The sequence below is a fragment of the Beta vulgaris genome, chromosome 3 (assembly GCF_026745355.1).
Source record: "Beta vulgaris subsp. vulgaris cultivar EL10 chromosome 3, EL10.2, whole genome shotgun sequence".
In the NCBI taxonomy this organism is placed as follows: Eukaryota; Viridiplantae; Streptophyta; class Magnoliopsida; order Caryophyllales; family Amaranthaceae; genus Beta; species Beta vulgaris.
This window is the reverse complement of record NC_079204.1, coordinates 46,462,973-46,529,284: the sequence shown is the minus strand read 5'-3', so window position 1 is coordinate 46,529,284 and position 66,312 is coordinate 46,462,973. Positions and strand designations below refer to the sequence as shown.

The 66,312-nt window shown below is 36.3% G+C and overlaps 4 protein-coding genes and 1 long non-coding RNA gene across 8 annotated transcripts; 1 reads left to right on the top strand and 4 right to left on the bottom strand.

The window, feature by feature from the left end:
• Positions 1-13,970: 13,970 nt before the first annotated feature.
• On the bottom strand, positions 13,971-24,564 carry LOC104906752 (hypothetical protein). Of its 2 annotated transcripts, XM_010695553.4 has the most exons (8): positions 24,372-24,564; positions 23,984-24,078; positions 22,868-23,053; positions 22,635-22,685; positions 17,061-17,112; positions 16,936-16,994; positions 16,721-16,766; positions 13,971-14,468 (listed from the first exon to the last, which is right to left on the bottom strand). In XM_010695553.4, the coding sequence occupies exons 3-8, from the start codon at positions 22,994-22,996 to the stop codon at positions 14,329-14,331; spliced, it is 477 nt and encodes a 158-aa protein (XP_010693855.1). In that variant the 5' UTR covers positions 22,997-23,053; positions 23,984-24,078; positions 24,372-24,564; the 3' UTR covers positions 13,971-14,328. The 2 variants fall into 2 exon arrangements, with proteins under 2 accessions (XP_010693855.1, XP_010693853.1); XM_010695551.4 differs by lacking the exon at positions 23,984-24,078.
• Positions 24,565-27,149: 2,585 nt separating this feature from the next.
• On the top strand, positions 27,150-40,489 carry LOC104906751 (zinc finger protein ZOP1). 2 transcript variants are annotated; one of them, XM_010695549.4, is made up of 6 exons: positions 27,150-27,334; positions 27,624-27,696; positions 27,831-28,031; positions 28,119-28,206; positions 39,550-39,645; positions 39,756-40,489. In XM_010695549.4, the coding sequence occupies exons 2-6, from the start codon at positions 27,688-27,690 to the stop codon at positions 40,109-40,111; spliced, it is 750 nt and encodes a 249-aa protein (XP_010693851.2). In that variant the 5' UTR covers positions 27,150-27,334; positions 27,624-27,687; the 3' UTR covers positions 40,112-40,489. The 2 variants fall into 2 exon arrangements, with proteins under 2 accessions (XP_010693851.2, XP_010693852.2); XM_010695550.4 differs by having other exon boundaries at positions 27,151-27,334; positions 27,619-27,696.
• Positions 40,490-44,840: 4,351 nt separating this feature from the next.
• LOC125496083 (uncharacterized) lies at positions 44,841-51,746 on the bottom strand. The gene is made up of 3 exons (XR_007272771.2): positions 50,950-51,746; positions 49,901-49,965; positions 44,841-45,126 (listed from the first exon to the last, which is right to left on the bottom strand). It is a non-coding gene; the product is annotated as an uncharacterized LOC125496083 (long non-coding RNA).
• A 1,196-nt stretch (positions 51,747-52,942) lies between these two features.
• Positions 52,943-55,148, bottom strand: LOC125495719 (uncharacterized). The gene is made up of 3 exons (XM_048640521.1): positions 55,070-55,148; positions 54,776-54,970; positions 52,943-53,415 (listed from the first exon to the last, which is right to left on the bottom strand). Exons 1-3 carry the CDS (start codon positions 55,146-55,148, stop codon positions 52,943-52,945), a joined length of 747 nt encoding a protein of 248 aa, XP_048496478.1.
• Positions 55,149-57,745: 2,597 nt separating this feature from the next.
• LOC104906749 (carbon catabolite repressor protein 4 homolog 1) lies at positions 57,746-64,659 on the bottom strand. Of its 2 annotated transcripts, none has more exons than XM_010695548.4 (12): positions 63,924-64,659; positions 61,687-62,440; positions 60,972-61,058; positions 60,825-60,896; positions 60,624-60,710; positions 60,451-60,537; positions 59,282-59,335; positions 59,099-59,190; positions 58,899-59,013; positions 58,667-58,811; positions 58,420-58,574; positions 57,746-58,209 (listed from the first exon to the last, which is right to left on the bottom strand). In XM_010695548.4, the coding sequence occupies exons 1-11, from the start codon at positions 64,079-64,081 to the stop codon at positions 58,429-58,431; spliced, it is 1,797 nt and encodes a 598-aa protein (XP_010693850.1). In that variant the 5' UTR covers positions 64,082-64,659; the 3' UTR covers positions 57,746-58,209; positions 58,420-58,428. The 2 variants fall into 2 exon arrangements, with proteins under 2 accessions (XP_010693850.1, XP_010693849.1); XM_010695547.4 differs by having other exon boundaries at positions 57,746-58,250; positions 63,924-64,657.
• Positions 64,660-66,312: the final 1,653 nt, after the last annotated feature.

The following is a 66,312-nucleotide window of genomic DNA, read 5'->3' as shown; positions in this document are numbered from 1 at the left end:
ATCCCAGCCCTCACTCCTAAAGCAGTTCCATTCTTAGAAAAATTACTCAACTCCTCCAAATCCAAAACTTCACACCCTTTCTTCTCACTCCTCTGATCTAAACCTTCTCCTCTCATGTTTCTTTCTCTCTCTTCCCTCTCACCCACCACCATCATTCTTAACTGATTCCTCACTCCTCTTCTCTTGTTTCAGTTCCCCTTAAAACCCTCAAACTCGTTGCTACTCTCTTTCGTCTGGCGGCAGTGTGTCGTCGATGTGTTACGATCTGCCATTGTTACTCCTGTTGATGTTGCTCTCATTCGTTCTTCCTTCCCTCTTCTATTTCGTATGTAGCACCGGTGACTTTTGTAGACTTCAACAGAAATGGAATTCCTGCACATAATATCCATTGACAGAAGAAAAACCACCAAAAAAAGATATAGTTAATGAGTATGCTAAGTTTAACACTTCAATTTAGTAAATACATGCTGTAAAATCAGAATTATTCAGCATCAAGGAATAAAAATAAGCTTCAACACTTCAATTTGATACTTGAATTTGTAAAAACAAAACTGAATTTAATAGAAGTGAAATCAACAAAATTGGAGGAGAGAGAAAATACTTTTGTTTGGGGTGGAGGTTCATCAACGCGGGTGGTGAAGGTGAAGGGGGACGTTTGGCTGCTAGAGATGTGGAATTTAGGCGGGAAATGGTGGAGGAGGGGATCTTGGTGGTGGTTTCGTGGAGAGAGAAAGTGGAGGTTTAATGGAGAGAGAAAGTGGTGGTGGTGGTGAGGGTGGGTGATGTGTTGGGTGGTGGGTGGTGGGTGGTGGGTGGTGGGTGGTGGGGTGATGTTGAATATGTGGTGGTGAAAAGGAAAAAGGAAAAAAAATGCATTTTACCTGTTGTAGCAGGATACTGATCAGCTGGGACCAATTTCAACAAAAATGATGTATAGCTGGGACCGCTCAGAAATAATCCTTAGTTGGAAATGAAAATGGCGGAACGCCCATAGTTGGAACTGTTCCTATCAATTTTTCCTAAAAGAAATTAAATTTGTGGGTTGAAAGTCAAATGCAAAATTTGAAGATAGTAGATTTTGACCCCCACTATTATTAGCTAATAGGAGAACTTGTGTATGTTGTTCGCTCATATACTTTATGTATGTGTATTATTTCTCTCTCCAATAACCAAAAGGGATCCCTCCAACATTATCCTCCCAAAGAAATTAATATTCCTCTAGATTTTTTTAATACATCGAGGTGGCACAATATCATTACTACGTGTGTACAAAAATTCTCTACAAACAAAGTGTTAGGCTATGTTTAGTTCACCTGAAATTTTCTGATCTGAACTTATCTGATCTGATCTGATCTGAACTTATTTTTTCTGATCTGAATTGATCTGATCTGATCTGAACTGATCTGATCTGATCTGAACTTATTTTTTCTGATCTGATTTGATCTGATCTGATCTGATCTGAACTGATCTGATCTGATCCGATTTACAAGATCTTATATTTTATAAAATATGTTATTACTATTATATTATTACTTTGTAATTCATCTGATCTGATCTTATCTGATCTGAACTGATCTGATCTGATCTGATTTACAAGATCTTATCTTTTATAAAATATATTATTACTTTGTAATTCATTATTATGCAATACATTATAAGATCTTATTTATAGTATTACTATTATTATCATTTTATTTCTATTACAACTTTTACACAACTTTTATTATTAATAATAATTATTATTGTTATCATTATTATAATAACAAAAACAATAATTATAATCATAAAAATAATAATTATTACTAAAAATAATTATATAACCCAAGTCATTAATTTATAAAAGCACTTATACAATATTTTACACTTTCCCTTAAAAAAAATATTTCACACTTGAGAAGTCAGCAGACTCAACTCTTTTTTTTCATATAAAATAAAATAAGATATACAAACGGCTATGACTTGTGCAAGAAAGAAATAAATAGCGTGCAACTTCAAATGGCTAGAGAGATTTGGAATTCGGTAGGAAGAGGTATACTAAATCTAAATTTATAATTTTTATCTCGCACTTAGCTTATTTTGAAATGTAATCCGAACTTAGTAGTTTCGTTGTCATGAATTTGAGCTATCATATTTTATATATTTCTTATTTTTGCGTCAATCTTATGTTCTTAACACGTGGCTTTTAATTTTCTATTATCTAATAACAACAAAGTAACTTAAAATGATAATAACAATGACAATTATAATGATAACAACAAGATTAATAATAATTATCAATAGTCATAATTAATAAGTACAACAACAACAATAATAATCCTTTTGAACAAATGTACTAGTAAATAATAATACTCCCTTTATAGATTTTTATCTTCTCACTTAGAATCATGAGGGCTTACGCCTGGGATGAGTTCGACTCATCTGTTCCTATAAACCAATGTAGCTTCCGTTGGGTGATAGATTGCTATACTCCGAATCTCTACAATCTTCCCTAACACGCCAAAAAGCGACGCCGGCTCCATACCTCTAAATATCGGATTTCTGAACTGCACGGTCTCTTCCTTCGGTCGAGCCTATTTGTTTGTTTCAGAAATCCGGTAGAGGGTGGTGAGGTAGAGCAAAGGCCCTCGTTCTACGTTCTACTTGGAGCTGCCTTATATGGATATTAGTAATATCCGAATGTTGCTCCAAGCTAGCCTTATTTACACCTAAAAAGAGTTTTAAAGGCTAAATAAGAGGCCTATAACTGTAGTTAAAGCATATAGCAATAGGGAAGTACTATAGCTTGTTAAAAGGCATTTATGTGTACTAACAATTAAGAAGTAAATCCTAGCTACAGTAGCTACAAAAAGGTCCCCTTACTCTATTCCCCTCCTAAGGTCCGGGAATAGAACGGGGTTAAATAGCAACATTAGCTACAGGAAAGGAACGCCCTCATCCCATTTCTTAGCAGAAATGGTACGGGCGGATAGGACAAGAACTACAGTAGCTTCAGTTACAGTAGCTGCATTAAAGACTAGTAAGCTAAGTTTATATTCTATTTGTTTAGCTCCTATCTTTAATTTCCTTAAATTAATTGAAAAAAGAAAAAATAAACAAGCAAAAACAAAATTAGCTGCATTGAATACAGCAGTAGGTTTTTCCGCCGGAAAGTTTGATGATGATGGCTATGCTAGTCGCTTTGGTTAAGGTCGATGGAAGCTCGCCAAAGGTTCATTGGTCGTGGCTCGAGGAAAGAAAGAAAATGGTTGTTTTGTGATGCAAGCCAAGCTATGTGAGAAGGGCATTGATGTGCCAAGTTTGTCTTGTCCAAGGTGCCACATAAGAAGCTTGATCACAAGGGTCTTTAGAGCGGAGTTGCCAAACTCTGGTTTGGCTGAATAACTAAGTAAAACGACTCAGTACACTAAGGGCTTTTTTCTGGCTTAGAGTCACCAAGAATCTCTCAGTCAACCGAGGAAGAAGGTAAGGCTGATTCGAGACTAAGAACAGCGGCACCGGTTACGATCACAGTAAGAGTTCAACTAATCTTATTTATATACACGATTTCTTGCATTCAGTTGAATGTGCGAATTCCCTCTCATCTCATCTGTCGATTCAAAAGGAATTTCTCGAGACCCGGCTTGAAGTCAAGTGAAAGAGTGGAACCAGGTGGCATTCCCATTCCCTTATTTGAAATAGGCCTTTTTTGCTTTTCTTTCAATTGTGCACAAGCTAAAGCTTCCCTTGCTTCAGGAAATTCATTAACAGCTTATTCTGATTTAATTGTTCTTCCTCCAACAACGGATATTCCAACAACACCAAGATTCTATAACACCGGATTTGCGGCATCAGCGTATTCTCTTCCTAAGAAACCTTCCTCCAGGATAAGTCAACCTTGCCTTACTTAGGTCAATCCCTTTTTGAAGAACCTCTTTTGATCCTCCACGTTTAGAAAGACCCAGGGGGAGTTCTTCTTAAATGAAATTCATAAATTCTCGATGGGAACCTCTTAATAGAGTGGAAAACCAAGCCAAGATTCATCGCCCGAAAGCACATCACACTTTATAGGAGTGGAGGAATCGGGTTGAAGTCAAAGCATGATCTACAATTGGACTTGTCCACATCGGTTCTATGTGAATTTAAGCCAGAGAGAATCTTTTACATTTTTCTCAATATATAAGAAAAAATATAGTCATGTGGGGTCTTGTTTGATTCGTCTCAATGAGTACTTTATTAATATTCAATTATTATAATTTTTACTTATATGTAATGAAAGATATTTAATAGTAATAATGAGTTTTTAAATATAAGCATGATCTGATCTGATCTGAACTTATGTTTTCTGATCTGATCTGATCTGATCTGATTAGATCTGAAATAAGCAAAAATAAGATGAACTGAACATAGCCTAAGTTCATATAAGATAAAATAAAATAAAATAAGATCATTAGATAATAAGTTCAGATAAAATAAGATAAGATCAGATATGATAAAATAAGTTGAATAAGACTGACTAACTATATTAAGCAATACAATAAACTTGAATATAAGATAAGATAAGTTTTGATTAGATAAGATAATTTCTAATAATAAGTTAAAATGAGTTGAATCAAACAAAGTTTTGGGCATATGAGGGTTAAATACCTTGGAGATAAGGGTGGAGGAGAATTGAACTTGGGACATGGGTGTGTAAGGGAACTCTCTTAACACCCCACCCCAATGAGTTCAAATCTTTTATCCCATATTTTGTGTACCTTAAGTGATGTTAAAATTTAATTATTTTCTATTGATTTATTAGAAAGTGATTTTAAAATTTAATTATATAGTCATGGGTGATACTAATATAGCAACTAATAAAAATCAATGGCACACAAGTCATATAAAAAAAATGACAGAATATTTTAATTCCACACTCAACTTGCTTCTCTTACTTTAATGTTATCGATGTGTAATTATTAACGAATTTGTTCTTTTTTTTTGAACTAATTATCAAATTGCTCAAGTCATTACCCATTTAGAGTACCAATTTGGTACTCCCTCCGTTTCCTAAAAATCTTTCCTCTTTCCGTTTAGGTGCGTTTCCAAAAAATCTTCCCTCTTTTACTTTATTCCTTATTTGAAATTTTTTCCCCTTTTTACCCTCTCATGTCTCTATCATATGGTCCACCATTATTAATTCAATTTTACTCTCTTTCTCTCTCCTACTTTAACCTCTTCTTATTTGTTTATTTATCTTAACCCTTTTCTCTCTCCTACTTTACCCATCCTACACCCCACACAAATTAATTCTCATTGGTATCTATAGTAACAGTAACAAGGAAGATCTTTAGGAAACGAAGGTAGTATCTCTTAAGATTTTTTTTTTTAGAGAGAGAGACAGATTGCTTGATTTCCTTACAGGTTACAATTAATGAGTAATGATGAATAATAACAAATTGACAAGTCACATTCACAAACATTAATATCTATTATCAATAATTGACGATTTAACCTACATTATATATCTAACCTTTTTCAAAAAAAAAATATATATATATATATCCAACATCATCGGTGATAAATCGAGTAGAATCGTCAAATATCAATAAATCAATGACAGTAGTACATATAAATATTACTTGCATGAGCCATCCAAATTCTCACGTGTCTATATTGTATATATTTCCATATAGAAGATCCAAAATTTTAGAGTTCTAGTCATTCAATTCATATCTATATAGACCACCACATGAATAAGTGAAATATATCTCTCTTATTGGTTTTTGTGTGAAATATATCTCTTTTTTTTTTTGATAAGTGAAATATATCTCTCTTATTTAGCATTAAAAAAAGTAGTTTGATTTTTTATTTTCCTCTTCTTTTTTTCTCCTTCACCCTCACCCCTTAAACCACCCACCCAAGCCACTATCCCCCTCCCCTTCCTCTTCCTAGCCTACGCTATTGCCACCAAAGCTCCTCTCCCGAAATCATACCTCCCCTACCCGGTCACCAACCCCCAAAATCAGCATCAACACACGAAAAACCCACCCCACCAGCCTTCTCTCCGAAACAGAGTAACCTCTACCACGTTATACGAACCCAGTAGGAAGCGACGAGGGGAGGGAGTGGCAAGGTTTTTTTAGGGGTGGGAAGGTCAGGGAAGGGGTGGCAATGAGTAGGGTTTTGTCGAGGGTGGGGGTGGTCACAGAGGGATGACATTGGGGTGGGGGAGGTAGAGGGTAAGGATGTGATAAAAAAAAGTTCAAAATAGTAGATGACCAATAAGAGTACGACACGTGGTATGTTTACTTGCTAAACCTGTTCGTTTAGGGTTACAGTGCATTCTTAGAAGACTTGTTATATAGTTGCGATTATTTTTAGCGGAACACCAATAGTTTCTAGTCAATTTTTCCCTAGTTCTATTTATCCTAAGATCCTAACAACATGATGAGTATGCACTAATTACTTGGAAAATAACAAATACTACATTACAAACTACAAACTGAATTTTTTAAACAATTTTTTGATAGTAATTTAGAAAGGCATACTTATTAAGTATCAGACCAATCTTGTCATATATAAGTATGCCTTTTTAAATTACTATCATAGCCTAAAATAGGGGTGTTTTCTTTTAAACAATATTTTTGATAGTAATTTAGAAAGGCATACTTATATATGACACCATATAGCTTTATTTTCGTTACAATCATATCATATCATATCAGACCAATCTTGATATTCTTATCAGCATTTTATATATTACCTAGTAAATTACCTTGTATTACTCAAGAATTTAAAAAATAGAAAAAAAAAAACATGTTAAAACAAACCTAACAAAATCTCTCATAATAAAGTTTATTTTTCTCGTAAATTTGCTTAAGCATAGTCAAAGTTCAGTTAAACCGTGAAACCAGACCATAATTGTCCCAAAATAAAACTAAAGATAACAAATCATGTCTTGATTAAGACCCTGTTCTCGTGGACTTATTTTCAGTTCAGTTAATTTCAGTTCAGTTTTGTTCAGTTTCTCTTTGCAATTCAGTTTCTTTTAGTTCAGTTCAGTTTCTCTCAATCCAAAGAACAAGGCCTGATTCAGAAAACAACTAACTTCCTTCTTTTTTAACATGTTACACCTTCATTTTTCATGCATGCCAATACAACATTTTGTGAACATATATCTCTATATTTGTATTTGTAAAAATTATAAAAGTATATATTATAAAATACATATTAAAACGAATCCAATAAGATATCATATGACTATTTTTATTCACGTATAAATCAAAACGATGGTCAAAGTGATATTTGTAAATAGTGTAAAATGTTAAAGTGTAACACAAGAAGTATTTCAGATGAAGATAATATAGGCTTTAAAATATTGTGGCAAAACAAAAGTGGGCAGTCTATTAAGTAGAGGGAGTAGGAAAAAAAAAAAAGAGCCTTAATTACTAGTAGCACTTTTGGTCGACATAATGCTAAGTTGATAAAGTAAAATCAGAGAGCAGTAAAAGTTCAAAATGAAAAGAACCACCCAGAAGATTTACTGAAGGTCTTTTCAGGGAAGCATAAGGACTGTAAGAGTAACAGAAGAAGGGTTAAAACTGAAACATCAACCACTGCCCAATATGTACATAACGAAGGAAGTGTCTGATTCATAATGAGGGAGAAAGAATTAAAAGAAGCGATGACAGTGCTATAAGTATATGTAACATTGCATCATTCAACCATATTATAAATATTTATATATGTATATATGTATGGGGCCAAAACCAACCCAGTAGTTAAATGCATCTCAGTAAGGCCAGCATCTGTTCATGCAAGAATATGTGCATATAAGTGTATGATAGTGTACTACTCGTATGTTGCTTTCTCCCTTACTACTTGTATATGACAATAAAAAGAACAATAAAGACATTTGAGCTAGGAGAGAGAAACATAAAGAGAAAGAGAAACACATTAGTAACATTCAGGACCACTTCCCAAAACACAAAGACACTGTAGAATTTAAGAAACATTGCCCCCACAACCCTATAAAGTTTGCCAACGAGGTTGACAGTTTATACAGTGTACTCATTCATGCTAACATGCGCTACTGGGTTGCATGGACGAGCTTGTTCTAAATTATCACGATGATTTGGAATAGTAACATATCATAGTGGTGTTTTTTATAATTTCAGCAAGAATTATTACAGGTATACAAGAAATTGTCAGACGGAAAATGGGTATTTTAAATAAAATTTAGGAAAAATTGTCAAGAATAAGTCAAGTTTTGCGTTGACCGCTTTTAACAAGTCAACCTTCATTTATTCCAGTAGCAAGTAAAGCTTGTACATGAATTAGCTTTTAACAAGTTTTTTTTACTTATGACCTGAACAGCCCCTACAATTTCGTTCAGTTTTAACAGGTGTGTATTCTAGAACTCATTAAATTGTTCTCTAGAACATATTTGCACTGCTTGAATTTTATAAAAGTTCCGTGAGAAACTTAAAACTGAACAAAATTGTAGGGGTTGTTCAGGTCATAAGTAAAAAAACTCGTTAAAAGCTAATTCATGTACAAGCTTTACTTGCTACTGGAATAAATGAAAGTTGACTTGTCAAAAGCGGTCAACGCAAAGGTTGACTTATTCTTGACAATTTTTCCTAAAATTTACTCTGATCTTTTTCTCCGAAAAAATTACAAAAATGCTACTGTGATATGGGTATACTCTTGGCATACCCCTACTAAAAAATATAAATGAGTAGTTTCTCATTACCACCCATCAATTAGTACTACCATCCATCAAACACTCTTTCTCGCTACTGCCTTCTTTAACTGTCTATTTCTTGGGGACTGACTTTGGCATTCACTTAATCAATAAATGCCACCAAATTTGTAGACCATATTGTTAGATCAGTAGGTCCATCTTTGGCTGACTCTTCTTTGGGTAACTTTCTGCTATCAACTTATGTGTGGATCTTACACATTCACATGCACGTGGAACCCACAGTTGATACATTGTTATATTCTATTTTAATACGTTTCTACATAAAACTTTAAATCTTTTTTTCACTTTTTCTTAGAGGGTGTTTTAACAGATTTTACCTAAAGTGAAAATTGTTCTCTAATCTTGACAAGGTACGATATTGCTGTGAGAGACTGGATTTTTCAAACTCCATAAATAATTCATCTCTATTTAGGCTCCAATTCTATAATACAGATTCAGTTTGGCTTATTTTTTCAATAGTGGACTCGGACTTGAGTCGAACTCATACTATATTACTTAAAATTACTATAATTATAGTCGTAGCAAACAATTGCATATAATGTAATTCCATATTGTATGTGTTATTTGTGTCTTGAATCCTATAATAAATTAACTTTTGGGTGTCGAATAGTTGCCCAAACGAGCAATAATATTAATGCGGGTAAGAAATAAGTAGGGAAGTTACTACATCAAAATTTTGGAAATTTACTTGGGCGAGCTAATAGTGCCCCAAGTGTTGAGATTATTTTAGGGTTTCTTTTACTCCATTGAAAATCAAGAAAAGCCTTTGAGTCCTCCACTTGTGGATTAGGTATCATTCACCGAGCCACGTAAATCTTTATGTTTTTTTCTTTAATTTTTTATTGCTTTCTTATTTATTGTTGATTGTTATCCACAATAATCAAATACAACTACCACCTATTTGACAACATAATATACTTTGAATATATCGTTACGAGACCATAGTGATAATCAATATGATTCGAATTTATTGAATCTTACATAAAGCTCCATCTAATATAGGATTCAGATCGAATATTTCTTTCCTTTGCAATCAAATCGATATTTTCTTAGGATTGAGTCGAAATTGAATTAAAATTGTCATCTCTAGTTGCTGCTAGCCATATTGATTACATTCTACAACTCAAAGTACCTAGTTGTTCGAAGTTTATAAACCATTCCACTAGTTGTCAATACATGTCCTTCAGTAATATGGAACATAAGCCATCGTGAACTTTGTCAATAGGTTCTTGGATCCAAACCTCTTAATATGGTTAAAAATGTTTCAAGGAGCGATGAAAAGAAATATAGGCTCCATTTGTAAAGAGAGGTTTAAGATTAAATTAGATATTTGAGCTCATATTACAGGATTTGACTAGTCAATCTCTAATTTGGGTGTTCAGTGAATAGAGGTGTGAAGTAGCTTTTGGGCTCAAAAAACTCTTTATAAAAAAGCTAAGGGAATGAGTTTTTGATATTAGAGGTTTGAAAATGAGCTAGGAAATAACATTTATGTCTTAAAGTTCTTTAATATGATAACCCTTGCCAAGGTATCCCTAAACCTATCATGAGTATGTTTTTTATCTGATTTTTCTTATTTTTGTAAAAAAAATATTTGTTAATCTTGCATCAGTCTTGTCTTTCAATATCTGATTTTTTTTTCTTGTATGTCATGTCCCCAATATATATTCACCAAACATATTCATTATATAAATAATAAATGGTACAATAATGGATTATGCCCATGTCCTTATTAATATATTTGCAAATTATCAAATCATAAATTTGGATATTTGAAATTTTTAAATAATGATTAATATTGAATTTTATAGATTTGGTTAAAATTAATATTTAATAATATGTCTTACCCCAATATATATTTACCAAACATATTAATTTTATAAACAACAAAAAGTACAAGAGTGAAAATCTTGTCCTTGTTGGTCATTTTATACAATTAAATAGTAATCAGCTATCAGTTACTTACCAAACACCTTTACACAAACAGGTAGTCAAATCAACTGATACAATCAGCTATCAGCTAACAGCTTTGCGTAAATTGCCGAACAAGGCCATAGCAAATAAACCGTTCAACTTATTTTGACTTGTTTCATAATTAATAAGTTTAAATCAATCCAAATAAGTTCCAATAAATTCATAAGACAGCAAAAATTAGAGGAGATAAACTGAGCAAAATGAAGTGGAATGTATTTCCAAGATTGTGTGACAATGAAGTAATGAGATGGGGCTATCTTGTCCATTCACCTGCTATGTTTTTTTTAAAAAAATGGTAAGAATAAATTATTCAGGCTACCCTTACACGGGACCTCCACTCAAAAGCCCATTACAAGCCAAACACCTCCCAGACCCTCCTCCTCCCTTTAAATCCCAAGTAAATGCTTCATTGTAACAAAAGGGGCTGTCTTGTCTATTCACCTGCTGTGTGCCCTTAGGCCTCTATCTTCTCTATGCAGTTCGATTATTAGGATCTAGGACCCTTCGTATCTCATTAATACGAACTTGTTGGTTTGATCAAGATGTTAAATATTAGAACCAGGCTATAATGATTGCTTTGGGAGAATCATATTGAAGTGTATAATTTCTCAAAGGTCGTGTTTCTTTGTTAGGATTTGCTACCTTCTGTCTTCCTGTCATGGTCCAAAACCATTCTTTTAAGAGATCGAATTTTCCTTATCCTTCCTTTCCACTTAAGAATCAAGTGTATGAAATTACGCTATGTAGACCCATAATGTGTTAGATCCATTAAAGTTCAACTAACTATCCCCCAAATATAAGAAGATAAAAAGCAACAAAAAGAAGTTGAAGACCAAGATTATTCTATAAATATATCACATTAAATTTCAAGCTAGAACAGAAGGAAAACAAATGTACATCAGTAGAATTTTAAAAAATGGACAACAAGAGGAAATTAGAGTAGCTCAAATCTCAATTAACAGAGCTTACTAATTGAGGTAGTGTTACAGCCTTACAGTCAGATAATGATAAAAAATTATTAAAAGAGACGGTCTAATTTTAATATAAAAGTAGATCTAGTTACTAAATCAATTAAACTAGTCACTGAGAAAAATTAATCTAATCACTATTGGGCTATATCTCTTTTTAATGTTGAGCTTACCATTACCGAATTTTAATTTAAAAGTAGGCGGACTCTTACAAGAAAAAAACGATAATGATTTGATAAACAATAAAAAGAGAAAAAAGAACACAAAGTTGAATGTTTCTACGACAAAATCCCAAAAATTGTAACAATAAAGAAAACAAGAAATAGAAAACATATTCCCAAATACGAGGAGCAAAATAATAATATGAAATTTCCTTGTGCAACTTGGGTTGCTTTTAAGCAGGAGACCTACCTGCCTGGATAAGCATAAATGAGGAAGTCGCAATAGTTGCGATTTGCCCTCAATCATCATTTATCTAACTATATTTATGAAAAATATATGAAAGAACATCCATCATATCGTATAGTAAGACTATAAATTCATTTGTCGGTTCTCTGTCACACCTATGAATATTATACAATTATATGATCCACATAAATCTTATAGCAAACTAATTGAGACACATCAAATTATTGAAGACCACAAACTACACCATGATATTCTCAACACACAAAAATATCTAGATTGGAACTAGCAAGTTGACTAGTGAAGTTGACATCAACAACAGTTGTGGAAAAACAAAAAAAACCTCAAATTTCTACTTCAACTAGCAATGATTTGAGACTATGAAGTTTCCTGTAAGACATATAGAAATAATGCATATAGATATAACTAAACTTTCAGTAACTAAAGAAGATCCATCAGAGAAATAGTGCACCTTCTTAGTGGAACCACTTATCAACCATATGTCACTTACTTAGAACTGTAGACACCAAAAAAAACAGATTTCCAACGAAGGAAGTGGAATTTTTGGAGTCAATTTCGTTAGTCAATAAATGGTAAATCCACCTTATCTTCTAACAACTCTAGGTTCGAATTCTGGACTATGATAATGTTATGTTTAATTTATTTTGACTTATTTCAGAAGAAAAATTGTACTTCCTCCGTTTTTATTAGATGTTACACTTTTCAAATCACGGACTCCTAGGTAATTTTTGGAGAGGAGAGAGATAGAGAGAATGAAAAACAAAAGGGTCCATGTGAGCATGTGATAGGAGAGAAATAAAGAGAAGTTATTACCCAAAATAGAAAGTGTAACATAAAAAAAAACGGAGGAAGTATATTTTTTTATTGAAACAACTCATCAATCTAGGGCGGCAACAAACTTTAACATGTCAAATAATTAGAACTGTAGACACAAGGGGAAGGGTGTTGCTAATTGCCACACTGTCAACAAACAGCAAAAGAAAGTGGAAATATTGAAGTCAAATTTTATGTCAATAAATCCACCTAATCTTCTAAGGCTCCAGTTTCAAGTTAAATTAAAATCTGAATTAAATAACTGTTCAACTTATTTTAACTTTTTTCAAAAAAAAAAAAGATAAAATAAAGCATGGTATAAAAATTTGTTCCAGATAAGTTTAAATAAGTTCAACTAAGTCAAAAATCAATTGTGTAAAAAAGCATTGTAAACCTATTTCATCGACGTTGAAGAATTAAGAAAATTTGGGAAACTCTTGACTCTTACAATGATCCAAAATCATATAATCAACCACATATCTAAGTAATCTAACCAAGGAAGACATGAAGGTACCTATAGAAAGAAAGCTAAATACACCACGAGATTTCAGTTTCCAGGAAATTAATTAATTGTTGAATATGAAGGTCTATTAATAGTGTTATATCAGTCAATTGCCTCTCTTTGTTACACAACATGATTGATGCATCCTCTAAAGTAGAGATTTTTTTTTCTCCCTCTCAATAAATGAAATCGGGTTTCTTCTGATTTATGGTAGGGTACCATCTTCTTCATGACATGGTGGTTCGATTTAAACTCTGTGGCCTGTCACCATCTGTCCCAAATGCATAGCAGATTACTGGACCGAAGGAAACCATACATGACTTTAAGGCCCTAAATGCAAGAATATTTGGGTCCAGCCTAATCATCCTTAGTGGTTACAGGCCTATTCATCTCAACTCTCAAGTGGTTAGACTAATATTTGGGTCCAACCTAATTATTTTGAAACACGAAAGGTCAGATTAATGTTAGTACAACAGAGTAGTCACCATCTAAGTAACCTACAAGCTGTGGATATTTGATATTTCTAAGCTTCTCCTAAAACAATAGTTATAACTCAAAATCGAGGAGAAAAAAAAATTACTTTTATGGCTGCAAAGGCATCAGACAGCAAATTGAGTGTTAATTGTGCAAAATTTTCCACTACTGTGTCTATCTATAATGTATGGTATATATAACTTCAACTATACATACAAGTCACCAATAAATCCTTTTAGAATACATACTACACTTATCTCACTATTCCTGACAGTATATAGATTAAAATCTTGTATGTATGAAGTAATTTAAAAGAAAAGAAGGGGAGAGGGGAGGGGGGGGGGGTTAAGTTACGAACTATCCAGTCAAGTATCTAGATAGATGTTAGCCTGCTACAAACCAAGGAGCAATTTTTATCACCTGCAATTGGTTTGTATGCACCATCATCAGCTTTTCTCCTGCCGAGAAGTTGACATATGGGTGTCTTCAATGTGTCTTGTGAGTAGAGAGATCCCATAATGTGAGGCGCTTGACGCAGCATAATATGAAGTTACTGTAAGCTGGGTGAACTTAGGAAGAGCATAGCCTGCACATTTGGCGAGCAATGGACATACTAGACTTCAGTGCATATTCGCTCTTCAAACTGCCAAAAGCATAGTCACAGCATAACAGTATGCAAGCATTTTCAGGTCTGGACTACAGCATAAAATGCCTAGAGTATAGAGGATATAAGAATAGGGAAAAGTACTCCGAGACTGTTGTTGACATCTAACACAAAACTGTGAAATAGCAGAGCCTGACACAATATTCCAGCAGAGATAGTCTATGCAGCAGACCACAAAACAGAAATACAGAAATACAAAATCTTAAAGCACAGCAAATGTAGGGAAAGCCCAAATATGAAAAACACACATCAGATATACTTAGTTAGGACTTAGGATATGTGAATATTTGTCACGATAATAGGCAATTCAATCAGTGTTTTAAAGAAATAGCTATGCTGTCACTCCTGGCTCTTACATTTCACACTAAGGCACTGTTCTCTTCCCCTCATAATCCATAGTTCTAATAAGGGCTACCCAACTCAATTCACAACTCCAATAAGTTCCACGCACAACTAGTTTAAAATAAGTAGAGTTCAATTGAAGAGAACACACCTTAAATTAGTATTTAAGAAAAAACTAATCCCACATCATTTAACCCCCCCCCCCCCCCCAACCATTTCTCTACTCTTTCTTCCTCTCCCTGCCATAAATTATTTAAACATCCAATACTTTTAAAGACCGCTTCTTATAACTCCCAGATTTGATCCCATACGATTTCTCCATTAATTTGGCCCACTACCACATAAATACTAAGAAATGCCTCTTACCCTTCTGATTTCAAAATTTGTCCAAAATCTTGCAAAGCTTGGTTTTCCCACTCCAATGCTAGTTCTGAAAAACTGTTTCCTTCTACTTTGCCTTAACAGGAAAAATGGGTGGAGGGGAGGAGGATCACATTCCCTGTGCCTTTTGCCAATCTTAATAATTTCTCACTTGCAACATCGCTTTTGGTTTTAAAATAAATTTCAAATGAGTTCTGAAACATTTCTTTAGGAACAGATACATTGCATCTCGAGAATGTTTCAGTGCAAAGGAAAATTCGCCTGGAAATCCTACCCCATACATTATTCTCCTTGAAATATGTATAAACAGATTCTATTGACTATCTTGCTCTCAGAAAAGTCCACTTCACACCCTCCTATTCATGTAGTTTAGCAACGCACTCACCAATTATTATCCCATGTACAAGACTTTAATGAAGGAGTTACATGTACAAGACATCAATGAAGTTATTATCCCATCGAAACAAATAAAAATAGAAAAACGCAAGTCTGAAATAGTTAGGTGTAATTTAATATACATCTCCACCAACATCCAAGTAGTTTGCACTTTGCACAACCAGATGAGGCAAAACTTTTTGTAGGATCCTGATTCAGCACAAGCAATTATTAAGCACTGGTGACTGGCCTAAAGAATTGCAATCACTATTATGCACCAACAAAAAGCCCATAATGCTAGATTACTAAAAGTAAGGCAACACCTATATATATTATTAAAACGTGTAAGCGAATAGGCACGCCGCCATGTGTCAACCCACTTTACACGCTGACGGTGGCGTCGCTTTATCTCCAACATGGCATCCCCTTAGAAAATGATCTTACTCTGTAACATCATGATCTTATGCTAAGACCCACCATAACCCTTCCATACTCTATACCTACACTAGGAGAAGGCAGAGGAAGAAACAGGCACACAAGAGTAGGGGTACTAGTGTATTTTCAGACAAGGAGCCAGGTGGATCTAGTACTGTTGAGACAGGTGAAAACAGTACTATGACAGCAGCAGAGAAGCGGGGAATATTCCCAGATAGTAATAATTAGACTATTGGAGCGTTTGTTTAGAGCGAGAAGAATGACTAGGAAATAGAGCACTAACAGCAAATCTTGTAATAAATAGAGGAGACTAGGAGAGGTAATGATTAGCAAATCATTCAGAAAAAGTGTCAGCTAGTGTGTATTGGGAGATAATCTAGACCTCTCGAAGTCTAGAGTTGTATCTGAGGTTTCCTAATCACTGAATACAATCTATCTTCAAGCTTTCCATAATTATATTCCTTATTGTCCGGTAGTTACATACTTTTGCTCGGGGAAGTCAGTTCCTAGAATCTTAGTACTAAACTATGACTGACAACATGTCAACCCAGACTATAAATCCTTCTTATGTTATTAGATTACCGGGGCATGTCCCAGGCCCAACAGCTTGTTCTACATTCCAAAATAAAACAAAATCTTACCACCAAAAGCAGCACATACAGCTGACGACATCAGTAAGGCTGGAATCTGCAGCAAGTACAAAAAACATTGTAAAATAAATCTAAAACAAACAAGCAGGTGCAGAAAACAGTACGATAAAGGGGAAAGTAACATTATAGAAAGGTAAGTAAAGAATACTGTATAAGAAGTATAACATTCGGTTTATAATAACCTATCATAAGTGAACCAGACTTACCCCAACAACAAATGGAAGCCACTTGGGTCCTTTAACATGCTTCTGGACAAAAGGTATCCCTGTATAATGAGCATCATTAGACTAAAGACATCCTTTCATTATAAAATAGAGTAAGAGAATGTTACCAGTATTAAAGCCATGAGTAGCACTTAGCATTGCTCCAATTCCAGTGCCAGCCTACATAACAGGGCTTACATCAACCAATATACATACAAGAAAATGAAGTCTGAAAAACAACGAAACGAATCCTTTGAACACCTACAAGCAAAGATAATAGATTAAATGATCAAAAATAAAAATTGAAAACAATATCTTCTTCAGATGAACAGAAGAATGAAAAAAGAAAAAGAAATCCATCCATAAGGAAAGTTTATTAGAGTCTACAAGGACCATATAAGTGGAAACAAGGATGGCAGCCACATTGTGCATTAGACAAAGACCACCCCGAAAAATCCCTATCAGCTTAAATCAGGAGAGAGGATAGGAAATGAGCTCCATCCCACAAAACTTGTATCAGGACTGTTTCGTTAAAACCAAAGAAGAGTAGTATCCACCCAAACTCCACAGTCTAGACATGCAGCATTGAGATATTACTTCGCAGAAGTCAAGATGTTCCTCATTATCTTGCTTGTACCGAACACGTGTAGGGAGGAAGAAAAAGGGAGGAGACATGGGAAATGAACTTTCATGGACTAGAAGCCTAGAAGCATGAGTACCTGACAAAACATCCCATGAAAACTATACCACTTCTATAATACTTTAATTAATCCAAAGGAACTACCAAAACTCAGATAATGTATCAATAAGATGCTTTTAGACAATTACTGGAACCCAACCTTCCCTCATTTTCCTCCAGTTTATACACGAGGCTCATACTCATGAAGAAATCTCTTTTTCACTTTACTTTCTCAACCCAACCATAGACAGCCTCTCATGAATTCCATCTTAAGTTATACACCCAGATTAGTGGAGAGGGTAACGAGAGATAAATAGTACTTCTATATAGGAATTACTAGACAATCCCTCCTCCAATAATTTAAGCCCCCTATTCCTATCATCTAATCTTCTAGAAGTTCTCAAAATGAAATCCCGAAAATTCCACTTAAGGGAGTCGTGAATGAGGGAAAGGGACATTTTGGACTACACAACTAGCTAGAGAAGAGAAGAGAACTTATATAGAGCATTGGCATGCATATACCCACATAAACACAAAGACACAAGACTTACTTAACTTACTCCTATGCCAAGACTAATTGAAAGAGATGCAAATTAGGGAGGACATTCATAAAGTTCTTCAAGACAAGATGCTACATTTAAAAGGAGCAAAATTCCACTTACTTTTACCTTTTCCAAATTAATAATGTCTAGAGCGGGAGGAGTGGTAACATTATGGCTATCTCTAGCTGTTAACATCTCCTCTAATTGTGAAGAAGTAGCTTTGGCTCCTGTTTTATTGAGACAACTTTATAGATGTATTTTTAGAAGTAGAGAGTCTTTTAAAGGTTTTGGAATTCATATCTTTGAATCCCCCATCTTACAAGTTTTTACCCAACCAGAGAAACCCCTTCCTGTCATGGGGCTCTATGTGGCTGAAAATCTAAATGGTACGAGAGGCCTCGCCCGGCAGATAGGGATGAAGAAGAGTGCACCAATGAAAAGAAAGGCCAAATAGTTCGCATCGGCAAACAGATCCCTTGCGGCGTAAAAGCCCAAATTGTGGAAGTTACTCGAGAATTCCAAGATGTATTTGTGTATACCGTCGATGAGATGCCAGGCACCGACCCTCAGCTCATGGTCCAGCGCCTAAACATCCGGGAGGGGCATCGACCGGTTAAGCAAAAGTTAAGACACCAAGGTGTCGAGAGAAGCACCGCCGCAAAAGAGGTCAATAAGTTGTTAGCCGCGGGTTTTATTCGAGAATGTCAGTATACCGAATGGCTGGCCAACGTAATCCTAGTCCGCAAATCATCTGGGGCTTGGAGAATGTGCGTCGATTTCATAGACCTCAAGATCGATAGGCTAGTCCACTCGACAGCCAGGCATGCGCTCTGTAGCTTCATGGACGCTAATGTCGGGTATCACCAGATCCCCATGGCTGAAGAAGAGCAAGTACACACAGCTTTTACCACTAACTCCGGCGTCTACTGTTACAAAGTGATGCCTTTTGGCCTCAAGAACGTCGGGGTAACTTATCAGCGGTTGGTAAACAAGATGTTCGAAAAGCAAATAGGGCAAAACGTAGAAGTCTATGTTGATGATATGAATGTTAAAAGCAAGAAGGAGGAATATCATATCTCAGATCTAAGGGAAACAGTAGAACACCGGGGCAATTTATCAGCGGCTGGTAAACAAGATGTTCGAAAAGCAAATAGGGCGAAACGTAGAAGTCTATGTTGATGATATGAATGTTAAAAGCAAGAAGGAGGAATATCATATCTCAGATCTAAGGGAAACACTTTCTACTCTACGCACCCACAACATGAAACTCAACCCAAAGAAGTGTGTCTTTGGTGTAAAGGGTGGGAAGTGCCTCAGCTTCCTCGTAGATGAAAGGGGCATAGAATTTAACCCCAACAAAATTCAAGCCATCATCGAGATGAAAAGCCCTTGAATTGTCAAAGTCCAACACCTAAGCGGTTAACCGTTTTTTCATTACGGTTTTTCAGTTAACCATTAACCGTTATTTTGTGCTTTAATTAAAAGCTTGATTACTGTTTGATCTATTTATTTCTTTTTGCCTGAAGTTAATTTATGTTATAGTTTGATCATTAATTGAATTGCAACATAGTACATTAGCAAGGTTTTATCTAATTAAAACCGGTAACCCCTGGGGACTAAGTCTCCCATTGCATTCAATATCAAACTATTGGTTGTCCATTGACTTGTTTGCAAGGTCAACGAACTGATTTTGCACCAACAAAGGGCTAACAACCCCAACTTGACATTCTAAGTAGGATGCTTCATGAAACCCAAAGTACTCCGTAGAAGATAGCAAATTCCTTTGCTAACTCTGGATCTCTCAAGCACTCTATACAACGTTGTTTAGACCTACAAGAGACTTCAAAATGAGAGACCTAAATATGTACCTCATCCACATAAGTAAATGCTAAGAACTAATATTAAGGAGGAGGGTACTTTTGATATTATGTTCTTTAGTTTACTTTAGAAATAAGTTAGATTGTTTTATGGAAAAATAGTACAAAAAAAGTGCAACTTAGAATGTGAAAGGCATGTTGCATATTGGTAAGAAAATTGGGTGAGTTTTTAAGAGTTGGGAGAGAATCAAGCCTCTTGAAAGCTTGAATATCATTTGCATTTGTTGGTTATACTGTTATTAATCCATCCAAGTTCATCTTCTTCCCTTAATTTCTCCAATTTAGCACTATAAGCTATGCAAGCTAAGTTAATTTTCGGTGTATTGTATATCACAATAGGGTGGAAAAACCATCTACAAGAAAAGCTAAGCATTGTGTGTCGGAGGTTGGAATGAAGGCAGATGCCATTGGAGACCACCACATGCAGTGATAAAGAATTAAAAGTGAACCTTCAATTCCTCTTTGGCCTCGGGTAAGAAGGTGACTCTAGAAAATTCCCTTAGGGGAAGATTTGGAAATTCCCAAAAGGGTGACACAAGCACAACAAGTACAAGTGCCTGGGAAGAAATTTATGGCACACGAATTATTAAATTGCATTGAGGACCTCCATTTACCCTAATGACACCAATACTTCAGATTTTTATACCTCTTCTTATCCAAGACCAGTGCAACAAGGAAATATGATTGTGCCTGAGAGTGCACATTCTCTTCCTAAACCAAATTTTTCTACCCAACTTACGGTCTTACCTAATACATCTGCTACTTCAAAACCCACTTTCTCATTTCAGTTTTGACCCAACTATCCCACCTCAGAGCTCAATATTCCACCCAGCCTATCTCCTACTCATTCAACCCATTATTTGACCTCCCAATATCATCTTTCGCTCTGCAAAATCAAACCACCCAACCCATCTTTACATCATTACAACCAAACTTTAGGCCCAAATTTTATCTTTAATGTTTATTTAACCCAGAGTCTTACCATCTAAATCAGGCCAAACCTTACCTTACCTCATGATATTTTCAAGGACCAATTTTTCAGCTGTGCTTTCAGAGAAAATACAAGACTCACCACTGAAGAGCTTCAAAGGCAATGGAAGCCAGGTATCAAGGAAGGCATTGACCACCATTACCGAGGCAGGGAATTGAGTGCCAAGTGCTATTCACCATGAGGACAAGGTGGAAGTTCGGCGGGCCAGTAATGCTAAGAACTAATATTAAGGTGCAGGGTAATTTTGATTATCTTCTTTAATTTACTTGGGGAATAAGTTAGATTGTTTGTCAGGAAAAGTAGTATAAATATAGAGACTTAGAACGTGAAAGGCATGTTGAATATTGATAAGAAAATTGTGTGAGGTTTTAAGAGTTCAATTGAAAGAGAATCAGCCTCTTGAAAGCTTGAATATCACTTGTTGGTTGTACTGTTATTAGTCAATCAAAGTTCATCTTCTTCCCTCAATTTCTCCATTTTAGCACTATAATTTGTGCAAGCTAAGTTAATTCTTAGCAATAGGATAGGTTAACATATCAAATCAGGTTTGTGTTTATGTCTCTAATCCAAACCTAACCCATTTATTAACAAATTGAAAAGCTCAACCCTAATCTGACACGTTAATTGAATGGGTTATCCATTTGACCCATATATATAATCTTACTATTGGATTTTAATTATAACTAATTATTCTTTCAATCTAAATACAAATTTCACCCAAAAGTATGCATGATTAGAGTTTAATTAAGAAAATGTGTTTTATTATTAGATTAAAGTTTTACATTTCTAATACAACTTTTCAGGATATTAAGTTATTGGCAGGGCCATGGAGAAGGTTTTTCTAAAGAGATGGCATAACATAACATGACTATATATATATAGCTAAAGAGATGTGGTTTACAAATAAGGAGATGTGGTTTGGTGGTAAAATGATGACACTATTACATAAATAGTCAAGGGATCAAAACCTAATATATAACTTCTTTTTTGTAAACTGAAATAAAAGATATCATGTCATGTCTTACATGGCGCCATGTCAACATGTGGACTTGTGGAGATTGAAACACGTGGCAGGATCCAATGTGCATGTTTTAATAATAGTAAAGATTATATGTAGATGAGTAAACACGTCAAAGCGGGTTAATTTAGAATTGAAATGTCCATCTTAACCTAACCTATTAAAAGCATGTTAGTCTTCTACGAACCTATTTACTTAAACGGGCTGAAAATGACCCTAACATGCTGTTTTCGGGTAGGTTCGGCAAGTCGGCTCAGTTTTTCCCATCCCTACACAAAAGGGTTAATAAAAGAAAAAACATACAATTAAGAACCTAGAGACTATGTCTCTCACACCACCAAAGAGGCAACCACATGAAACCCTAACTCCTTAGGCACAACAAAGAGTCACTATTAACCGCCAAAAGCATCATCCTCAATAGTAACGAACCATACATGCCATCTTAAATCACTCTCACCAACACCACATCCTTTGCATATGATATCAAAGATATTGAAATGTACTTATACCTTTCACAAAAGATAAGTTCAAAATTTAATTGGAATAGCGCGCGCACAACAAAAAAAAAAGGGGGGGGGGGAGAGAGAGAGCATACCACAGCAGTAGCATCGTGCAACACAGAAGTAATGGTCCATTCACTGTTCTTCTGTATCATAATGAAACCCGAAAAAGCAATTCGTCAGCCCAACAAGAAACCAAGAAGTCTCTCAAAGGCATATCTTCTAATGATTATAATACATACTATAGTTGACAGAAAGAGGGCAATATGGAATCTAGTCACAGAAGAAAGATAAAGCGGATAGAAGAATAGGAGAAAAAGGAACATACAGAATTAGAGTCAAGAAGGGAGAGGCAACGCGGGCAGCGAGGGGTGCCGAGGCCAGGATTGATGGTTGGATCATGGTGATAGAGATTTCCAGTCCGAAGCTTCTCCTCATACACTTCTCGGGTCCCCATCCCCGATAATGCTGGTGTTCTGTGAGCTCCGGGGTACTCACGGCTACAGCTAGCACCCTAGCATGCACAAAACTCTCCTCCTTAGTAGGGCTAAATGCAACCAGAAATTATGGATGGTGGGTCACTACTTAGCATCGACCACTTTGTAACCAGTCCATGATTTTATTTTATTTTTAAATACTTCGAAAGAATCATTCAAAAATTAATAATCTTTATTATATATGGCAAGGAGTGGGGGACACCAAAAAATAAAATAATGAAAACTAAAAAGAGAGGTTGTAACTAACTACTTCACTTCAAGAAAAATGGAAAACAAAAATCGTATCCTACAATATCTGTAACTTCTCAAAGTATCTCAACTGCATATAAGCAACTAAATTTTTTTGAAAACATAGAAAATCCCTAATTTAGTGGGAAAACTCCCATGATTAACTGCAATATCTCCCAATATCTTTCATCTTTCATCTATAACTCCCAAAATGACCATATAGTTAAGCGCTCAAAATTCTTATCAGTTCTTCATCTTCTACCCACATTTCAAACAAAGCGCAATACTATCGTCTATCAAGTACAATTCCCCTTTTGAAAGGCCAACAGTCAGGTATTTTATAGTTTCCTTTTTTTTTGTAAAGGAAAAGAATAATTTTTGTAACTAATATTTTCATTAAAAAGTGGAAGAAGGAAAATGGTTAGGGAAACAAAATTATCTTCCCAGTGTTCAATTCTCACTCTAATCGAATAAGGGGTCATGTGTCGAAACTTTCATCTCTTCTTCTACACTAAAAAATTTGAGGAACACACCGAAGAAAAGAAAAAAAAAAAAAGTTGTTTTCTAAGGAATTCTGTAGTCAGCATTTTATTTTCTTCTTTCCTACATTCTCGCTTTCTTCTTTCCAAGATAAACTTTACCGTGATTTGATTATTTCAGCTACAAAATACATGTAATTAGGGATTTCGAAAGTAAACCAAAACGAGAATCCAAATTACCAGTCCCGTCCCTGAGCGAGGGCAAAAGGGGCGGTCGCCCAGGGCCTAATTCTGATGATTTAATCAAGTGAACAATGGCATGAAAATACGCCCATCTACAAATTGTATCATAAATTTAGCTACCATATAGTTCCATGAAACAAACAAACATGAATTAACAAGTTATACCCAGAAATTTGAATCATGAAAACATGAAATAACCAAGTATATGAGATAAAGAAAAAATAGGTCGAATTCATGAAACAAACAATAAAAACCGCATAAAAACAAACAATGGCATGAATAATCACATGAAGTAGATCTAAAAATCGTAAATTGACACCAAAATTCGTAACAATAACAAAAATCGTCTGAACAAGTAGATTAATCCAAGGAACAAAAGAAGAACCTGGAACGAGCTTCTGCAATTCGAGCACGAGGTAGAGGAGAGAGAATACGAAATTTCAGATTCAATTGGCTTGTGTGAGTGAGACGAAAAATGTATGGAGTTTTTGACTGATATGGTGTATACGAAATGTAGAGGAGAGAGAATACGAAATTTAGATTCAAGTTCGCCTGTGTCAGTGGAGGAAAAGTGTAGGGACTAGGGAGTTTTTGACTGACCTAGGACCTGTTTTCCCAACTTATCAGTTCAATTTAATTAAGCTCTAGATAATACTTTTACTCTCACATATCACTATTTAGTTTAATTCAATTCACCTATTTTATGCCGAAGAGACCAGGCTCCTAGGGTCTGTTCTCTCCAACTTATTTTCAGTTCAGTTCAGTTTAGTTTAGTTCAATTCCGTTCAGTTCAGATCAGTTCAGTTCAGCTCTTGACAATACTTTTACTCTCACATATCACTATTCATTTCGGTTCGGTTCGGTTCAATTCAGTTCAGATCGGTTCAGTTCAGTTGTTTTATGCCGAAGAGAACGGTCCCCTAGTGTATACGAAATTTCATGTGGGACGTTTCTTTTACACAAAGTATTAGCAATAATATTATTGCGCGACATAGATGAAAAAAAATTATTATTTTATATTAAAGTGGAATAAATGTGTGATGAAAAGTTAGTGATCTCATTCTAAAAATAGAAACAAAAACAATGAATAAATTAATAGGGGGCATCTCAAAAAGAAACACGGGTAAACTAATAAAGACGGGAGGTAGTGCAACGCAATTGAAGTCAGTCAGTACTTCCTCTAGATTATTTCTTTAATTAATATATTAATATGGAATTTTATATACCATAATTCCATATTCCTTCCTATCTCCTAGATATCAATTATGATAATTATATTTTTAATTGATTACCATATCATATATATTAGTTTTGTTATGCTAAATAGCTAAAGTGCCTAGGTTAGAATAAAATTAATAGATCGTATGATCAATAAAAATTTAGATTAAACTAAGGATTATTTGTCTCTGCATTAATAATACAATTAAATATTGGATCATCACCTAATAAAAGTAATCATTATTTTAAAATTAAATTTAACTATGTTATGTAATACGAATATCGATGAATTTTATGTGATATGAATAATTATTAATTATAGAGAGATATACAGATTTGAAATCAGTTGCTAACAAAATATTTAAATCACAAATTCTACCAATTACGCACATTTTAATAATTCAATAAAAAAAATTATTAGACATTTAATTTATTAATTAGACATAAATTTATTCAAGAAAGAAAAATTAACAGCTCATGGAATTGAGATTGATTACTTGTCGAATTTAAAATAAATCACATCATATTGTCGAAAAATTGATCTTGGGGAAATATATTTATTTGAAATCAGTTCCTGAAAAGAATTTATAACCAAATCTTGTCAACCTTGCATTCTATAATTATGCTATTTTTTAATTCATTGGTAAAATTAAATAAAGACATGTTGTAACTTTTCAACAATATTAGAAAAATGGTTCGTAGACAATAGTAATACTAAAGTCATAAACAATGCTACTTCCAGTAGCAATGTCAAAAAGCTCAAATTTTATGTGCTTATGCTTATATTATTATAATTCAATCTATTATTCTATAATATTTTAATCAATAATGTAAAGCAATATGATTAATTATTAAAATTATCAATCACAAAATAGGTAAATATGGCTAAAAGACAGTCTCTTGAATAAACAAAAAATTGTTACATTTATTCCTATTAGTTTAAATTGGATTTAGTCATTTTAGAGAATCAGTATTTGCAAGGTTAAGAAGGAAAAAGGAAGGAAAATTCTACGTGATAAATAATAAGTAAAATTATAAATCTCAAAATAGGTAAATGTATTAGGGTATTCTGGTATTATTACATATTTAAAGTATAAGTTATTATTTATGACAAGATTGGATACATTACTTTTGTTCTATTTAAAAAGCAAGCATGTAAATTGGTTGGTAGATTCATTTATAAAATATTAAAAAATCAAGAAAAGATATTTTCATTGTTTGGTTTTGTTTGTAAACAAAAATATACCATATCTCTGTTATATAAGACAAGGGGAACAATGGTGTCCCCCTTGAAATTTACTTAAATGCCACTCTGGCCACCTAATCAACCCAAAATGGCCAATTTCATGCATAAACTTGCCAAAACAAAAATATTAATCAAATCAAATTTAAACCCAATCAACTCATATAAGATTCAATCATATAAACTTGCCAATAAAAAAGATTCAATAAAAAAAAAATTCATAATCAAGAACTTACCAAACGTTAATACTACATACAATAACAAAAAAATTACACGACATAACATGCTTTCAAATCAATTTTACCATAACACAATCTCAGTTACAAACATTTTCATCACATGTCCCTTAATAGGGGATATCCCTTATTAATTTATTCATTATTTTTGTTTCTATTTTTAGAATGAGATCACTAACTTTTCATTATACATTTACTTTGATATAAAATAATAATTTTTCTTTTCATTTATGTCACACAATAATATTATTGCTCATACTTTGTCTTTAAGAAACGTCCCACATGAAATTTCGTATACACTAGGAGCATGTTCTCTTTGGTATAAAATAGCTGAATTGAATTGAACTGAACTAAATAGTGATATGTGAGAGTAAAAGTATTATCTAGAGCTAAATTAAATTGAACTGAACTGAACTGAATTGATAAGTTGGGAAAACAGGTCCTAGTTCAGTCAAAAACTCCCTAGTCCCTACACTTTTCCTCCACTGACACAGGCGAACTTGAATCTAAATTTCGTATTACATTTCGTATACACCATATCAGTCAAAAACTCCATACATTTTTCGTTTCACTCACACAAGCCAATTCGAATCTGAAATTTCGTATTCTCTCTCCTCTACCTCGTGCTCGAATTGCAGAAGCTCGTTCCAGGTTCTTCTTTTGTTCCTTGGATTAATCTACTTGTTCAGACGATTTTTGTTATTGTTGCGAATTTTGGTGTCAATTTACGATTTTTAGATCTACTTCATTTGATTATTCATACCATTGTTTGTTTTTATGCTGTTGTTATTGTTTGTTTCATGAATTCAACCTGTTTTTTCTTTATCTCAGATACTTGGTTATTTCATGTTTTTATGATTCGAATTTCTGGGTAAAACTTGTTAATTCATGTTTGTTTGTTTCATGGAACTAAATGGTAACTAAATCTATGATAGCTCAGAGACGGGCCTGTGGGTTCTGATTCGGAAACAATCAAGAATTTGACAATATTGGTTGAAGTAACGATGACAGAGGTACGTCCTTTTAGTTCTTGCAGTTTGATTATTTTTTTTGTGTGCTATGTTCTTTGAGATTTTGGCTTTTCTACTTGACTACCATTTCGGGTTTCTTCATACCAAAAATTTATCTATATTGGAATATTGGGCAGTATTGGGTGAGCCAGGGCATGAAATGGTGTGACTTTTGCAAAATATTCATAACGGACAATCCCACGACGATTAGGAATCATGAACTAGGGACGCGTCACAAGGAAAATGTAACCAAGCGTCTTGCTGATATGCGCACAGAGAAGGCTGCAAAGGAGAAGCAAGAAAAAGAAGCTGCGCGTACCTTGCAGCAAATTGAAGCTGTAAAAATTCTCACCTTACCACTACTGCAGTTTACTATTATAGTCTCTTTTTGATTAAATATAGTGCCCTTTGGATGTCTACGGCAGAAAGCTATACGCAGCTATCAGAAAGATATAGCATCTCAAGAGACCAAGCAGTCGCAAGCCCCTGCTGATTTTCGACCTGGTGACACAGGTACTGCTTAGTGGTAATATCATGATAATGATAGTATCTGTCACTTTCTAATTCTTTCCTGTTTTTGATCTTTTTATTTCCAACTGTTTGTGAGGTGGGGTAAAGGAGTGTGCATCATCTTGCTTTGCCATCATTTTAATACTTATTAAGATATATGTATTTTTGGATAAGTAATAAAGGTTGAAACTAGAAAGACTCTTAGGGGGAGACACCCACATGTAAAAGGGCTGCTAAGGACAGAAAAGCTCATGCTCGCAAGCTATCTTCAAGTAGTTTATCTACATAATCACGAAGAGCAAGTGGCGTCCTCAAGCTAAAACTTGGCTTCACCTACACAAAATGCCTCACATATTGGGACTTGAAATCTCGATGAGGAAAAGCAATGCCCGCAAAAACCCAATGCTTTTTTTTTCTAAGTGCACCATTGAACCACCAATGGGACCATTTTCTAGACCTCAACAAACCAAATTTTTTGTCCTTCTTATCCTTGCAACAAGAACATCCTTAACAGACGAAAGTAAGGACATAGCTTATCCCAAACAAAGCCAATTATAAGTGCCAAAGAGACAAAACCCGTGGACAAGATGGTCAAAGGTAAACAACATATTCTTCCTTTTGAAGGCACAGAGTGCAATGACTTTGACGAAAAAGTCCTTTTGCTTAAGAATATCTTTGGTTGGGGTCTTCCCTTTGACTGTCACCTAAGTACAATAGGAAGCCTTAGGAGGAAGTTTTGTCTACTAAATATCAACAACATGAAAGAGATTTTCCTGTAAGGAAGTTGCAGAAGTTTGTAGTTGAATAGATATGTAGGACACTTTATTTGGAAGATTTAAGAAGAAAGAAGAAAATTAGATGAGTAGAAGTTTAATTTGTAATGTTGATGCTATTAAATACCCACTCTCCAGTCTAATTGAGACCTCATGTTACTCAAAAAATGCTAAAAGAAGATCACAATTTCCTAGTGTCCAACCTTAGTTTTAAAAAGCGTTAGGCGACTTCAGGCGCAAGGGAAATCGCCTTAGAAGTCCAAGGCGAGGTGACCTACGATATTTGATTGATAACAATAGAAAATTACATTTTCGAGTGACTTGGTCACACTTCCAAACTAACCACTAAAATAAACTCTTCGATATATTCTTTATACCTTCTTCTCTCCCTAATCTCCTCTATTTATAGTGTATTTGCTTTACTCCCCAAGCTAAAATATTAACTAGTGTATATTACTACTAAGATACCCATGCCCCCTTGGTTAGTCTACTAGAGACTACCCCCTCACATTCCATCTTTTCATATCCGTTTTATTTATCTTAAAGCCTACCTTTTTAAAGGCATGAAAGGGCTTGTGGTCCTTTGATTGCCTTGTAGACACATAAGAAAAATTAGAGGGACAATTGGTTGTGGGTTAGGGTACCCACATCCATTAGGCGTCTTCGAGGCCTTTTTACAATTGTCTAATCTGTATGTCAGTGTGTTTGGCGCCTCATTAGGCCATTGCTTATTAGCCGCTTCGGTCATCATATATATTTGAATGGAAGCAAAAGCCTCTCGGAAATTTCCTCTTCCCCAACCGTACTCCAATTTGGTAGTTTCCACCGCGTGTCCAGGCAGCCGTCGGATTTGATGGCAAACTTAAAAAGCCACCTGGAAACGCTTTACGAATCCTTTCAACAAACCCTACTCTACATAAGAGAGATAGGTCAGAACCTATTGTCTGGCTCCCCTACTTCGATTTTTTTGAAGAGATTCTTCTTGGGACAGTTAATCCTCTTGTACTCTAAAGGTGTCTTTTGATGTTTCGATTTGTTTAGCTTGGCTACTTTTTGTCTGATAAGATATGATTATTTCTTCTTGTTAGGAGAGTGGGATACCAAGTGTGTTCTCTACTCCTAGCGTGCAAAAACTGCAGAGAAGAAGTCATGCACACGGGTCCCACTTGTTCTTGTCGCGTGACCCCCTTTCTTACAATGCTTGAGAGGCTAAAAATGAGTCGTGCAAGGGTCAACATTGGGACTTCTAGCATGCCACCCACCATGGACAATCTTTCAATATGGTGAACGATGCTCCTCCTTTCCTTTGGGTCTGATGAGGGACTTCGTGGAGGGAAGTACATCTTTGCGTCGCTGGCATCCATACGCAATATGGAGGTGGAGCAAGCCAATCTCTTCCTGATGTTGATAAGCCTTTTGTTCCTAAGCACAAGAAGAAAGCTGATGAGTCTCATGGCGCTTCCGTCAAGGATGCTAAGAAAGCCTAAGCTTGGTTGACACATTGCAGAAGAAAAAACTGATGGAATGTTAACATTTTTTTAGTAATACGAACATTGAATGTGAGGCTATGGCATGTGTTGAGAAGCATGTCATCCCGAAGGCTCAGACGATGGAGATGGTATCGTGTGCCCATGTCCCTTTATGTAGGGATTTAAATACTCTAAGGGGAATTTCATGAATCATATTCATAAGCACTTAAACAGGATCACATGCATATACAATCAAGAATTACATAATAATTTATGAAGCGTGATTTCCACAAAGCTTGTTATAATCCAGATCAACACTTCACCAATGCTAGTTGGAAGGAAGAAATGTTTCTTCTTTTCTTGGAGAATAACGTGGCCCTTTTTGAGAGAATAGGAGAGAGAAGAATATTGAGAGATCTTGTATATTTTCCTTGTGATTACTTAACTAATATACAAATGTATTTAGGTTAGGCAATCCCTTTTCTCTCTCTCTTTGCCGGCCACCCAAGAGCCCTTTATGGGCTTTAGGTTTTTCTTTTGTTGATCCAAATCTTATGCGTGCCTTATAGGATCCATTTAATTGGACTTCGGGTTTATAATTTACTAACACAAAGTTCTATAACATTCTCTAGCAAGACGTATAAACAACCCAATTTAATGAACTTATTATCTCCATAATACAATCCATACTATATTTAGTAATTGCATTAAAGTCGAGGACATAATTCCTTCAATCTCCTACTTGTCCGAGACGAGTGTGCAATATTCAAATTCCTTAAGTATCTCAGGGTCCAATTTGATAGTATGACCATATATCTATGTCATTCATACTAGTCTTCAAAGTAATCCTTGAAATTCGAGTTTGAATTGACAAACAAATGATCATCATATAATCCATTTGAGCACGGCTATGCATTTTTCAATTTTCACTCTCCAAGGGGCCAAGACACCCATCCCATCTCATATAGTAGGACTTTTCAATCTTGTGGCAACCAAAACTCCCACTCAACTTTTAGCACAACCCGAATGCGGTCTTTACGTTGTAACAAGTTTTTCTAAACCTATTACAATCTAAAGCCACTCTAACATTTGCTTCAAGCCTATAGCCCTAACGTGACACTCATGCTTGGGTTGAGATAGTGGTTTAATTAGCGGATCAGCCACATTCTCATCCGTGTGAACTTTGCAGAATCACTCCTGTCAACTATCTCTCGAATGAGGTGAAACTTCCTCATTACATGTTTGGACTTGTTATGTGATCTCGGTTCCTTTGCTTGCGCAATAGCACCATTGTTGGCACAGAACAAATCAATCCCTTCCAGAGCACTAGGTATGTAACCATCTCCGTCAAGAACTTCTTTATCCAAACTGCTTCCTTAGCTTATTCAAGGCACTGCTAAATATTGCTACAGTGCTTTTGCTTTGAGCTCTTCGAGCTCACTGCTCCTCCATTTAGACGAAGGACCTACCCTGACTGAGAGCGGTAATCATCTCTGTCGGTTTGGAAGCCTGCATCAGTATAACCTTCAACAACCAACTCACTTTGTCCTCCATAGACTAAGAACAAACCTTAAGTATTCCTCAAGTACTTAAGGATGTTCTTAGCTGCAGTCCAATGTGCTTCTCCTGGATTTGCTTGGAACCTGGTATACATGCTCAAGGCATATGATCCTATAGTCGAAGCATAAGGGATGCTACTCATTCGCTTTAACTCATCAGGCTACACTGACTCTTGCTAAGCAATATGCCATGTGACGTGAGAACGAATCCTCTCTTCGAGTTTGCATGTTGAACCTTGCACGAACTTTATCAATATAAGTTTCTTGACTTAGTCCAATCATCCTTCAAGACCTATCTCTATGGAGTTTAATTCCTAATATGTACTAAGCTTCTCCAAGGTCATTCATAGAGAAACAACTTTTCAACCATTCCTTGACTGACTTAAGCATTGGTATGTCATTTTCCATGAGTATTATGTCATCTACATACAAAACCAAGAAAACTAAGCTGCTCCCACTAAACTTCTTGTAAACACAAGACTTTTCTTCGCTTTTGAAAAAACCAAATTGTTCAACTGCCTCATCAACCTGAAGATTCCAGCTCCGAGATGCCTGCTTCAATCCATAAATGGATCTCTGAAGCTTGCAAACCCTTTTAGGATTTTCTAGATCCTCAAAACCCTCAAGTTGTGTCATGTACACATCCTCATATAAGAACCCATTCAAGAATGTAGTTTTGACATCCATTTGCCAAATTTTGTAATCATAAAATGCATCTAAAAGTATCCGAATTGACTTAAGCAATGCTACTCGAGAAAAGTCGACGAGGGTACAAACCTTATTCTCATACATGGAGTCTAACTCGGATTTCATAGCTTCAAGTTATTTCTAGAGTCTAGGCTCGTCAAAGCTTGTTTGTAGGTAGTAGGTTCTGAATTCTCCAAAATCATAATTTTAGAGTTTTAGGAAATTAACCAACCTTTTGTTTGGAATCCTTGGTCTACTTGAAGACTCTTCAAACTTCTTAAAGATTTTCGTTTAAATTAGATTCAAGTGGGACGGTAGGAGGTTCACGCGTTGAATACGACATCTCCTGAACTTTACTTTCGTCTTGTCGGGCCGTTTCTGACATGGTGTGACCCATGTCCAGTTGTTGCTCATCTCGAATTTTTTCTAGTATTATTTTACTCCTACTTGTCTTTCTAGAAACAAATTCCTTTTCACTAAAGACACCATCACGAGCAACAAACACTTTGTTCTCTTGACAGTTATAAAAGTAATAACCCATTGTCTCTTTTGGGTATCCCACAAAGAGACATTTATCTGACTTGGGTGCAAGTTTGTCTAATAGTAACCGCTTTACATAGACCTCACATCCCCAAATCTTAAGAAAAGATAAGTTTGGAGTTTTTCCATTCCATAACTCATATAAAGTCTTTTCTACAACCTTTGACAGACTTCTATTTAGTGTGTGTGTAGCTGTTTCAAAAGCATTCCCAAAAAGAAATCGGAAGATCGACAACACTCATCATTGATCGAACCATATCCAGTAAGGTTCGATTCCTCCTTACAGATACACCATTTAACTGCGATGTTCCTGGTGGAGTCAATTGTGAAAGAATTCCACAATCCTTGAAATGATCATCAAATTCTTGGCTCAAATACTCGCCACCACGATCGGATCGCAATGCTTTTATTGTCTTACCAAGTTGATTATGTATTTCACTTTGGAATTGTTTGAATTTGTCAAAAGATTCCGACTTATGTTTCATTAAGTAGACATATCTATATCTACTCAAAAGGTAATGAAGTAATTAAACCCTCCCCTTGCCTTTGTGCTCATAGGACCACAAACATCTGTATGTATGAGGCCCAAGAGGTCGCTGGCCTTTTCACCCTTTCTAGTAAACGGTGGTTTTGTTATCTTACCCATTAAGATGATTCACATACATCAAATAATTTGAAATCAAATGATGGAAAAATACCATCCTTTTGTAACTTTTGGATACGCTATTGGTTTATATGACCCATTTGACAATGCCAAATGTAGGTTAAGTGAATCATTTGATTTTTGTTTCGTGTGATCTATGTTATAGAATTGTATAAATCTATCAAGCACATATAAACCATTCATCAATTTAGCACTAGCATAGAACATATTGTTGTAGATTTGTAGGAAATGGAACAACACTTGTTCTTAATTTCAAAACAAAACCCTTCAGAATCCGAAACAGAAACAAAATTTATGTTCTTAGTTATCAAAGGAACAAAATAACAATTATTAAGTTCTAAAACCAAGTCAGATGGCAAATTATAGCTTCTTATGGCAAGTGCAAACTATAGCTTCTTATGGCAAGTGCAGCAACCCGTGCTCCATTTCCAACGTGCAGCTCTACCTCGCCCTTTGCCAGCTTCGTACTTCTTTTTAGTCTATGCACATCATTAACTATGTGAGAACCACAATCAATATCCAATACCCATAAAGAAGTAGAAGTTAAATGGATTTCTATAACAAATATACCTAAAGTGGAAGCTCCAGACTTCTTTTCCTCAATGTGAGAACCACAATCGGTATCCAATACTCATATAGAAGTAGAAGTCAAATTGATTTTTATAACAAATATACCTAAAGTGGAAGCTCCAGACTTCTTTTCCTCATATAGAGGTCAGCTCCTCTTCCAGTGTCCTATCTTGTGACAATGGAAGCACTTGCTTTCCGCGGCGACCTTTGGCTTTGCGGTTGGCTTGGGTTTTTCAGCAACAACGACAACTTGCTTGCCTTTGTCCTTCTTTTCTGCCCATTTCTTCTTGAAACCCTTTCCCTTCTGAACCATCGAAACCTCTTTCTTTGGTTCCTTAGGGATGTTCCTCTCAGAATTGACCAACAACTCATGCAGCTCTTGCAAAGTCTTTTCAGACTCATTCATGTTGAATGTCATTCTGAACTGATTGAAATTGTGAGACAATGAATGGAAAATGTTGTCAGTAGCCAACTCAGCCCTATAAGGGAATTCAAGTTGTTTCATGTTTTCAAAAAGATCCATCATGGCGAAAACATGGGGCCAACAGCTTGACCAACTTCATTTGACATTCTAGTATCTCCGTATTGGTCTCATACTGCTCAACTCGAGCTGAGTCTGGAACATGGCCCGCAGCTCTTGCATAATGGTATAGCAGCCATGGAGACGAACCTCCAAAAGAGGTTTGAAACCAAGGATGCCTATACCATTATGCAAGAGTCGCGGGCCATGTTCCAGACTCATCTCGAGTTGAGCACTATGAGACTAACAAGGAGATACTGGAATGTCACATGAAGCTGGTCAAACTATTGGGCCCATGTTTTCGCCATGATGGGTCTTTTTGAAAACATGGAACGACTTGGGTTCCCTTATAGGGCTGAGTTGGCCACTGACATTATTTTCTATTCATTGCCTCACAATTTCAATCACTTCAGGATGACCCTCAACATGAATGAGTCTGAAAAGACTTTGCAAGAGCTGCATGAGTTGTTGGTCAATGCTAAGAGGAACATCCCTAAGGAACCAAAGAAAAATGTTTTGATGGTTAAGAAGGGAAAGGGTTTTAAGAAGAAATGGGCAGGGAAGAAGGACAAAGGCAAGCAAGTTGCCGTTGTTGCTGAAAAACCTAAGCCTACCGCCAAGCCAAAGGTCGCCGCAGAAAACAATACTTGGATCAAAAGAAGTCTGGGGCTTCCACTTCAGGTATATTTGTTATAGAAATCCATTTAACTTCTACTTCTTTATGGGTATTGGATATTGATTGTGGTTCTCACATAGTTAATGATGTGCATAGACTAAAAAGAAGTACGAAGCTGGCAAAGGGCGAGGTAGAGCCGCGCGTTGGAAGTGGAGGACGGGTTGTTGCACTTGCCATAGGAAGCTATAGTTTGCATTTGCCATCTAGAACTCAATAATTGTTATTTTGTTCCTTCTATAACTAAGAACATAATTTATGTTTCTGTTTTGGATTATGACGGGTTTTGTTTTGAAATTAAGAAAAGTGTTGTTCTATTTCCTAGAAATTTACAATAATATGTTCTATGCTAGTGTTATATGTGCTTGATAGGTCAGTACAACTCTATAACATAGATAGCAAGACACAAAAATCAAATGATTCAAACCTAACCTACATTTGGCATTGTCGAATGGGGCATATAAACCAAAAGCATATCCAAAACTTACATAATTCTCAGTATACCGAACCACCACTTATATGCTCCTCTATATTGTTTTGTTCTTTTTTTTTTGCTGACTTTGTACAGAGCTCCAAGATTGGGGTGTTATCTCTCATGGAGACCATTGTCGGTAGTGGCCACAAAGCTGAGCTAGACAACCTTAAGGCCCAGGCCGTTTGAGGGAGGGTCTACAGGGTAGGTCAAAATCATCGGAGAGTACGATCTTAGAGCTTGACTACCAAGGTTGCTGCATTAGAGGAGGAAATCCGAAACTTGACTGGTGAGAGGAACAAATCTATCACGGAGAAGAATAGTGCTCTATGTGATGTGCGCCAACTTGACCAGTGTTTGAGAGATAAGATCCAGGAGCTCAAGGAGGTCAAGGAGAACATGCACACAGCTCAGACAGAGAAGTCAGATGCTGTTGCCAAGTTGGAGCAATCGAAAAAGGCGACTTCTGAGGCGCAGGAGGCATGGGCTGCTTCTGAGAATCAAGCAGAGGAGTTACGCCAATTGGTGGAGAAAAATGCAAAGGAGGCGCAATATTTGACTGAAAAACTCCAGATTGCAGATAAAGCACTTGAAGATAAAACCAAGTCCCATAAGACTCAGTTAGGGGAACAAGCCAAAGCCCATGAGTCTCAACTGTGGGAGTTAAGGGCCTCACTATATAAGGAGGAGAAGAAGGTTGCCATTTCTTTGGCAGTCGACGAAGTTAAGGGGAAGTAGGCATGCTTCCCCTTCGACTGGCTCCCAGTGGACCTGGCCAGAGTGGAGAAGAAGTACAATGGCCCTCCTCCTGAAGAAGAGCTCTCTATTTTACCCAACTTGCTGAGTTGGAGGCTCAAGGGGAGTCGACAACCAAAAAGGTAGACCCTTTTGCATAGGAATTGGGTAGCTATCTGATCAATCTCCTCATTCTTCTTCTGGGTCTTGCCATCATGTTTGACAGTTGGCTCGGTATTTTGCTGCGTATGTCAATGCTTTATTCTTCATCTTTTGTCTGGCGTCCTCTAGTACATTGTATTTTCTTTTGTAGCTCTTCTTTATGTAATTAGGTGTTTGATTTCCGTACATTGATTGTTAGGTACTCGCCACGTCAGTAGTAGTTTGTGATAGGTTTGGTCTGCCTTGGAGACCTACTAGACCTTGTAATTTCACTCTGAATGAAATGAAATTTCACTTTGTCTTCCATGTTTATCTTCATTTGTCTCTTAGTATATTACCCCTTCTTGAATCTTACCCTCAGTCCACATACTTGGAGAGTGTGGAGTTTGACCACTTATCTTGTTTATGCTGCCTGGCTTTGCCAAGGCAGAGTTGACATTGCACCAAGTGTCTGTCTGGCTTTGCTTGGCTAATACTTGGATTTGGCTACTGGACAGTTTTCAACCAACATCTGTGATTGCTGCTAAGCCCTTGTTTTGGGAGTTTCCCAGCTGCTGATTGACCAACACCGAGAAATGAGTTGTGGAGAAAAAGAATCGAAACCTACTTCCACCATTTGCAAGGAAAACCCATTCTTTCCGGACATGAAAACAGGAAATCCCAAGAGAGATGATCATATGTCTTATTTAGATCAAATGTTTAGCAGGTCCTAGTTCTTTTTTCCCTTTTCTTTGGGGGGGGGGGGTGAGGGGGATACCAGTCATACCAGTGAGAAAAATTTGTCATCCTAGCCACTGATTGCCAAATGATAATTATTGGCACAGGTCGTTCCATTCCCCTTTAATAGCTAAGCTGAACTCTTAGTTGTTGAACCCAGTCAATAACCAGCGCTGTGAACCGTAGATAATAGTTCTGCTTTTCGGTCTGTTGTTTTGAGATCATTTCTTCCTCTAAATGCATGAGCTAGACAATTTGTTGTCCCTGTGAAGGGAGTGATTATATGGATACACTAAAGGACACTCATAAACATTGATTTATCAAATATAGAAGAGTACACAATTTGGATTAGGGTGCATGTGATGGTTAAGTGGAAAGTATAATCTGTTTGAAAAATATTGGAGGCTTAAATCAGTTCACAAAGTTTATAACTGGTTTGGGAGAATTCTTTGCATTGAATTTTTGTATGGGTAGATTTTCTTGAGGAAGAGAGTTACATTTCACAAGCAGCTTTAGATATGAAAATAGGTAAATAGGGTTGATTTCCCCTCGTTTGAAAAATCAAAATAAGTAGATTGGAGTTGCACAACCAAACACACTAGGGACCTACATTACTCAGACTCTTCATTTTACCTCAAGTTGTTGGTTCCTCGAAAGTCAGACATAAGCAGGACAGATGGCCACTATATATTGGTCCAAAATTATGAAATAATTTCAGAAAAATAGCCGAGTCCGACATGAGTACCTGAGTCCACTAACATAGCTAGGTTTTAGGTCGATTGTCGGAATAGCTCTAGGCCATGGCTAAGTGGCCAAGCGGTCGCAATCTCGAGTAGCTGTGTTTCACTTTCAACCACAATTCTTAGGGGGTTAGAGTGTATTCTTGAAAACTCTCCCTTCAACAATTTGGGTAATAGTATTATTATTCTTGGTGTAATCCTTCCATGAAGGATTTTCTTTCAATGTTTGAGATTGATTTGTGAAGAAACTGTGAATATGGATGGATCGAAACCATCTAGTTTAGCTTTTTAGTCTTTAAATTATGTAGGGAATTGTTGGATGAATTGATAGGACACCAACTCTTTACAATTTTTTTATTAATAGAAAATTGAATATATTAATGATCAAACTTGTACATAATAGGAAAACTGACAAGTGTAAATCTCAAGATATTACATCCAATAAAAATAAAGTATTAATTATGGTTATATAATATTTTATTTTACAAAATGACATGGATAACTGCTATTAAATGAGGAAAAAGTGCAAGGAGCCTGTCGATTCATTATTCTTTATTGAAATTAACCATTTCCTTATGTAGGATGGAGGAGGATTGTACACCCTTTGATCTAGTAAGGAAGGCTCCTAGGCCTGCTCCAAGAAATAGGATAGTAATAGGCTTGTTGAATATAGCTTAATGCAATTCGTCTGCCATCATCCCATCTTGAAAGGGGAGATAAGTAAGCAGGTATTGAAGTGTTATTCCTGAAACATTGTATGTTTGTAGCACATAGGGACACTTTCTCAGGCCTGCATGAATTCATGTTTTTTCTTTTTCTTTTCTCTTTGGGCAGATCATAATGTTACTATTTTCAGAAATATATGTCTGTAAGCTCTCACATATTACAGCCTAGAGTTTATGAAGCCACCAAATCTTGATTAAATACAAACATTACAACACAATAAACACAACAATTTTCTACCTAGCCTCTTGTGTGCAGCTTATACTTGTGTGGCTGTCTATTTTGCTTCAGTATCTATTGTAAGTTTGCATTGCTTACAAAACTCTTCTGGGTTGGTGGCAGCTTGGGAATACGACAGCTCTTCGGGGTACTATTATGATGAAAATAGTGGCATTCAGTATGATCCAAAGTCTGGTTTCTACTATTCTGGTGATCTAGGTAAAGGATTGCGTGAACTCTTTTTTTTGTTTGTTGTTGAAGCTGATTCAATTATTTTTCTAGCCAACTCTGTACACCCTTGTTTCTTTTCACTTGTTATTGTGAACCAGGTAAGTGGGTGACACAGGAGGAGGCATTTGCAGCTGCTAAGAACTCTGGCTCCAAAGAAAAGTTCCCTTTGAGCAGGCCATTGTTAGCTTCTACATCAGGTCAACGTACTGAGAAGAAAAATGGTGCAAATTTGCGAAGTGGGGGTGCACCTGGGCCTGTTGTTTCGGGGTCTTTGAATCCCACAAGATCAATAAAAGGTGCTTCTTCATCACTTGCTGTTGGAAAGAAGAAGAAGCCGTACGATAAGCCAAAGGCTGTACCTGCTGGAGAATCAGATGCACTGAAAGCAAGGGAGGCGGCCAGGAAGAGAGTGGAAGAGAGAGAGAAGAGCTTGCTTGGGCTCTATGGAAATTGATGTTAACAAAGTAGAAACAGAAGCTGTTTCCTCTTGACGACAAACATCACTTCAGATTTTGAACCTGTGACGGAGATTTTCTGATATCAAGTTTTAGTTGGCAAAAGGTAATTTGCTCCTTTGTCTTCTCTTTATTATCTCCATCATTGGCACTGACCTCGCAATATAATCGTCATGTTACTGTATAGTTTGTAAACCATCTCTTTGAATGTATTGCATTTGTTGATCTATGTCTGGAAGCTCACTTGAAGTCTTTGTTTGGTATTTCACTCAAGAGCTGGATAAGATTTGCTTTGCTACTTGCTACAAAAAAAAAAAAAATTGATGGACCTGGTTGTAATATCTAATCCTTTATAGAATTCTTTGAGTTTGGCTCGACTTCTGCAAGGGAAAACTTCAACCTTCATTCGAAAAGAAAAAAAAACTAAGCAATACAATTTTTTGGAAATCACATAATAAAACATTACTAACAGGTTAACACAAATAAACTCAATTAATGATGGGTTAGTCTAACATGACACATTCAGCTTTTTTTTCCTTTTTCGAAAATACTCTTAGCTTTACGTCACCGAGTGTATAAAACTACGCGTCTCATAGTGAAACGCTAAAATGGCATCTCACAAAAATTTGGTCCCAGAGTTAAGTTTAAGTGTATCAAAATAAAATCATTTGGTACTAAAATGTAATCTTGGTATCAAATTAAAATTTGACTTAGCTTTGGTACCAAAGATTTTTTAGAGGTGATCATGGGCCGGGCCGGGGCCAAAAAAGTTTGCCCATTGGTCGGGCCGGGCATTATTTTTTGGTGATAATAGGATCCAACTACATAGATTTCTTTAACGTTTTACAATTCAAAATCAAATGTTGCACACAATAACTAGGGGGACGGGTGGGAAAATCCTAGCTACACTTCATTTCAAATCCATGGTCCTAAAAGCTTTGCCAAAGCATTCGTCGTTTGTTGAGCTGTCGACCACAATGCTTAGTCAGAACTTTCGGGTTTTGTCTTGCGCCACTACCTGCATTCGTTGTTTGTTGAGTTGTCGACCATGTGTTTCGATCCATTAGAGTTATAAAATAACTCTACAAGGTAGAGTTTGAGCAATATCAACCATTAGATAAAAAATCAATGACTCATATATTCTCTTTTCAAAATCTCCCTTATTTCATATCATCAAAATCCACCCTTAAATCTTTTCCTTCCACGAATATATTTTTTTAAGGTAAGGAGAATTCCCTTGCAAGGAAGGGGGAAAATTGGGGATCCTTCTTGCAAGGGGTGACACTCAAAACCCACCCCCCCCCCCCTATCATAGGAGTGGAAAGAGGGCCTTACAACCACTAGGCCAACCTTAATCCTCTTCCCTTCCACCAATATGAACCCTTGATTTTTAAATATATGGCTCAGATACAACTCTACCTTGTAGAGTCTCACTAAAACTCTAGAGGATTCGAACTCTGTCGACCACAATGCTTAGTTAGAACTTCCGGGTCTCTCTTGCGCCATTACCTGCAGGTGTTGATCATTTTAGCAAGTTGTTAGAGTATTCTTTTTATGAAATGAGATCCATCGCGACTTTACAATCCTACTTCTTGGTGTTGACAAGCCTCCACAATGTATAAATTATAATGCTTCAAGGATGGCTAAAAAAGCCTCCATAATGTATAAATTATAATGCTTCAAGGATGGCTGAAATCTCAGCTTCAAGAGGGTCATTGGTATAAAGTTATAAACTCTTTTACCCCACCCTAGCACCCACTTTCCCTCAATATTTCTCAACACTCCCCCAAGGCCCACAACATCATATAAACTAGTAACAGACGCGTCCACGTGGATCATAAGACAGTCTAAGCTACAAGAGGTTTGTTACGGCCTGCAAAGCTATACTTTCTTGCATTTCCACGACTTTAAAGCTAATGACTTTGGTGTGCGTTGGGTCCTTGTTATTGAAAATATAGTTGTTTCTGTCTTTTCATATCTCATGGCATATATATGGGAAGATACTTTTCCATTGGAGCCTGCGGAACAAGGAAATGCTACAAGTTCTCTTTAAACCAAGTCAAATAATGCAAAATTGGGACTATTGGGGTATTCGACATATCTCAAATAGCACTAGTCTTAGGGAATCCACGAATTATGTGGTCGGAGTCCTTATCTAGGACAAACCGGGTCTTGGATAATGCGCCTAATTGACAAAATGACTCTTTGGGATTGCGTCATGCCATAAGAGCCACATAAAAGACTTCATCTTTGGTTCCATGTCTCCTTTCCAAATCCAATGAAGATCGTTCTTTTACTGACCCTAAAGTTGGGTCTGGGAGAGAAGAGGTCATCCAAAGCATTGGGTAAAGGAGAGAGAAGACGCAAATGCGGTAAAGGATGAATGAGGAGAGAAGGAGAGAGATGATGCCCAAGCCCCAAGTCCCTTGTAATGATGCTAGACAGTCCCCTGATCTCCAGCTATGGACAACGATTTTGTACCCACCTACGAATAAATCATATGGTCGGATAACTAGTCATTGCGCTAAATGTTGATCGTATCCCCTTTGCCTAAACTCCGGGAGCTATTATTGCCTGTAGGTATGTGGCCAATACTTTTCCAAACAACGAAACCATTGCTAAATTGGATGACATGACTATCGTGTATATATTTTGAGATGATACAATCCTGGGCTAAGTTTTTGGTGGCTTTAGGGCATCTTCCACCCTAACTTGGCCATGCGAACCTTATTCATAAAGGATTTATTCCTACTTCCCAGCCGTCCTTGAATCTTCGAGAGGAAGGTTGTGTTCTCGGTTAACTATTGCAAATTTTTCCTGTTCTCCTCTCCCCATTAAACAATACTGCAGATTTGATCGGGGTTCTTAGAGTTTTCATTAGCAGGTAGGTGGCTTGCATATAGTATGTTAGGATGGTCGAAAGAGTGGAATTAACTAGGCATAAATGACTTATTTTAGACAAATATTTGGTTTCTCACTTCGCTAGTCTAGCCCTAACTTGATCAACAACAAGTTAAATTTAGGTTATAGAGAATCTTTTATGAGAGATAGAGAGTAAGTAGGTGCTTAGGTTTTCATTATCACAAACCATAAGGGTGTCAAACAAGTTCTTTGTTCCTCCGTGGTGTTTTGGGAAAAGATCAATTTGCTTTTAGATTCACTAATATTCTGACTTCAGGAGGCACAAAATTTCTCAAAAACCTGGATCAGATTATATATGCTTTTTTCTACTATGATCTTACCAACCTTTTCTATACATCTAAACCTCTTCGACTTTGCTTAATTGAGATCCTTATTTATTAAAAAAATAATTAACAAAAATGAAAAAAAGAAACTTTACAAATTCTAGTTTATATGAAGGAGGTAGTACGAGAAATAGGAAGAATGCATGGAAATTTGATAGTTTTTTTTTTGACGGGATGGAAATTTGATAGTTAAGAACAACTAGATGTTTTCCTAAACTGAACTTCTATACATCGCCCAGCATTTACTTAAAATCGCCTAAAAAATAGTTGTAATTACCTTTATAACCTCTCTCTCTTTCTTCCTTATATCATCACCACCCACCACTACCACCACCACCCACCTCCTCACAGACTGCCGCAACCACCACCCCACCTCCGATCCTGCCACGACTTGCAGACCCTTAACTCTGAGTTCTCTCTCTCCTTCATCGCCGGCCACTCCTACTGTGCGTTGTACTCGGAATTTCGACAGCCTCGCAGGTCCACCACTCCCGACGACCTGAGACCAAGACCGACTTCGTCGACTCACAAACGATCTCAGTGTAATTTTTTTAGGCTTGGGCGAACGTCCGCGATGGACGTTCGCCCCGTGGCCGGAACGTCTGGCCTGGACGTTCCGGCCATGGGTGGAACGTCCACCGCGGACGATCGACCCATGGCCGGAACGTCCAGGCCAAACGCCCCGGCCATGGGGCGAACGTCCACCGCGGACGTTCGCCCAAGCCTAAAAAAATTTCGCAAATCGTTTGTGGGTGATGGTGGTGGTTGGCGGAAGTAGGTGACGGCAGTAGAGGGACACAGGTGATGGCGGTGGAGGGTCACAGGTGACAGTGTAGAGGTAGGGGTGGTGGTGGGGGTGGTTGGTGGTGTGTAAAAGAGGAAAGGGTAAAATAGTCCGAAAAAATAGATTTGTGGCGATTTTAAGTAATTTTGGGGCGATAATTAACAAACCCCTTTCCTAAAGTCCTTTACTTTCTAAACTCTCACTCTTTACTCCTTATCACCTTTCTCCCATATCAACTCAACCAGCAACTCGCCAATAAGACCTCCAACACCATCATTCAGGGACCACTAGTAGGATGAATGCTTATTGTTTCGGTCATTAAGTGCCCTATTGCGGCGGTTTTGGCCGCGCAAGAATTAAGGGGGCAGCAATAGGTAATTAATATATTGTTGCGGTTTTAAACCGCAACAATATGCTATAATTAATAATAAAAAAAATAAGAATATTCCCGCAGAATATTTTGGGATAACCGTATCAATATGTATTTTTTTAATATTAAAAATACAGGTATATTGTAGCGGTTTCTTCCCAAAACCACAGCAATATACATGGCAGGTATTTTTTTTTTCATTACTCAAGGCGTAAATTTGTGATAGTTATAATACACTTATAATATAAACATTTTTAAATCCAAGGAGACTATTGCAGTACAATAACAACACAAAAGTACCTGTCAAAAAAGAAATAACATAGAAGTAATCAACCCAAACTACTATATATTCAATAAAAATAATATTTTACAAACCCTAATTACAAAATATAAAAAAATGAAAAAAGATTAACAAGGAAAAATAAAAAAAAAACGAAAAAGAAAAAAATTGACTCGAACGCTCGCATTACAGAGAATTAACAAAAAATTAAAAATTAAAAATTAAAGAAAAAAGGGAAAATATCTAGATCTTGAAACTCGAACGACGAATGCCGGTGGCTTCGCTTGGCGGCTTCGTCGGCATCGCTTCGTTCACTTCGAAGATTGACGGGAGATCTAGAGAACGAAAATCAAAACAAAAACGAAAACAAAAAAACGAAAATCAAAAACAAAAACGAAAATCAAAAACAAAAACGAAAAAAAAAAACGAAAAAAAACGAAAAAATAGATCTGGAGATCCGGAGAACGAAAATTAAAAAAAAAAAAGACGAAAATAAAAAAGACAACCGAAACATAGAAACGAAAAAAATGAAAATATAGATCTGGAGAACGAAATTCAAAAACGAAAATAAAAAACAAAAACGAAAAAAAAAATTAAACAAATCTGGAGAACGACATTACGAAAAAAAACTTGTTGCTCGTGGCGAAGATGGAGAACGACGAAGATGGACGGTGGAAACGACTAACGAACGGTGGAAATGAACGAGAGATAGAGAGGAGGAAGCGTCGGTGAGAGGAGAGAGGAGGAAGCACCGGTGAGAGGTGAGAGGAGAGAGGTGAGGGTGAGAGAGGAGAGAGGAGATAGATGAAAATGGTGTGTGAGAGAGAGGTGAGAGGGGAGAGAGAGAGAGAGAGGTGAGAGGAGAGAGAGTGTATATGGGATAAAACGACTGAGAGAGAGATGTGTAAAGGGTGAGAAAACCCTAAATGGCTGAAAGAGTGAGATGGGTAGAAGTGAGAGAAGCGGTTTATTAAATTTTAAAGGCTATTGCTGCGGTTTTTTCAAAGAACCGCAACAATATATTAAAATAATGTTTTTTTAATATTCTTTTATTATATTGCTGCGGTTCTTGCCGGAAATCGCAACAATATATATCCTCGTCAAAGGGTCAAAATTTTTCATAAAATATTTGTTGATACCATATTGCTGCGTTTTTTGGCCGAAACCTCAGCAATATGATTATTTATAATTTTCTTTTACGTGGCATATTGCTGCGTATGGGCAAAATTGCAACAATATGACCGCAGCAATAAGCAATTATTCTACTAGTGAGCCTATCTTGGTTTTTGTTTGAAACATACATGTAGGAAAGGGCAATTGAAAGAAATGTATGCAACCATAGTAAATTGTAGGCTTTTTTTTAATAACTATGCCTTAAAAACATTATGACTAATTTGATAATTAAATGAAATCACCGTCCTCTTGTCTTTACTTCGAAAAAATCCGCATTAATTAAAACTTGAATTACAACCTAGGGACGGTAGATCCAAACTATTACAGCATAGAGACATTACATTCAAACGATAAACATAAAATAATCTATTGCTAAACTGAGCTCTCTTGCTCTTATCACTAGTAGAAAAAACCTTAAATAACACGACCAAACAGAGCCGATTCTCTAAAAACCGGATCAGTAAGTTGGTTTTTTTTAGCGCATTTTTTTTGGGCCATGAGCTAATCCGGTTTTATGGATAATCAGATTAGTTTACAAAACTGATTCGGTTCTCCTCAAAATCGCATCAGCTTATGGGCCAACAAGGTTAAGCCCAACATTCTCCTATATAGAACACGCAGCAAAAACTTCTTATCTCTTCATTTAACCCTAACGACCTAACCCTTCATTTTTCCTTTCCCTCCTCACATTTCTCCCTCCTCTCTCCTCCATGACATGCACGCTAAATGATTTCATAATAAGATTTAGGAGACCAACCAAACACAAAGGGAAGATGATTAGGAAGCACAAGAGTGACTCAAAGGATTCAATCCACCGATCAACCGAGTCTGCTTCAAAAAAGGCTTTCCAAGAGTGATTTTTCTCTCTTCCCCACTTCCATGTCCCGAGTTTGACTCCTCCTTAGGGATGCTCAACCGTAATAGCTCGCCTCTACCACATTTTGATGACCCTCATCATGACTTGCACAAAATCTCGCCCGCCACTACTAAATCGACCAAGTCCAATCTAGAAGTCAAAAAAGACTTTGTTAAGGTTGTAAAGGGACTAGGTTAAAGGTGTGGATGATAATTTAGGAATGTGGTGCAAAAAGGGTAAGCGGAGTACAAACTAGGGATAAAAACTCCCTCAAGCTAGTCCTAACACCAATCTCAAACCAAAATCTCACACATAACCTTGATTTTCACTTTTTGAACTTTTTCATTTTTCTCATCAATTTGCTCTCTCTTTCTTTTCTTTCAATAGAAATCCAAATGAAACAATAAGAGCTTTCTTTCTTTCTTTTATTTTTTTTTTGCCTTTCCTTTCTCGTAATTTTCTTCAATTTTTGCAATCATACATGCATATTAACTCACTTTCAACCAGACTTAGTATCAAAACAACACACTAGACATGCAATCCACTTTGGGGAAAGTTTGACCATGACTTACTATGAGGTTTAAGCAAAAATAGGATAGAAAGGCTCAGATGGGTTGAGAAGCGGATAATTATGCTGGTATTAAAGCTTTTTGGCTTTTGAGCTCCTATTTCTAGCAAAAAGAAACGTCCTAAATCATTCTTATATAGGCTCAGTCTTATGCAATCTTGAGGAGCTAAAATGCAAATCACAAGTTAGGGTGATCAATGGTGAGGGTTGCAAATGAGTCTTACGAGGTTATTGGCCCTCCTTCAGGGTTCATTGCACAAGGGGTAAGGCAATCCAATCAACCAACTCGCCTAATTTCAAAGACTCTACCAAAAGTTATCATTCTCAAGAATAACTTAAAGTCACAATAAGACTTTTAGCCACAAATCATGCATGCAACCAAGCTATCCTAAATGCAGAAAAATAAAAAATAAAAAAATAAAAAAAGAAAAGAAAAAGAATAAAAGAAAAATGTTTTCTTTTATGTGAATTTTTTTTAATGCAAAGCAAGGCTACCAAAAACAAACTACCAAAAATAAGCTGTACAAAGATGAAATCGAAGAAACAGGGGTGGGGGCTTAAGACCAAGAAGATATGACCAATCACCGACCTATACCTAAAATCGATAGAACCCTACATCACTAACCACCTATGACCCCAAACTCCCAAAAACGTAGGCATACATGCAAGGCCCCCAAGCTTAAGCGAAACACCGAGCTCGAAGTTGCAAAAGGAGGGAGAGGGAGGGGGGGTTCATGAATAACATCTAGTAGTTCCCACCATCACCCCTATCGAGACGGGGGTTAGGAGGGAAGTACGTACCTGAGTACCTGTCATCAGAGAAGTAAGACGAGTATAGGGGGTAGGGGTGCGAATGAGGCTCCTCAAATGGCCCTTCACGAGGGTCGAAAGTAGGAGGGTAGTAGGGATGGTTTGGGAAAGGTGGCTCACGTTCGGAGTAGACATTGGCGAGATGAGTTTGCCAATCCACCATCGACAAAAAATGGTCAAGGTCGATGCGGATACCGGCAAGGGTAGCAGTGATCGTACGGTGATTGGCCTCTTGAGAGGCATGCATCTAGACGATGACCGTCATGACGGAGGCCATATCAAAATAATGGGAGGAGGAAGGTTCGGCCACCTCACTCACAGGAATGCGGTGGTCGGACCTCGGAACCCTCGGAGCCCGTGGTACCCTCTCTATAGTGGTGGACTGAATTAGGTCATATCAGAGCAGTCCTGAGGGTCGATAGGGGTAGGGAACCCGCCAACGGTTTTCACAGTCAACTAGGGAGGGAGAGGAAGGGTGCAAATGAATTCATTGTTCATGTAACAATAGGGTCTCCTCAATGGTAGTGTCAAGAAGCATGGAGGATTCTTTCACCTTTTCCATGTCTAAGCTAAGGGCTTCGATAAGAGAAGCACACAACTCATCCTCTGTGTGAACCACACTCGCGGCATCCTCTATCTCATCCTCCACTGGATTTACTCGGCATATTCTCTCCATCATAGGCCTCTTTAAAGTCTTAGAGAACTCAAATACAACCCGCTCATTGGCTTCCTTGATGAGTGATATTTATATCACTCTAAATCCCTTATTTATCCCTATATCTAACCTTTCTTTTGTATTTTACCCTCTTTTTTTCTTATTTTTTTGCTTAAATTGCACCTTTTTTCTGTTTTACTAGTTCTTTTTAGATATGTCTTTGTTTTACTTTTCAAGTTACTTTTTACATTGTTTTCTTGGTTCTTTGTAGGTCAAATTAAAATATACTTATAATTCCACCTATAAAAGCCAAAGGAATGCAAAAATGTGGAGTAATCATGAATGATAAAGGGACGGAGGCAAATAGGAGTTGAAGAAGCAAAGTTCACAACATTGCCCACATTGAACGACCATATCTTCCATACCATAGATCATTTTTGTAGTGATTCAAATTGGAGATTAAAATTTGGCTCGTTATCTTTCCAACGATTGGTCGCATGCTTGATTTGCATTAAAAACGAGAAAGTTATGGCCATTTGAAGTTGAGCTGTTTGTCCAGTTTTCTTAGGAGCGCCTGCTCCTTGTTATTTGGAGCTCTCGCTCCCTCTTTGCTCCAACTTTCTGCCTTGCCCAGTTACCATAGGAGCACCCAGTCCTATTTATAAAGGAGCGTCTGCTCCTTTCAAATTTTTCGGACAGCCCTGTTTTTTTCCGTGACTCTTTAATGATGTAATAGTTGGTCAAACCATAGGGCGGTCACAACATAGGTGAACTTGTGGTGCCCACAGAAAGGCGGTCACAACATAGGTGACACTTTCGGTGTCCAATCATTAACCAGAAGGGTGGCCACAACAAAGGTGACACTTGCGGTACCCACATGATACTGCCAAGAACCTTGCATAAACATTTCATATCCCGCACACCATAAAAACATTGCATAAACATTTCATATCCCGCACACCATAAAAACATTGCATAAACATTTCATAAAAGCATTATATGAAACATAGTTGGAAAGGGAGTGTGGTTGCTAGCAGTAGACGTTACCTGGATTTTCGCTTAACCACCTTGATAGCCGGGAGAGGCTTGGAATATCCTTTATCTTATTTAATCTAATCAAGAATAGTTTTATTAGTGAAAGTTTTATTATTTAGCTTTTAATCCTAAATATTAGTTGAAGCTTATTAAGGTCATAGCGTTCATTATTACGTCATAAAGGTCTCATTAAAGGTCATCATTAACTTAGTCGTTAATAACTTCTTAAGGTGACTCTTTAAACAACTAAATAAGTGAAATCGCTCCTTTGGTTAAAGTTTTAAAATTATCGAAACATTACACTTAAGGTTATATTATCACATAACTTATAGCCATTTGAAAATATATTAATGTAGGAGTTCATAGCTAATCATTAATTAGTCGTCCATTATCAAAATTAATTAAGTTTAAAGCTATAATAGAGCCATTAATATTATTCTACTTCCTCCGTTTTTTTTTAGATGTTACACTTTCTATTTTAGGAAGTTTTAAATTAGATGTTACACTTTTATTTTGGGTAATAACTTCTCTCTATCTCTCTCCTATCACATGTTTACATGGGACCCTCTTGTTTTTCATTCTCTCTATCTCTCTCCTCTCCAAAAATCACCTAGGAGTCCGTGATTTGAAAAGTGTAACATCTAATAAAAAACGGAGGAAGTAATATTATTTAATCTCATAAAACTAGTAAGTCAAGCTATCTTGTTATTATAACTGAACTTTTAGTGAAGCAATAATAACTTAGACTCATATTATAAATACCAAGCTTATTGGATTTTAATTAGTTTGAAACAACTCAACTTTATTTAGTAATCATGAAATATAGCCCAATCATATTTTTTAGGAAATCAAATTAAGTGGTTTAATTTAAACTAACTAAATTAGTCATAAACATAACAAGTCCAATCATAAAAAAAATTCAGATTATAAACACTTGAGTTTAGTCCAAAGGTATTCTCCAAGGCCCAAACTAAAATAATTAACAAAGGATTTAAACTTGGGCTTGAATTCAAACTTAGGAAATCAGAATTTGTTTAATAAAAAGAGAAGAATGTCGTTACCTCTGCTTCTTAGAGTAGGGACGACGGTGCTGTGGCAGGGGGACGACTCCGGCGAAAGGCAGCGATGGCGCGACGATGCGGCATTCAGCGACGGTGGCGGACGGAGGTCGTCGGTGGTGTGCGCACAGCTAGGCGCGACAGAGAGGAGCGACGAGAGAGAAGAGTGCGAGGAAGAGAGAGAACGTGAGGTGCAAGCGCGGCGGAGCTCCGATGAGTCGCGCAGGTGGCCGGCGAGTGACGGCCGAGGCAGGGGGAGGGCGCGCGACTGAGCGCAACCGTGGTGGTGATGGTGGAAGGTCCGAAACATAGAAGAGATAGAGAAAATTGCGGTTTTCTTTTTGGGTTCCTTTGGTCACATTTTTCGACGAAGTTTTAACTGAAATTGTGGTGTTGGAAAGGTGGTTCGTAGGTGGTGGTGAAGTAAGAAGTGAGAGGAGGAAGTTTGTAGAATTGGTGTGTTCTTGGTGATGGATTTCATGGCCATTTATAGACTTATAGTGGGTTTATGAACACTAATTCAGTAGTTGGGAGGAAGAAGATTGGAGTAAATATTTCTGAATTTTGACTTGAGGAAGCTAAGAAGATGGATTAGTGACAGATTTTTGGGCAGAGGAAAAGAATGGAGGGTGGTGGCATGTTTGCCAAGTTCCCATGGAAGAGTGAGGAAGGAGGCAAAGTTATGGAGGTGGTTGAAGCTTTTACTCATTTTATTTTTGCAATCCAAAAATCAGAAAATTGCTCCATTCTCCATCAATCTCTAGTGGCTTTGTAGATGTTTTGTGAAATGCGAATATTTTTTTGTTTAATGAATTCACAACAAAACTAACATTCTTGATTAATTCATGAAATCGAAAAATATAAATTAACGTCACATAGATATAAACATTTTTAAGTTGGTAAACTTTATGTTGATATTCTATAATCGTTAAACTATATTTAGCGAAACTATTAAAATAAAATATAGTTTTAACTACTTATTATAATTAATTATATACTTAAACACGTTTAAGTTTTTAGGATATTACACAACATAAGCAATCAAATTCCTCAATATGGTTTTAACCTGTTCTTTATTGTTGATCAGAAAAGTCCAAGTAACCCTTGAATTATCATCTAATGCAGTCAAGAAATATCTCCCACCTGTAACTGCTTGCACCCTATATGGCCTCCAAAGGTCAATATGAACAAGACCAAATATATTTTCAACAATAGATGTACTAATGGGAAAAGGGAGTCTATGGCGTTTTGCAACACAACAATTATCACAAAAGATTTCATTTAAACCTCTGCATTCACATTGAGAAATATGTTTTAGTTTAGACAAAAGATGTATGTCCCAACCTATGATGCATTAACAAAACATCTTGTTTTCTTGTTTTATTCAAAACTACATTATTACACTCTTTCAAAGAGGGTCTCTTGCTACTATCTTCACTCTTTGTGCATCTTTCTTATTGCAACTCCAGTTGATACACACCTCCACATCTTTTTCCAACTCCAGTGATCTCATCATTAGAAAGGTCCTGAAATATACACTTTTCATCAGTGAACAACACCCTTAATCTGTCATGTTGTATCATTCTAGCAATAGATAGAAGATTGTGCTTAAATTCAGGAAGGTATAAAACATTCCTGAGAACCAATTTGGGTCCAAAACAATAGACTCTATCTCCTTCACCTGCCTAATTGTACCATCTGGCATTCCAACATGAACAACCTTGTTCAATTTCTTTCTTTTAAAGAAATATATATCACAATTTACCATATGTTCGAAAGCACTTGAATCAATGATCCAGGTATCTCTTCCAAGTATTTCATAATATGACTGAGCACTATTGGAAGAAATGATACCTGCAAAGTTACTTAAGTGTGAATTTTTGACACAACTGCTACTTCCTTCATTATGCCTGATTGAAAGAGCTTTCAGCACATGTTCAACAAGATTGTTCACCATATTTCCTTCCCTTTGATTTCCAAAATCTAAAGGATCTTCCTAATTCTTGTTTTCTTCCTTACTCTCAGCATTACCAGCATAGATCAAGTTTCTTCTCCCTTTTTGAACTGGACCTTTACCCTTGTCTTGATACCCATGTATCTTGAAGCACCCTTCCTTAGTCTTCCCCTTCATGTTGTAGTGGTTACAATAAGGATAGCCAATAAGCTTGAAACATCCCTCTCTAGTTTGACCCTTCATCTTATAGTGGTCACAAAAATACTTTTTCATTTTTTCTTCCTTGCTTTCCTTCCTTTGCATTCCTCCCTTCATGTTCTGAAACAGTCCTTTAGTATGTTGTATTCCAGAGAATATGCCCTTGTTAGAGAATAAAGCACTAGCTTCAGAACCAGTTTCAATATTCTCACTTATCTCTTTCTGTTTCTCTGCTTGTTGAACAAGGTGAAAGGCTTTGTTTATAGTTGGTAAAGTATCCATGGCGAGAATACCTTCTCTAACACTATCGTATTTTGCTATTGTTTAATCCCATTAATAAATCAATGAGACTTGCCTTATTCTCTCTCTCAACAATTCTCTTAAGATATCTACCACTAGTGGAAAAAAACGTAAGGATTGCGGTCAAAACAGCCCTAAGGGTTGCGTTGTTGGCCTGCAGCCCTTGTCGTAGCAGCCCTTCGGCAAAATGAAGGGATGCGATTTTTGACCGCAGCCCTTCATTACCAAGCGTTGCGGTTTACGCCCGAAACCGCAGCCCTTCCTTGTACAAAGGGCTGTGGTTTTTGCTAAAGCTCGCAACCCTTGTCACCCAAATTTTTTTTTTTTTGCATTTTATAGTTCGAAATATATCCAAAAACAATTACCGAGTATATATTGTGTATATTTGAGCATCATGAAATTATAAAGAACAGTACAAAATATAAATTCATGAAACGAAATCAACAAGATCTGGAAAAAAATTGAATCAATTACAATTCTAAACCATCCACTCTCATATTCTTCAAATCAAATCGACAAATTATTGATCAAAACAAACAAATGAAAACATAAATTGCATATCTTCAACATTTATTCTCAAATTTCATAAACCGATGCAGCAATTCTTCAAATAAAACACACCAAAAATCACATCAACCGACCATATAAACGACAAAAAGAACAAACAAAATATTCAAAAAAATACAAAAATAATCAGATCTGATATGCAGAAGAAGATGTCAGACAAGCTAAAAGCTTCCTTAAACTCGGCGATCTGTTCGTCGGTGAGTTGTTGTTGCGTCGTTGTTGTGCCGGTAATGTTGATGTTCATTCCGGTGACTGCGTGGTGTTGTTATTGGCTTATTGCACGTCGTGCCGGTTTGTCTGTTCATCTCCTTCGTGTTCTCTCTCCTTCGTTTGTTTCGGTGGCTGCACGTGGTATTGATGTTGTTGCGTGTGGTTTGTTCTGCCGGATAGGGAGGAGGTTGAGAGAGAAGAGAGAAGGGAGACAGAAGGGAGGCGTGAGACGGAAGGGAGAAGTGTGAGAGAGAAGCGAGGTGTGAAACAGAAGGGAGGCGTGAGACGGAAGGGAGGAGTGTGAAAGAGAAGGGAGAAGGGAGGCGTGAGAGAGTTTGTGAGAAACCCTACTGCCCGCTTCACATTTATTTAAGCCTGCACAAATTCCTTTAAAAATAAAAAAAATCCCATAAAGGGATGCGGTTAGCCCAAAATCGCAGCCCTTTATTACTTATAGGGTTGCGCTTTTAGGCTAATCGCAGCCCTTCACTAAAAGGGTTGCGGTTTTGGCATTGACCGCAACGAAGGGTTGCGGTTTTTGGGCTAATCACAGCCCTTGCACCGCAGCCCTTGCATTTTTTTCCACTAGTGTACATTTACAGTCCTTTAAAACATCACAAGAACACTCTGGAAAACCATTTAAAACATTCAACTCATCCCAAAACTTCTTCAACTTACCATAATAATCAGCTACACTCATCTCATTTTGCGTCAACCCAGTCATTTCTTTCATGATAGAATATAATTGTGGTGCATTTGACTTCCCATATTTCTCAACCAAATCATCCCAGAACCCTTTAGCAGATTAACTCGATATCAACATATCAGCAATGTCAGGTGTTACAGAAGCAAACAACCAACATCTCAACATATAATCATTCCTAGTTCACTTACTATAATCATCTGAATTAGGAGGAGGTTTAGGTAACTTACCATCAATAAAAACGAGTTTATTTTTAGCTCCTAGTGCCATTCTCACAATTTTCGCTCCATGGAATACAATTACTTCCATTGAAGATGATACTTGGCAGGGGAGTAATGGAGTTATTAGAGTTTCTCAAATAGTATGGATCAGAATATGGAATGACTTATTTTTTAGTCCTGGTAAAAAGATTTTTTTAGCTCAAAGCTAATATCAAGAATTTCTCCTTCTAGTTCCAGACTGAGATAACCTTAAGTTTTCCAAGAATGAAAAACTTTACGAATAGACTTTTTTTTTAAAAAGATGAATTTTTTGTTTTTTGAAATGATTTTGAGGTCAGCACCTGGTGTGCTATGATACCGTGAAGAATAGAATAGAATTTTTGTGTTTGTGTAAAAAGGAGGCACAAAATGATTGAGGCTCTCAAACCTAGAATGATCTCATTAACAGCTTTTATACTAGGGAGGCTTACTACCCACTAGAGACACCTCACCTACGAACAAAAAACATGAATAGCTAGCAAACAAAATAACGGTAAAACAAAGGAATACAAGTTGTCATTACAGCCTGAATACAGACAAAAACTAATCAATATATCAGCAATATTAATCTCATATAATTCTATAAACAATCATATGTTGAATGTGCACATTAAAATACATTCAACACGATCTCGATTGATATGTAATCATGTTTTTCCTCCCGTCAATTTTGTTAAAGTTTATTGAGAAATGATATATGTACTTTTAAGAACAAAGAAGTATTCAAAAACTAATAAACACATTTCAAAAACACAACCATTCTAATTCATAGATACACAAATATATTCCGCTTTGCCTCTTTCTTTTTACTCAATAAGTAAATCTTAAAATATATAGCTAAAATCTAAATTACACAATATAACATAGTTATTATAACATAGTTGTACTTTTTCATAATCTGCCCAATTTTACCTTCAACCATTACAAAAAGTAAACATAAAACCTACATGTTAGCAGATCAAAATACTAACTTCTCTAATACTTCATCTATTCTTTATTAATCATTATATAAAGCTTAGCACATGTATCAAATCAATAAAAAAAAGTAGAAATATATTTGGAAGACAAGTCCTCAAATATCATGTGAAAGTTGAGGTGTGCATGGGTCGGGCCAGCCCGATCCGACACGATTTGGGCCCAGCCCGGTCAGTTGTTCGCTACGTGGGCCGCGGGCCTGTCATGGTCAAGAAATTTTATTTCAGGCCCACGCCGGCCTGTGGGCTGAATGCTCATTTCCTTTCTTTTTTAGCCTAAATCTGTCAAAAATACAAAAAAAACAACATAAAACACGGGTCATACCCGCCGGAGGCACGAGCCCGGCCCATGGACAAAATCTGAAAATTTTGAGTCCGACCCGACACGGCCTGCCACTCACTGGCCCGACCCACCATTTTCCCCGAGCCCGTGAACAGGACCGACCCGGCCTATGCCCAGGTTTATGTGAAAGGTAGATATGCGAGATAACAAAGTTGCAAATAATGTGTATATAGTAATTAATACTCCATTTCTATTTGATCTTATTTTGTCTTTTTTTTTGTCTCACAAAAAAATCTATATAGGAAGAACATATAGAAACGAAAAGAGTAGTACGCTTCCATAAACCAAAATGTAGTTACTAGGAGAAAGAAAACAAGTACATGCACCCAAGTGCATGTAGATCATGATACACCCTTTTCTAAACTACATTGTTTTATCATTTTTAGATTATATTTTAAAAAATAACTGTTATTTGCTTCCTTTTGCAACTAAAGATTCCTTTTTCAAATTTTGATTTAAAAGGTATATGTTCTTTTACCTTAAGTGTAGATTTTCATTTACTATATGTTCTTTTCATTGTAACCTTTGTTTTTTTATAAATATAAATTTACATGTTCTTAATTTTAAATCATGTGTTCTTTTTTAAAGTAGAAAAAATGCTAGAAAAAAAATTTGTGTCCTTTTATATAAATGGTATGTTCTTCTTGGGTGCACAATGAGCATTGTGCACCCTAGTACATAATCCATACTTTGAAAGAATAGAAGTATGAATGTGATTTCTTTAACACTTGTACCCTTAGCAAATAGAACGGTGCAAGCACTAATAAAGTTGAAACCATAAACTTTTCGTTTTAAATAGGTATTTTAGTAATGAAAAATTAGGAAGAACATACATGGGAATAAAACGCATTGTCGGTCACAAGTATGAGGCTATTATTGTAAAGGCACATATATAAACCATCATCATCAGTCCAATACTTTATTATCAACTACCATGTCGTAAGTATACACAGCACCTTATCGAATCATCTATATTGCTCATACATAAATGAATTTTAATAATATGACACTTGAAGTATGGTACCATATGAGAAAATAAGTGTAATAGGGTTCAGTAAAACGATTATAAGCCCATTCCACAAGTTTCAAATCTGCAAGGATGGAATAGCACCAAAGATAACAGATGAGATCTCGTAGCACAGACTAATTTTCCCCATTTTCCATATCCAGTTTTCAGCGACGACTAAAATTCAGAAACCCCAAAAAAAACAATTTGTACATCATACAAACACGATGAGCAATTATATGACCAGAAATAAATGTTGAGGAAAATGGGTGGTATTTTGCACCTTGAAAAGGAACTGGGATGACTATCATACTATATTGACACAAGTACAACAGTCAACAACTGTATCTCTGTTATCTTGCTTTGTACTAGAAAAAAATGGGGGAAGACTATTACCCATTCTAAGAAAAATACAGAATAACCTACAGATGTGACCCCCGTCTGAATTGCAAAACTACTGTGTTGCTTTTGTAGAAACTTGACAGTAAAAACACAATCACTACTCACATTTAACCTGCCGATGAGCAAGCTGTGACAATTTCTATTAAAAGAAGGAAAATTTGAATAGGATCATATCTATGGGACAACAAGGTGGCATGATACAGGGGGGATCATAGCTGTGAACCCCCATGAGGTGATGATACATCTGGGCCGGATCCACCGTTCTTACAATCCGAATAAGGACTTTCAAAAAGATATATCCATCAACTCCTCATCAAATTTTTCGTCAACATATCTTCCAGGCAGCCTGTTGATGATAGAAGCAGACTTCAACAGAAGAACCTATATCTAACAGTCATAGAGAAGATTTTAGAAGAATATTGGCAAAGTACTTTGTCCAACACATATAGCTTAAATCACCCAGAAGGCCAGAACCTCTCAATTCTGGTTATGCACAAACATGAAACCTGCATGAAAATAATAACATACTAAAGGGAAGACATGACTATTCACATACCCCAAAGTGCTAACGGCGAATTCTTGGTTTGCAGCGAAATTCGGCTAGGAGTGCTATATGATCAGACGACCACTCTGGAGAAGGAAGGGCGGTGTCCTTCCTTAAGCTTTCTTCATCCAATAGTTCAAGCAAAGACTCCACTGTCAAAGAGTCCGCTGACAACATAATTTCAACAAGGAAGGACTTAATCTCAATGCAAAATTTAAATCCAAAAGCAAATTAGTAGATTAGAAGTATTAATAACTACCTGTGTAATATATGTAATCGTGGGTTCCTATAAAATCTCTGGTGCAGTTTGTGAACAAGGGTTCATTTGTAGAAGGATCCATTCTCCGCCTTTGCTGCTCTAAAGCTGGTCCAATCCCTCTTGCAAAGGATGAGTATGCACTGACCTAGAAGTTGCAAGCCATAGCTAATTTAAGCCATGAACATAAAGCAATCAGAACTCAGAAGCACGATGTATGGTGTCCAAATGTTACCAATGGAAGCTGGTGTGCAAGCTTTGAATGAGGGCGCAATATTCCTAAAGGGTCCACTGCTAAATCAGGATGTTGCGGCTCAACTTTACCCATCGCAAGTAGAGAATGAGGAGCACTGCAAGGTAGATAGATATTGCATTTCAATTTGATCCTCTTAAATTTTAAAAATGAAAGCAGCACTCAGAGCACATAATACAGACCTTGCAGGAGTTGAATTAAAGTCTCCGCACACCAACATTGGGATATCAGCACTGGCAGCAATCTTTTCCAACCCTTTCAACAGAGTATGGACCTGGAAACAATAGGCAAAAGATATATTACAAAATAATTTTCAAGAGACTGAAAGCAAAACAAAGACACAGAAAAATTTATGTTATAAATACCTGCCAGAGTCTGACGTCCTTTAATTCTTGATGCACATTTACATGGGTATTTGCCTGATCCAAAACATCAAAGCCGAACAGGATGATTAAAAGTCTGAAGAATCCTAGACCACTAATATTCCATAAAACAGAGAATAATGAACAAGTTACAATTACCCTAAAGGAAAAGGGGGGGAGGGGGGGTAAAGATATCAAGAAAAGAATACAAAAAGACTGGCAGTCTAAAAGTCTATTAAAGACAATTTATATTACCAATTACCCTAACAGCAGTCTGAATCTCTTCAAGAAACTGAAATATCAAGATCTTTCTAATATTTGATAGAGTGCCACAGCTCGCAAATACTAAACAAAGAATAATGGCAGATAGAGCTTAAAGTTGACCTAAGAATACTAGAAACCTGCCCTTGTCCTCATTTAGCTTGATGTCTTGACCTTAATGGGCATATGCTACAGCCAACTAAGGATATTTATAAAAAATCATAAAGCAAATACACCATTTCTCTAAGCAACGTTTTTAATACCATGCTCACGATTCACAAGCAAGACAGATAACCTAATAATTTACCCAATCTGGTATGTTAATTGCTCCATTTGCATTTTCATAGTTTCCAAGCCTAAGGACCATCAATTTATTTAATTATGTATTCATGAACATCATAAAAATTTGTTCTTGAAAAATTCAGAAGGCGTACAACGGCGACATGAAACCAAGTTTCAAATGTTACCAAAAGCATCAGTAATTCAAAACTAACCGCAAAACTAACATTTCTCATAGTTGTTCTGACTTCTCACCTCTGAATTTCAAGGCAGTGCCAAGACTATTAGGTCAAGCAACCCTGCATAGGTGTGCCACTGTCAAGGACTTGACAACACTCTGGCTCCCTCAAAAGTCACATACATATTTGACAATATTAAAGTACAAGTTTGAGTAGTTTCTGGTAGTACTATAAATGTAATTCTAACCAAATGCCCCTATCCGTCAGTACTCTGACTACTATCAATGGTTGTTGAACCAAATATATCCTGTGCTGGATCTAAGTTAAAAGAATCTATTCTCTCAATGTAAAAATAAAAAATAAAAAGTAATGAAAGGATTAATGTAAGTGTGCATACTCCCTCAGCATAATAAAATTGTTTGCCGGTACAAGGAAAGACTAGAGGATACTCACAACACAAAGAAGCTGTCGCTTTCCAGGGGTATCAACACCCTGATGACTAAATTTTGCTTCCAGTACAGCGATTAGAGCAACATTATCCTACACATATAATCAAGGGTAAGAGATATGCAAGACTGATGAATTCAACCCACAAATGATATCCAGAACTTTGACATTACACTCACCTTGACAAGTCGATTTAAAGCTGTTTTCTTCTGGGTGGCAGGAACTACAGCCTCTGTTAAAGACTGTGCAGCCTTATTAAACTCAACCTGTAAATGAGATTAAATACCATCAGATGCCATAGCACCAAAACATAGCAAGTATTATCAATGATTAAAAAATTAAAAATAAGAAATAAAAATAGAAAAGAAAGAAAGACAGACCTCGTATTTTTTTACATGCGCAAATCTGTCTCTACGGAAAAATGTTGCACAGCCATCCACTGTATGTGTAATCTACAAAAGGCAGTAAAAAGATGATGTTGAGAGTGTTAGGTGAAAAGCACAATTTCAGGGATGTACATTGTATACCTCTGAAGTTTTCCTCTTATATAGAGCTTGGTAACCATGTTTGTCAAGCTCGGGAGCAAAGAATTCATCAAAATGATCATATTGAACCTGAAATGAAATAGCTGTAGCCATCATTAGCAAGCAAGAAATGTTAAATAACCATTTCAACAACTATTATCGGGATATATAGGCACTTAGTCTCAGAAAACTGCTGCCATGATAGAAAATCTATAGTCATTGCATCCTGACTAATTCCAGTGTCAGAACCTAACAGTCTCTCATTCACACCACATATCTCTGAATATGCTCTTATCCAAATCTTATTATTTTACGCAAGATTATAAACTTATTATAAAAGCAAAAGTAATGATTCATGCAGCAAAATATGAACAGGCAAAAGTTCCACAAACATTATTTGACAGTAACTTTTCCCAAATTACATTTTGATTGATCAATCAATTGACAATTTAAAGAATATTATCCATCCTGCAAGTTCTCACTTACTTACAAAAAGGCAAGACATAAATGAAAAGACAGCCATCCGCAACAATATCTTAAAGGAGGCTGACCCACAATGAAAAGACAATGTAATATTATAATCCTATTTAATTTAACGAGTAATTAATCATTATCCTCACTCAAAAGATGCGTGAAACAAAGTATCAGAAAAGGTCTACTACAGAATAACCAAAACACATAAAGTGAACAGATTAACCACCTAAAGCAATATTTGTACCTCTTGAAGGCATACAACGTCAGCACGATATCCAACAATTTCTCGCAAAAGATTTTGTCTACGATATGGCCAAGAAAGAGCCCATGAAGGACAGTAACTATATGTATCACTTGTGGCATAAGCATCAGCCAATATGTTGTATGAAAGTACAGTGAAAGTTCCAGCAGATGCAATACGACCATCTGAATCCAAATGACCCATCACATCTACCCCACTAACCGAAATCATGCGACGCGGAGTAGGTGTAGGTGCAGGGATGACACGATTTGTTGTCAGAGTCATGGGATGTCCAACATTTAGCTTTGTCTCAGCATCTACGACAACACATTCGAATTTCAGAACGTGGCTAATATCATCAGCAGAAGGTGTGTACGTCTTAGAACGCCCGACTTCAAACCATGTTTCACCACCATTCCTCTGTGTAACAGTGGCAGGATATAAAGGTGTTGATCCATTGGTCAAGTTGGGACTTGATGCAGAAGGAGGCAAGACAGTATTCAGGACTCCAGAACCTGTGCTATTGAAGCGTCCAAACAATTCGTCTTCTTCTCCTCCATTCTCATTCACCGCACTGGCAGCACGGTCATGCAAAACACGATGATGCTGCCAAGCATCTGAAAAACACTTGGAAGAGCAGTGGTAGCTTTTAGCCAGAGGGATCTTGCCCTTAATACAACCAAGGCACTGTAGAGTGGCTGGTTCAGCTGGATGCACACTACAAACAGCAACCTTCTTGTCACTCTGTACACGATACCTGTGACCAGCACATACATATAAGATGAGACTCAGTGTAGATACCTAACCAATCAGTTTAAACGCTGTATTCCTGAATAATTGATTATCAAAAGTCAGTTATGATCCTTTATAGAGAATTATGCATCATTAAAGTATGATCACTATTAGCACAAAATTTCGTTTACCAAATAGTCTCTCCTTAAGCTTGAGATAAGCATAGTTTAGTCAGAGAGATCATAGTTCAGGCACTCCATAGTTGTGCAATGGATAGCACAAAAGTCAAAATGGTGTAAGTAAAAAGTAACAGAGAAGTAAGAAGGACAAGCTTATATAGATATAAGAGCTTTAGAAAAAGAAGGAAAAAAAACCTCAATTATGGCCTCATCAAAAGTCAGTTATGATCCTTTATAGAGAATTGCATCATTAAAATATGATCACTATTAGCACAAATTTAGTTTATCAAATAGTCTCTCCTTAAGCTTGAGATAAGCATAGTTGTACATACTACCTTTTCGATGAACCAAAGTTTGATAAAATTGAGCTCGAGCAGCTCAAGTTTGACACTTACTATGAGCAGAGTGATACTCAAACTCTACTCATTTAAACCTCTCTAACTCCTACATGCATGAAAATAATATCCAACACATGATTTACCTCTACCACAGAAGAAAGTAAAATACTTGACATTTATGGGCATTGAAGAGAAAGAATTGAAGGGGGGGGATTATTTCCCAGGTTCGGTTACAATTTACACAAGCAAAAAAAAACACTTAATAGATCACCAAGGCTACTTTAAAGAGGTATAGCAAAAAAAATCATCCAAAGCACAGAAAAATGTATTCCTTGAGAAGCAATCAATTAAATTATTAGAAAAGAAAGATAATACTAATGCATTTTGGTATCTTTGCAACTAGCTGACAAACACTGAGTCCCCTTCAATTTCAACAAATTAAACTACACACGAAGATTTTACTGCTTATCCTTTTCTTTCTCTCTTCCTTCCGCATCCTTTCCACTTCAATTTTAATAGATAACCATACAAGATGCAAGGACTTGAACTTTGAGTATTCTGGGCCTCTGGCAACTACCCAAAACAGCAGAGAACTAATGATGTCAACCCGAAAATGCATAAAATGCATTGTACTGCAAACAAAGAATCTACCATCCATAAAAAATCAAAATCATAACAACCACTTAAACGAATCAAATAATATACTGTAGACAGAAAATCATAAGAAACAGCAAATCTGCCCTCCATTAAATTAACATGGTGTCATCTAAAAATAGCATTTGTTGTTCAGCAGGATGCCAAAACTACTTTGAATTGCAAACAATGACTCCGCCATCCATCAAATCAACATCACAATAAGCAATGCTTCCAAAAAAGATCAAACCTTTACAGAAGGAATTATAAACTATTCAACGAAATCGAAATTAATGCAAATAATCAGACAAATACACTATATTAGGACTGATCATAAAACATTTACTAAACAACATACCACTTATATCTCAAGAAATGGCCGTCAATCGGAGCAGTCTCAGGAACATCATCATTAATCACAGTCTTATCGAGTTTCCGAAGCAGAACATACGGAGTAAGCTCGCAACCTACAATGGGAATGTCGGACGGGAGGTGCACCCTATACACACTCAGCATGCTGCAACTTCTTTTCTTACTATCTTAAATGAGTTACAAATCCCCAAACAAAAGCTTTGAAACCCTAATTCTTGACGTTTAATGGCTTCCAAACATGGAAAGGGTAGGCGGAGACCAGGCGGATCCGCCATTTACTACACCTCCAAGCTCGCCAGCCTCGATAAATTATTTAATAACTCACCAAGAAGTAAGCAAAACACAAACCCTAAAAGTAATCCTCAACTATCAGATAGTATAAAAAACAACCAAAAGATCCAAAAAAGAATACTGCAAAAAAACAAAGATGTAAGAAATAAATTAGGGATTTTCGCAAATGAAATTGCGCTGCGAAAACAATCAGTGAATCTGCTGTAGATCGATTTTCAGATGGATCGAAATCTTAAGAGATAATTTGAAAAAGTAAAGTTCGATTTCTGAGAGGGAAAGACGAAGAAGAAGAGGAGAGAGAGGGAGAAAGGGGATTTGGATAGTTAGGGTTTTACAGATGAAATAGAAGTCGCTCGAATTAATTTTTGTGTTGGTCGTCTCTCCATTATATTAGGAATATAAGTTTTGGGAATTTTGTAGCGGAAATTTTACAAAGGGGAAAACGCAAAATGTTAACAGAGAGGGTCATGTTTGTCACTTTGTTTTTTTTTTTTTTTTCACTTTCCTCTTTCATTCTCCCTCAAAAAAATTTCTTTTTTTCATTGATTGGTCTATCTTACTTTCTTTTTTTATTTGTATAGTTCCTTTTATCACAGGCACGAGCTGCTAGGCACTATTTTACTGAAAAGTTTAGGTTAAAATGAATGATAAAAGTTTTATAGAAAATAATTTTATGGTACAAGGGAAGGAATATCCTATTTTAATTCAAACATATAAGAAAAAAAAACTATCTATCAGTTTCAATATTAGTGTCTTGATTCGTAGTTGCGATAGTATGATTCGGTCACAAAAGTTTATCAACAACTTGATTAGCTTTCTAGTAGACATGAGTGAAGTGAATTGAATTAAAAGAGATAAGATAGCGAATAATGTCAACCGTCGGGAACAAGTTGTTAGCAGAGCCATCAAAGATAAGTTTGATGCATCTTATGAGGGAGGATGCCTATGGGCTTTGACACTTTTGTCTCTACAAAGTAGTAGAAAGAGAAAAAGATCGCAATTTTTTTTTGGTTCACCTCGTTCCTTGCTTGTCATTCTATATGATATTGAAATGCTCTAGCAATGAGCCTAGAGGTCCTAAAGGTATCGTTTTCAAAACTAATCGATTTATTTCTCTACATTCGCGGACCCCTTAGAAGAAAGCATAAGTTAGGTAAGCTCCTCGGATGATATTTATGAAGAAAAATTTAAGGTTGTAGTAATAGTGGCGTACGTTATTTGATTAGAAAGAAATTGTGCTTCAACATTTTTGTCAAATAAAGGTAACATGAGGACATTGAAAGAACATATCGTCATGATTCAAGATTTTAAATAATAAATTTGACATATATAAGAGACTGATATATGTCTAATAAGCAGATTATCGCGTGTTGGGATGCCATTATGAAGTATTTGTCACTTCGGTGGGGATATCAAGGCTGCATACCCAAAATATGGTTATTTGTCATGAAAAACTGGTTCTTATCATGGGCTACCTAATTAGCTGATTTATTGAACAATCACCTTAAATAACAAATTCCTAGCAAGGGTTTATCTTATCTATGCATAGAAGGAAGAGGGGTTTTTATAAAGATGATAACTACATGCATGATTTGTGACAAGAATGCAAATGAAATATATATTCCATTCTCTTTATGTTTATAGCGAAGGTCAATTTCATTTCATTTAAGACATTTTACTATCTTGGACTTTAAAATCCAAATTATTAATTGGTCACGGAATCTATTTTTATATATTATTGGTATTGACACACCAGTTATCAAGGACCCTAAATTAATTTTCAAACGAATACCATATATCAAATTAAATAAGTTTGCAAAATGGCCATCCAAATAGTTGAGTCACTTGGTTTTTGAGATATATTCCAAAATACAAAGTGAAACAGATACTTATTTTGAATAACTATAACCAATAAATTGGTAATACAACATATAATATAATTAGTCCATTAATTGTAATTCTTAAAACATATAATACGACAAAAGTAAAATTCTAGGAATACATATGAGTCAAACAAAAAGCTTCTCCAACATAATTATGTCCGTTTTACATGAGATTTGACATTTTTACATGCTCTCTATCAT

Excerpts from the sequence above, each read along its gene's own strand:
- LOC104906752 (XM_010695553.4), bottom strand. The coding sequence starts at position 22,996 with ATGGGGACCCGAGAAGTGTATGAGGAGAAGCTTCGGACTGGAAATCTC. Across the intron at positions 16,767-16,935 it reads GGCTTCCATTTGTTGTTGGG|ATTCCAGCCTTACTGATGTC; the intron begins GTAAGTCTGGTT and ends TACTTGCTGCAG. Across the intron at positions 14,469-16,720 it reads TGTATGTGCTGCTTTTGGTG|GCTATGCTCTTCCTAAGTTC; the intron begins GTAAGATTTTGT and ends CCAAATGTGCAG.
- LOC104906751 (XM_010695549.4), top strand. Across the intron at positions 28,032-28,118 it reads CCTTGCAGCAAATTGAAGCT|AAAGCTATACGCAGCTATCA; the intron begins GTAAAAATTCTC and ends TGTCTACGGCAG. Across the intron at positions 28,207-39,549 it reads TTTTCGACCTGGTGACACAG|CTTGGGAATACGACAGCTCT; the intron begins GTACTGCTTAGT and ends GGTTGGTGGCAG.
- LOC125495719 (XM_048640521.1), bottom strand. The coding sequence starts at position 55,148 with ATGGCACTAGGAGCTAAAAATAAACTCGTTTTTATTGATGGTAAGTTA. Across the intron at positions 54,971-55,069 it reads TCCTAATTCAGATGATTATA|GGTTCTGGGATGATTTGGTT; the intron begins GTAAGTGAACTA and ends AATCTGCTAAAG. Across the intron at positions 53,416-54,775 it reads TTGTGATGTTTTAAAGGACT|CAAAATACGATAGTGTTAGA; the intron begins GTAAATGTACAC and ends ATTAAACAATAG.
- LOC104906749 (XM_010695548.4), bottom strand. The coding sequence starts at position 64,081 with ATGCTGAGTGTGTATAGGGTGCACCTCCCGTCCGACATTCCCATTGTA. Across the intron at positions 59,191-59,281 it reads AGGACGTCAGACTCTGGCAG|GTCCATACTCTGTTGAAAGG; the intron begins GTATTTATAACA and ends TATTGTTTCCAG. Across the intron at positions 59,014-59,098 it reads TTTAATTCAACTCCTGCAAG|TGCTCCTCATTCTCTACTTG; the intron begins GTCTGTATTATG and ends TCTACCTTGCAG.